Genomic DNA, 72,089 nt, shown 5'->3' with positions numbered 1-72,089 from the left:
AAAGGTGAACCACTCCTTTAATGATTAATTGTTGTAAGAGTAAAATGTGTCAGTCAATTTTTTTTTTTTTTGTTAGGCTTCTACTGTATATTTTTGCCAGCAGTTTACTAACAAGCGTGGGACTGTAGTAGAACACATAACATTTTTATCAGTGTTTTGAAATAAGAATAGTACAGGTATGGGACCTGTTATGCAGAATGTTCATTTTTCCCAGATAACGGGTCTTTCCATCTACTAAAAAACATTTAAACATTAAATAAACCCAAAAGGATTGTTTTGTCTCCATTAAAGATGAATTATATCTTAGTTGGGTCAAGTATAAATCCTTATAAATATTAATGAGTTAAAAGGCATGCACTCCATAATCCACTATCGAGGGTATTCTAGCTGCTCTGCAGAGTTAAATGGATTGGATGTGCATGCACTAGACCAGTAATCCCAAACCAGTATCTTGTGAGCAACATGTTGCTCCCCAACCTCTTGGATGTTGCTCCCAGTGGCCTCAAAGCAGGTGCTTATTTTTGAATTCCAGGCTTGGAGGCAAGTTTTGGTTGCATAAAAACCAGGTGTACTATCAAACAGATCCTCCTGTAGGCTGCCAGTCCACATAGGGGCTACCAATAGTCAATCACAACCTTTATTTGGCACCCCAAGAACATTTTTGATGCTTGTGTTGCTCCCCAACTCTTTTTACATCTGAATGTTGCTAACAGGTGAAAAGGGTTGGGGACCCCTGCACTAGACAAAGGAAGTGATAGAGAAGGGAGTGACAAAGAGCGTCCTATCAGGTGGCGAGCTAGTAGACTAGAAGACATCACACAAACCCTCATGTCTTCTGCCTATAAAAATTTTGCATATTGGTGTATTTCTGGTAGGAGAATTTATTTCTCAAGTAGTAATTTAGTAAAATACTACATAGAGACAGTGAGAAATTGATGCAAGGCTAAATTAAATTGGAGACACTGTAGCGATAATTCTATACTACACTAAGAATGACTAATGGGTAAGCTAATGCATTTTACACTGTAAACTGACCGGTGAACAATCACTGTCTGTTGTAAAGGAACTCCAGATGACACACCATCTCTTTGCAGTGGAAACTGCTAAATAAAAGTACTGTATATAATAATTCTAAAGATTTGCACACATCTTGCTACTCTTCTCTTCTTGCAGGTGTATGAGAAATGATTCACCACTAAATCTGAATCAGATAGCTTCTTAAATATGCAGCTAAAAGCAAATTCATAATTATTATTACATAAAATGGTACAATACCCAATCTCTAGTATCGGTATTAACAGAACATGGCCATGTAGGGAGGATAGGTCCTCTAGGATCAGCTCATTGATTTTTCTGATTGTTTTCTATCTAATAAGGAAGACATTTTATTTACAGCTCATATTACACATTTAAACAGCGCTACTTTCAGGTATAAATACATTTGTGTTGCAATAAGTATACTGAGATAAAGAGTCATTTGTAAAGTCACATTCAGAACAAGTACTCAAAAATAACTAAATTGTTATATGCAAAGTACGGAGGTAGACACAGTATAATCCCAAATGCTATTTTAAGGATATAATTTGATTGCAAACTACATGTATGGTAATTATTTACAGAGCATCCACATGAATAAAAAGTCTAAGAGGGCACATATTATTGCCCTCTCATATGATATTAGCTTTTTGTTTAGATAATATTAGATTTTTGTGTGCATGGAACATAATTTAATAATGGGTGTAAAGAGTTCATGCAGGTTTTCTCTGCTCTGTGGTGTAAGATTAACACACGTGGAACAAGGGGTATACCATTCATTAAACTCTATAAACAATTTTGTGTAATGGATCTTGCTCAATATGCAGGACTTACTATGCCTTATGAGTAGTTAAGGAAATGAAAAAGTGTTAATTACAGATATTATCAAGACTTGCAGCATATGGTCAATAACATGCCACTGCCTTCTTTCAGTTTAACCAATAAAATGTACCTTGGAAACACAGCAAAAATAAAATATATGTAAAATACTAAAGTGTAAATGCAATGCTGTCAAAGAATGTTCAGTATACCAAGTAAGTATAGTTTTTAATAAAACACAATTGTAAAAATCAATACAAAAATACACAAAACATCACCAAGTGGCATCATGCAAAAAAACTGACAGAAAATGGTTAAAAAGACTAGATTCCAAGCTTTGAACATATAAGTGGATGTGGGTTGGCAGGTTGGACCACATTGGAATTTATAAATGCAGCAATGAAGCTATAACAAGTAACACTGTTTCATTATCAATTAATCAAATGTTACCAATCACCCTAAAAGAGTTTTTATTATACAAGGAAAGTGGAGTCAATCAATATCAATATTGATATCAATATTAATCGCTCATACAGAATGTTCGGGACCTGGAATTTTCCAAATAAAAGATATTTCCATAATTTGGATCACAATAGCTAAAGGGCCTATCATGCTGTATAAAAAAAACAGCTGTTTGAAAATGCTATGGAAAAATATGGGGGCAAATTCACTAAGATTCGAAGTTGCGCCAGGCGCAACTTCGCCGCACTTCGCCGGGCGTAGTTTCGCCAGCGCTCAGCAAATTCACTAAAATCCGAAGTTGCGCTCAGGGGTAGCGTAAGGTTGCGAAGTTGCGCTAGCGTTGATTCGCTATGTAAAGCGAAGTTACGCTAGCGAAGGCTAATTTGCATACGGCGCCAAATTCAGATTTCAATGGAGGAATACGTATCAGCACTACAAATGCCTAGAAAACCTTCAAATCATCAAATAAAAATTTTATTTTGCCCTACACATGTGCCCACTGTCTAGGTAAGTTGCCATGAGTCAGGAAATGTAGGGGGGAAGGAGGGGAGCCCCAAAAAAAATTTCGCTCTTTTTCAGCCTATCACCCATAATGTAGAAAACACGCCAGCGTTTTTTGGGACTTAGAAAAAATGTTGACTTTTTTTTAAACAATCCCTATCTACTCTATTGCGCTTCGCAAGGTCTGAGGTGGAGAAGGAAGTCAAGCGTAAAAGGTAGTGTTCAGTACACTGCGCAAGTTAGTGAATTTGCGTAGTTACGTCCGTAGCGAAACTTCGCCAGGCGTAAGGGTGCGAAGTAACACTAGCGAAACTACGCCAGCGTTCGTTAGTGAATTTGCGCAGTAACGAAAATGACAAACGCTAGCGAAGTAACGCTAGCGTTCGGCGCTTAGTGAATTTGCCCCATGGTGTTCATCCATCGCCTTTGAAGTGGTGCAAAATAAATTAAAAAAACCCCCAAAATCTGGCATCAAACCAAAAGAGAAAAATAGCAGGCACTCGCAGATCCCACAAACAGGCTTGTAAAAGAACTGAGAACTTTATTTAGGAAAATTACATATCATTACAAATCTGGCATCGCCTTCATAAATTCACCATTTATTTTACTATTTTTCCTGCGTTACTTGTTTTACACCATATGGGTGTCAAAACTTTAGGCACCTCCCAGTGTAATAAATCGTAACTTTTTGTCCTCAGGATTGTTCCCCTGTTCTACACCTGTGAAAAAAACAGCCTAAGGGGGTTATTTACTAAAAATTCAAGTTTATCTCTTTTTTTTTTAAAACAAAGTCAACCAATTTCCCATCCACTAATTTAACTCTTTATCAATAATTATTCTCGAAAAAGTCAAAGCGAACAAACGTTGTACGATTGCTTGACTTCAATTTGTCACTGCAAAATCTCGACTTTATCGCATTATCCAGCGCAATGCTTAGCACAATGTCAAGAAACAACTAAAGGGACATCTGCCATTGACTTCTACATGACCTTGAGATGGAGTATTTTCAGATTTTTAGCAGCTTTGGTGTATAATAAATACATTAAAAAAAATTTCCCTCTAAAAATTTGAGTTTTCCTCTTTAAAACCCTCGACCAGATAAATTTGAGGTTTAATAAATTTTACTTACCCATCTCATTGATACTTTTCTCTACCAACAGTGGAGTAAACCCAACAAAGGATTGTTTAGCCACAAATATGGAGTCATGCAGTTTTGTTCCGTTTACAAGGTACTGTTTTATTATTAAGGTGAAAAAGGAAATAGCATTATAGTATTTACTTAATTTGGCCTTCCCATAATTCAGAGCTTTCTGGCTAGTATTTATTTTCATAAAAGAGATGTCATCTCTGTGTAGACTGAGGAAGCATAAAGCATTTTGAAATACAAAATATAAATAATTTTGAACTACATTATAATTATAATCACCATTTTTTTTAAATATGAAACTTTTGTTAAATAAATTGCATCATTTGTACTGTGTATCTATAGTACTTCTTGATAAATCAGCAGGCACTAGCTTCTCATAAAATGTGAAAAATGTAAACAAAAAGGTGCTTTCAATCATTTAAGGCTTAGGAACTGCATATATCTGTATTGATGTCTCACACGGAAGACAATACAATATTTGATTGTAATTTATAAAATATATATGATAGCTATGACCGCCACATCCATTTAAATATGTGCTGACAGTAGCAAGGGAATTTTAGATTCAGCCTCCTAGCCAAATTATTCCAAATTGTTATTCTACCAAGGCCAAAATATTCACATATTGAGGTTACATTGAGCAATATCTGACATTGCCTGATTTTATTGACATGTGCAGCTCATTGTAAAAGATCCAAATGTGACACACTTTAGGCTTTCAGGCTTTTCCAAAGGATATTTATCTCCTTCACGATTCATGTTCCAAGATGATTGTATCTGATTTTAGACATATATCCCAAGGTATTTTTAGCTGGGAAATAGACTTTGATATGAACAGATACATGCTGTTCTATTTGCCAAAACAGACTAAAAAAGATAGAAAAACTGATATTAAGTATTTGAATCAAATAAACAATGGAGATGACCCATGTGAAGAAGAATATGTAATAGGACATTCACCCTACCATGTTCCTTTAGCATGATGTAGAAAATAACATTCTTAGACATTTTGGAATCAGTGTTCATTTTTTCTTCTCTATGGATTTGAGTTATTTAGATTTTTGTGTCACGGATCTGCAGTTTAAAACCAAACTGCTAGCAATAAGAAATAAACAAAACGACTGCTACAAAATATAAAGGCTCATTTACGTCACAAGCACAGTGTACAATTCGTGCTATTCCCCCCATTGAGTTGTGGCTAAAATCACCTTTCACTTAACTTTTAGTATGACATGGAGAGTGATGTCCTGAGACAATATGCAGTTTGTATTAATTTTTTATTATTTCGTTTCTTATTCAGCAGCTCTCCAGTTTACATTTTAAGCAATCTAGTTATTAGGGTCATGAACCCTAGCAACCATGTATTGATTGGAATATCAATAGGAGAGGGCCTGAATAGAAAGATAAGTATAAAAAAGTAGCAATAACAATGCATTAGTAGCCTTACAGAGCACTGTTTTTTTTTTTTTTTTTATCAAGTGCTGCTGAGCTTTTTGATGTAGGCGAACCCTGAAACAGGCAGTAGCTCCAGCCCTGCGTCAAACAGGACTTCAGTGTTGGCTCCTTTCATGACTTTGGTCTTTCCGCAGCTTTAGGACTTCGTCTGTTCGGCACTTCCGCATTCGGCTGTTCGGGACTTCGATCAAGCGGCACCACTTCGGAGCTGTCCAGGGAGGCCCGGCTCTTCCAAAAGTGCAGCCCTGCTGGGCCCCCCAGGGTTAGGGTTTGTGAGGAGTGGCAGTTTAGGGTTTGTGCGGAGTGGCAGGTTAGGGTTGGATGCAGAGAGGAGAGTTAGGGTTGGGTGCAGAGTGGATAGTTAGGGTCCGGTGCAGAGTGGAGGGTTAGAGTTGGGTGCGGAGTGGCGCGTTAGGGTCGGGTGCATAGTGGAGGGTTAGGGTTCGGTGTGGAGTGGCAGGTTAGGGTCGGGTTCAGTGCGGAGGGTTATGGTCAGGTGCAGAGTGGAGGTTTAGGGTTGGGCGCAGAGTGGAGGGTTAGATTTGGGTGCAGAGTGAAGGGTTAGAGTTGGGTGCGAAGTGGCAGGTTAGGGTCGGGTGCAGGTCACAAACATGCAGCAAGTTGTGAATTGTCCACCAAGTTTTTCTCCACCATTCATAAATCCAGATATTGCTGCCATTGACGAGATCACAATGGAAGGAGGGTAACCCTCAGAAAATCTTAGAGCCACAACGCCGGGGGGAGGGACAGGGGATATGGTCTGGAAGCAATGTGTGTGCTCTGTGTATAGTAGATATTGCCCAGATCCCCCGGATTAATAGAGGCTAAAATCTCTATTTTTAAAGTAAAGTCTGAACCTGATAATGAAAATAGCCCCATAAAAGTATTGATTTTATAAAATGAGACTGTATGCAGATACAGAACAAACTCCTGGCTTTCTTATACAAATACTGCACTCACCACACCTGACAAACACCCCTGATACCTCCTGTGCAGTCTGCCATTGGCCATACTGGTAACCACCATCTACTGCCTGAAAATGCTCATGTGTGACTTTTTGGACCACAATCTGCCACGTGTGCACAGTGACAGGCAGTTGCCATTAAAGGGGTTGTTCACCTACCAAACATGTTTTCAGTTGAGTTGTTTTCAGATTGCTCTCTAGAAATAAAAAAAATTTCAATTGCTTATCCATTTTTTTCATTTTTAACGGTTTTTCCAAAATCTTATTTTAAAAGTTTAATGTCCCGGATGTTTCAGTCTGGCAGCTCAGTAATTCAGGTGCAGATTCTGAACTGTTACAATTTTGCAACATTTAATTGATACATTTCTCAGCAGCATCTCTGGAGTATTAGCAACTATTGTATCAATTCTAACAGCTGCCTTTAAAATACAAGGAAAGTGTAAAGCTGGCCATAGACGAAAAGATCCGATCGAACGAATCAAGGACACGACCGTGTGTGGAGAGTCCCGACATTTTTCATCCCACGGAGATCAGTCGTTTGGTCGATCGGACAGGTTTAAAGATTTCTGTCGGCTGCTGATAATTTCTCTGCATGTATTGCCGATCGTACGATTTTCAGGGGCAGACATCGGCTGATCTGTGCTTACTATTTTATTTATTTTTTTGTATTGTAATTTTTTATTGAATCTTTCAACAGAATATAAAATGAAAGCATTTTCACAGTTCAATGCAATAATTTTGCACTTTCAACATTATAGCATAAAACATATAACAACTAATCAACATATGCTTTCTATGGTATGAGTGGACTGTTAGAAGGTAGGTGAGAGAGAGAGGGGAAAGAAAGGGGAGGGTGAAAAAAGGGGGGGAAGGGAGGGTTTAAATAAATGTATTATACCGCTCTGATTCCTTGAACTTTAGCCATCTCCACCATATAGCCATGAAAATTACGTTTTCTTCTGCTTGTGGATAGTTCCTCAAAAACATAGAGCTCGTCTATTTTCGCAAGACAGTCTTTTACTGTTGGTATCTGTCTGGACTACCAATATAAATGAACGAGATATTTTCAGCATTGAAGAGAAATGGTTCCAGTTTTTAAAAGTGGAGATAGGCTTCTCCGTGTGGAACAACAGGTAGAATGCCGGCTGTCTATCTAATGTATAATTTAGTATTTATTCAGATAGAATGATGATTTGATCCCAATATATCTTTATCATTGAGCACTCGCAAAAGATGTGCAGCATCGCACCCTTCGCCTCAAGACATCTCCAGCATATGTCTGAAGTTTGCGGGAATAGGCGCTGAAGTTTTGCAGGTGTTCTATACCATTTTGCTTTGTGTCAGAAGTCTGGCAATGGGCTCCCTGATGTCATTGAAGAAAATGAGAAGTAGTTCAAAATTCAACCATAATGTAAAGTGAAGAGGAGTTGCTCCCCTTCATCTCCTCATCCACTGACACACCATGCACCACCCTTGCATGTCAATGAGAATCTAGTTTTCTTGCGCTATGGAATCACAATTGGCTTGATTGACTGACGCATGCCGAAGCAGACCAACAATCTCTTCCCCACCAGATTGCATGGTGTAATCCAGATTCCCAGTAGGTTGCAAATGAACACTTTTTAACTTAAAGTAACCCAATCGAGTCAAACAAATCAAATCAAACAAAAGTGTATACCTGCAAAATGCACAGTAACGAAAGTGTATGTTGTGGGAACTCTACATGTACTTTGTACATTGTAAAATGTACATTGTATTGTAAAAAGCGAGACACAGTGTGCTCCAGCTCATGGAAATCTTACACCTAATACCTGCCTTGTCCATCTACCTCATTAAATACAGGGCAGGGTCTTGTTGCTCTCATTATTGTAGGGGGTAGATATGTTCAAGCCTGGTATAGGGCAAGCTACAGTGAAGATAGAACCCTGGGGTAAAACCAGACCTAAGTGAAAGCCATGGAAATCAGAACCCTCTGAATGAGGACTAGCTAATGGTAGGATCTTATAAGCAAAAGATCACCAGACATATTAGTTACAAGTTAGAGCCCTTGGTGTTTTTCACAACTGTAGGGACTTAAGTGTGTCCAATGACTGTACCAAGCCTGTTCAGTCAAATAAACTTGCAAGGAAAGTTTGGGCTACTTTGGAAATTGAAATGCAGTATGTTTTCCCATCAGCAATTTACTTTATTGCCAGTAGCATTCAAGGAAATGTGTCAGGTTTAAACATGGGTGACAAATGTATACCCTTCATGTCAGTCCCTGCACCAACAATTTAAGGCCCATATCACATTCACACGCAATAGGGACAAGTTGATCAGGAGTCAATTAACCTGTATGGGGAGGAAACCCACTGAGACATGGGGACTGGGAGAACATATATACATCTTGCACATATTGCCATGGTTGGAATTTAGGACTTCATTGCTGCAAGGCAACAGTGCTACTCATTGAGCCAATACGGGGTTACCCTTTTTTCATCTTCAAACTTCTCCGTGTTTGTAAGGGCTCATTGCACATTCGACCTCTTGTACAGAGAGACTATTGGTATCTCTTGATCAGGGACTAATTTACATGTTTTGTGCAGTATTGCACAAGCTTCAAGTGGAGCAACTAAGTCTGTTAAGAAAAAACATAAATTAAGAATTTATGGTTTTTGTAATTATTCCAACTCTTGCTTGCTGCCTCCAGGGCCACTCCTGCAATGAGGCAAGGTGAGAAACTTTCCTCATCTGGCATGGAACAGCCAAATACCAGGGCCGGCAAAAAGCTACCTCTAGTAAATTTAAGAGCCAAATTTCTGTTTTTTAACACAGAAATTCAGCTCTGCTAGTACAGTGGGGGGGGGGGTGGCATCTCATAATAATGAGATGAAATAATGAAGGAGAAACTTTAGGTGTGAACAGTGTGGGCACTTTCAGTCTGAGATGTGAACCGTAAAGGGCTTTAGGGGTGTGAACAATAGAGGGGTTACAGGTGTGAACAGTGCAGGGGGGAGTAGAGGTGTGAACTATGCAGGATTTTACAACCTGAATTTGAAGTGTAATCTGTGCAGTGGCCAGTTAATTTCAGTACTGATACATTTTAAAGATTGCACCTGGCAAGCAGGTTTTAAATGATGTATTACGGATAAAAAAGTGTTGGACTAGAAATAATGTTTCTCGTGCTAGGGGTGATGTTACCAGTTCAGATACAAAGCAGCCCTAATGCAGTAAAGGCCTATGTTTCCTTGTGAAGCTCCATATGTCTTATCTTGACCAGCCTTTTCCTTGGTGCCACCCGAGCTTCACATTCTCCACTTGTACAGGGCCGCTGGTGCTTTCTGGGAAATGTGTCAATCATGTGCATGAAGGCTTATGTCTTGAGTGGGGAGAGGGTCAGAGACTACTTTCTAGTCTTAAAATATAATAACATGTATTGAATATGTTTACTGAAACTCCGTTTCTGCATTCCAGATATTTCAGAGCTTGGAGGACCATCACCTGGAGGTAGTATCCTTCTTTACATGTCTAGCGGCATTGTGTGCCCTTACATATGTTGTCAGAGTCGGGCTGGGGGTCTGGGGCACACTGGGATTACTGTCTCAGGGCCCTGCCCCTGCCGTACCCCCCCCCAGTGTTAGCAGCTGTCAGTGAGCTTTTGAGAGACACATAGGTACAGAGGTTTTTCTGCTCACAGTGAAAGCTGCAGGGGTCTGTTCTGAAGCACCCACTGAAGCACTTAGTTACTCATGTCCAGAGAGAGTTGCTGGCCATACACTTAGAGGTCGCCAAACGAGCAAATCTTAACCCGAGATGCCCACTAACGGCTGGGCGATATCAGGTTAATCCGAACAAGCAGATTACAATGCTGTGAATGGGCTCCGACGGGTCACAGGACCGCATCAACTAGCCGAGGCAATCCTGGATCAAAGAAAAAAATCAAACTTTCTCAATCTATATCTGCCCGATTTTTGGCCTGATGTCGATTGGGGGGACCCGTTGGGAGTCCCCACACATGGGCAGATAAAGTACCGAATCGGTCTAAAGGACCCATATCAGCAGCTTTAATCTGGCCGTGTTTGGCCACCTTAACTCAGAGTTGGAGAGCTGAAAAGCAGGAAGATGGGTTCTGTTCTATTCTGTTCGACATCCAATCACTATAGCCTTTATACATTACATTTTTGGTTAACTATATTGAAAAACATTTTTTTATTTTGCACAGTCTATCTATTTACCCAGTGTTTTAATTTTACACTGAACTGTTCCTTTAATATATATGCTCACAATATTAACCCCAAAGCTGTCTGAAGGAAAAGAAACAAGACATTTGAACTGCAGATGCTTAAAAAAAAAAAAAACGCTTAGGTGCTTTAGGTCATCCATGTGAAGCTGACTTCTGGTTCAGCACACAGAGGAATTCCAGCGGCCGTCACCCTTTCACATTCTGTTATGAAGCACTTTGGTAGTCAGATTGAAGCTCAAGATTTAAAAAGAAAACCAAAGGGGAGAGTAAGCCTGACTTATATAGAAGTTTGGGGGGAATTAAGTGTTAAGCTAACTTGGTGTTCAGTGTCGGACTGGGACACCAGGGGCCCACCCAAAAACCTTAGACCAGGGGCCACTCTCAGTACTATTATTTTTCATCTCCTCAATCAACCTCTATTCTCCTAGTCTGTTTTCTTTACATACTATAATCAATTATTACATCTATTTAGCCTCTTTGTTCTCATAGAAAAAGGGAATGGCCATGAAATTGGCCAAAAGTTTAGCAGCATGAGGGCCCACTGACACCTTGGCCCACCAGGAGTTTTCCAGGTATCCCGGTGGGCCAGTCCGACACTGTTGGTGTTACTGGTCCTTTAAAAAGGTTTAGGGGCAATGAGCCTCTCCTTAAATAGAAGTCCCTTTCATGACCGTTATCCCATGTTCTATTACTTGACTGGGCACTCCACATTTTCCGTCAGCTCATGAAACACCAAGGCAACAGTTTCTATACAATTTATTGTTCCCAAGTTGTCCATTACATTATTCTCCATTAAGGGAGACTTTCAGTGCATGGCAGAAAAGCAAAGCTGTTTATGGTTAATGAATATAATATTATTATAGCTGTGTCAGTATGTCTTGCCTTTCATGTTTATCTTGCCATTGTTACACCTTAATTGTGCGAGACTAATGGTAAAAAAAACCCCAGCTCCAACAAAAATATTGTAGCTGCATTTGAGTGTCTAAATATTGAATACAGTCTAGCTGACATTAATTCACTGTGATCCCCCCTCACCCAGTGGCGGAACTATCGGGGTAGCAGGGGGTACGAGTGAGCCAGGGCGGCCGCGGGCCGTATGGAGGGGGCCCGGCTGCGCGTCACGCACCAGGGCCGCCCCCACGTCACGCACCATGGCCCGCCCCCTCTAGTTATGTTACTGCCCTCACACTAAAGAAATTAAGAGGCCGTGATCCCTTCAATCCCTACAAACATTCAGCAACACAATGAACTGCCCCAAAACCTGAGGTAGAGGTTGCAACCTGTACTAAACCTACAATACAAGTTGGCAACCCTGGGAAGCAGGTCCTGTCAAGAGTCCACAGCCCGCCACTAGAACCCATTATCACGTCCCCATGTTTGAATTTGCAGCTCACAAATAGGTAAGCCGCAGCGGAGCGATCACATGGTAGGATCACATGGCCGTGACGTCAGGTCCTTTTCTAGGATAGGGTTTTATAAGGAACTAGCCGCTACCGAAAATATATGTGGGAGAATGATGGGACCTCCCCTATTCATCCGGCTTTGTATCGCACGCCTAAATGCTGTCTCGGCCAATCAAAAGCTGCCTTGTGTGCAGTGCAGCAACGCTGAGAGGGCTGGGCACACGTGCATCGGGTGACGCTGACAGGATTGACTACAAAGATGGCGGTGAAGGAATTGGTCGCTTTGGAGAGGTGTTTGGGCTTGAACAGTGGGAAATACAGTAGTCGGGCTCAAGCAGCTGGCAAGGTTAGCTAGACGGAATGTGACACAGTAGCCTGGTTTTCATGCTCGCTGTGTGAGCCGTATTATTTGCTCTGATACTATATGGTAACCACGTGGGACTATAAGGCATGTGAGGCCACCGCCGCAATACACTCCTATGGCTCAGCTTTGTGAGGGGGGGGTTGTGTTACACACCGACTCTTAAATGTTTGTTCCGGATATCCGTGTCAGTGTTTATTGCTATTGTGATATAATCCTAGTATATAATACCTCAAAATAGTGACTTTGTTTTTCAGTCAATAAAGGGTTTACAGCTTTGGATATTGTTTTCACCAGACTAAAAGCTGTTGTGACTTCTAGTGTCACACAAATATCTTCTGACATTAAAATCTATATTTACTTTTTTATAGTTGCCCCATAGTACTAGGTTAGCAGGGCCCCAAAATGGAAATAAATTCACACTTAAAAGTCAGGCCCACACTGGAATTCTAAATAGGTCCTGGAATTTCAAGTACAAAGAGGCCCAAACACTGACCCCACCTCTAGCAACTCACAGCAGCCCCCCAACTGCCAGAATCCCCAGACTGCCAGTTCTTGCCTGCCTGCATGAAAGCCCCAACCATGATCCGCCCAAACTCTGGCCACTCTCGGCCATTGCCCCATTCTGAGCCGCAACTATCATCTTTTTAATTTTATGCATTTTAACTTTTTTACATCCATTGATAGGAAAGAAAGTTGGGCTGTAGACATCCAGTGTAAACGGATAGCCTTTTGGCATAAAATCGAGGTATTGAACATAACATCATTTCACATAATAGTCCACAATAAGCAATATACAGCCTTTAAACCACACAACTCATCCTCCCCTGTGAAAAAAAGGATAAGATGGAGACTGTGTGGTGTTGGTTTGAAGGCATGGCATGCATCTTCCTAGGGTCTTACTAATTTAGTAAATCCGTGAAGCCCACCAAATTCCTCTTGTTCCATCCAGGTGTACCACGGGGTACTCTTGCTCCAGAGCAGGCAGAACTAATTTTTCAGCTATCTCCCGAGTTGCTGCCAGGTCAAAAACAGCTTTATTCAAAATATGTATGAGCAGGATTTTTTTTTAAAAACACTGTTTCCAAAGGATGTGAGGATCTCCAAAAATAAAGAGACAAATATAAAAAGTAGAAAAATGTATTAGGACATGAAAACCTAACGCGTTTCGTGCCTATAGGGGCACTTACTCACAGCCTATGAGTAAGTGCCCCATATAGGCATGAAACGCGTTAGGTTTTCATGTCCTAATAAATTTTTCTACTTTTTATATTTGTCTCTTTATTTTTGGAGATCCTCACATCCTTTGGATACAGTGTTTTTGCACCTTGGGACTGAGGTGAACTGTTAGTGTTTTCTCCTTATTATTATTTTTTCTATTACCGTATATATTTTTGTATCTTTACTCATTTAACATTTATTTGCTGAGTGGTACCATAGACATTTTTTTATGTGGCAGTAGCACAAACCAAAGTATTTTCAGGATTTTTTTTTTGTCATGATTCACAAAACTACCCATATCATGGCTGCCCCTCAGAAGTTAACATGCGTCACCTCTCTTTATGCACATCTCTTCACCTGCATACATGAAAATTTTGATAAACAGATGTGTAAAGGAAATAATATTCTTAAAAGTCCCATATTATTGTCATTAATAGTTGTCTGTGAAAGGTGTTTTTAAAGTACAGTATATTTTAATATCACTGTGTGAATTTCAGAGATCGCTTTGGTTTTCTGAAGTTTCCTTGTAAGGAGACTTCAGAAAACCGAAGCGATGCTTATGCCATCCCCCAGGCAATTCACATTCTTGCCAGTGGAAAGGCATTTTGGGGAGATTAGTCACCCACAGTAGCAAAGATTTATCGCAGGTGACTAAATCTCCCTGTGTGCCACCACCTTTAAGAGCATCAAATGCGATTACATTTTTGCATGGTAACCAGAAACTGCAGTATTTTGAATAGAATTAAAGTTTGAATCAAGCTGCTATTGTTTGTTCCTTACTAGGATCATGTATGGAGATGTGCAAGACATTTATGAGCTGCACCAAATATGGCTCATTAAGCTTTTACTGACATGCAAGTCAAGCCTTTTTTCCAAGTTGCCTGTAGTATCCCTGAAGCTGGCCACATGGACAGATTTAAGTAACTTGTGCAACCCCTTCAGACCAAGTCTGCAGCCTATTTGCCTGTGTTCATGCAGTCCTTCCCCAGTGGGCCTGCAAAGGCCCCTCTATTTGATCTGATCGAGTCAGCCCGATTTGGCCCTGCAAGTGGTTGGTCAAAGTGGGACCTCGCTATGCATAGCCAGATTAAGGTTGACTTTGTAAGGGAGAAAAAAACGTCAGGGATTGAGTTGCCTTAACTGGCGAAATATATGTTGGCAATGTAATAATTATAAAAGCTGATTAAGAGGCTTGATACATGTGAAGGACAATATATTAATTTTTGAATTAAAGCTTTTTAAAAATGTGTTTACACTAAAAAATCAACAGTGTTTGAAATCTTAATTCTATGTGCATGATTAAAATCAGGAAGTATAGTACTTGAAGAAATGCAGAATCCTTTACTGAGCATTTTCTTAACAATTCTATTGTTAATTTGCCCCTTTTTCACAGTACAGATTATTTTATTTTTAGAAAAACTGTGTCCTGCTTAAAATGTTTGAAGCTACTTTTATGTTGCCTTCAGATTTGTTCATATCCAATTTTTATGTTTCTGTGTGTAGATTCCGATCCTTCAGACAAATAAAGGTCCCAGCCTGGTGGGGATTTCCACTATTGCCTCTCATTTAGTGAAAGAAGCCAAAAAAGAAGAGCTTTTAGGATCCTCTGCAGAAGAGAAAGCAGTAGTTCAGCAATGGTTGGAGTACCGCATCACATGCATAGACAGAGTGTCCTCTAAGGAAGATATCCGTAATGTACTGAAGGTAATTTGATGAAAACATATAAAGCAAACAAAGAGGTGCTCACCCATAGTGTAAAAACGTTATATACATTTATTCCATAAAATAAGTTGCACTTACAGTGACAGTGTTAAATTAATTCCGCTTTACACTCATCAATATGGCCCAAATTAAAATTCATTAAATGTAGAAGTTTAAAGGAGTACTAAACAGTAGCCCATCCTCTGCCACCTCTCCACTGTCCCCCTTTCAAGTCCCCCATCTTTAATCATCTTTTGTTAGGTGGCCTACACGGATCTGTTGGATAATTTGCAGCCAAAGTTGATTCAGGACCTGTCTTCAACTGTGCATGCTCCAGCAAGATCCGTGTCGGCGAACCAACGAATAGGATTGGAAGATGGATGGGTGAGGTGGAGCCTTTGAACTGGGCTGCACAACTCAGCACAGTTGTATGGTAGGTGGGCATCCAGGGAAACTTATGAACATTAAGGAAGGAGCTTGGAGTGGGATAGAGGGTGGACTAGGGTTTCGTTTTCATTCAAGTTTGCAGCCACTATGGTTGTTACTGTGGTGTTGCACTCATTCCAGGAAAGGACATTTTTGCTTTCTGCCACAGGGGCCCTACATACAAACTGGTCTGCATAACAAACCAAATTTTTGCAGACTAATAATTTTTAGTTTTTGATGATATTCAGATGATATTAGTAAGATACAAGTTACATCATTCTGCATACATTTGGGCATGCATTTTCCCTTTTCCTCAAGAAGGGTCATTGCATGTATGTTATAGGGTAATTATTGGGTTAGCAGATCATTCCTTTCAAACCTGATTTATATTAAATCCATATGCTGTATGGCTGATTAGTAGTAAGCTGCATGAATTTAAGAGAATTTTAAATAACTGTTGTTGGTAGACTGATCAGTTAATTTTGAAACTCTTGTTTCACTCCAGTCTGTTGCTTATTTTGCTTCTAATGTGTTAATTCTTTAACAGGATCTTAATCATTATCTGAAGGACAAAGTGTATGTTGCTGGAAATGCAGTAACTTTGGCAGACATCCTAATTTATTATGGACTTCACCCTGTAATAGTGAGTATCCAGTCTTTGTCTTGTACTAATTTAGAAACCCCAGTGCCTCCACTGTAGGTAGTGGAGACAATTTGCTATTGATCTTCATTTTTTATTTTTTTTTGCTGTTTTTTATCGCAGTCTGTCCAGTTGCTGTAATATAGATCAAGTAGTTTATAAACAGCTGGTTCAATAATGATAGGAACCACTGTTAATTATGTCATATTGAACTGCACTGTAACTGGCAGCGAGTAGCACAATGGTTAGCAATGTTTCCCTGCAGCACTGGGGTCTTAAAGGTACAGTTCCGTGTAAAAATAAAAACTTGATAAATAGGCTGTGCAAAATAAAAAAATCTTTGTAATTTAGTTAGCTAAAAATGTAATCTTTAAAGACTGGAGTGACTGAATGTATAACAGAACACTACTTCCTGCTTTTTAGCTCTTTTTTTAGCTTTTTAGCTGTTAGTCAATGACTTGAAGGAGGGCCACATGGGACATAATTGTTCAGTGAACTTGCAATTGATCCTGAGCATGCAGCTCAGATTCAAAAGCAAACAGTTATGGCCCATGTTACCCCCCTCAAGTCACTGATTGGCTACTGACTGGTAATCACTGATCAGTGGAAACCAGGAGAGCTGCAAAGCAGGAAGTAGTGTTCTGGCTATTAAACATCCAGTCACTCCAGCCTTTATACATTACATATTTGGTTAACAAACTATTTACCCTGTTTTTATACTGAACAATTCCATTAAAGTTTGATTTCAGCCAGGGTGCTATCTGCAAGCAGTTTGTATGTTCTCCCTATATCTGTAACTAACTCCAGATACTCTGGTTTCCATCCACACTCAAAAACATACAGGCAAGTTAATTGGTTCTTAATAAAATGATCATTGTGTGTGTAAATGTGATTAAGATATATGCTATGATGCTATGGGAAATATTAGGGATGCACTGAAAATACTATTCCTTTGTATCTATGCTTTGTGAAAAGATTCAACCAAATTCTGAACCAAACCCTAATTTGCATATATAAATGAGGGGAGAAAGGGTGAAAGAGTGCCACCTGCAGGGCATAGTTAACAAAAGGAACAGTTCAGTGTAAAAATAAAAACTTGATAAATAGGCTGTGCAAAATAAAAAAAATCTTAGTAATATAGTTAGTTAGCTAAAAATGTAATCTATAAAGACTGGAGTGACTGTATAACAGAAGAGAACACTACTTCCAGCTTTTTAGATCTCTGACTCTGAGTTGAAGGAGGGCCATATGGGACATAATTGTTCAGTGAACCTACAATTGATCCTGAGCATGCAGCTCAGATTCAAACGCAAACAGTTATGGCCCATGTTACCCCCCTTAAGTCACTGATTGGTTACTGACTGGTAAAAGTCAATCTTTTGTGAAAAGATTCAACCAAATTATGAACCAAATCCAAACCCTAATTTGCATATGTAAATGAGGGGAGAAAGGGTGAAATAGTTCCACGTGCAGGGCATAGTTACCAAATTTTTGAACTCCTTTTTTGAGTGAAAAGTCATAGGATTTTTTCAGATTCGGTTCAGCCAGGAACTTGGATTCAGCTGAAAAAGGCTGAATCCCGGATGTAGTGCATCCCTAGGAAATATATTGTAAAAGTGTTGCAATGGAAATAACTGACAGGTGTGACAGACACCGTAGTTATGCAAGTAGAAGGAGTGTAGATGAGCTCTGAGAACAGATATTCAGTTTATTAACATGTTGACAGTCATTCTCAATTTTATATTTTGGATAATTTATTTTTTTACTTCCTACAGGCTGGCCTATCGATTCAGGAGAAGGAAACCTATATAAATGTGTCTCGATGGTTTAGCCACATTCAGAATTATCCAGGAATAAGACAGCACCTCCCTGGGTTGGTCTTTATTAAAAATCGGATCTACAGCAGTAATCACTAAGTGTTTCAGCTAAAGCTGTGGTGGTAATAGACTATCCAGTAGTACCATATTTGTCCATGTTTTTTGGTTGTTACAATAGCAAAACCTTTACTTGTAGATTTAAAATTTAATCTAAAGTTCAAACCATAGGTTTTAATTTATTTTAAAATGTTTTACATGCACAGGACTTCTCACAAGGTGCTTTACAACAACATTTTTATTAAGAAAATACATTTACTCAGCACAACATGTTGGTTTTCTCCCCTTCCACTTCTTGTGTTTGATATACTTGTGTACCCTTGTTTTTGCCAATAAAGTTTCATAAAGTACTTTACTACTTTTCAGTTTCAAGAATATCCAGATATGTTTACCAGACTATTCGTGATTAAAATCTGATGAAATACATTTTCATATTTTCTGTTGTCATGCTGTTTTTTTAAATTCTGTTCTCTGCAAAAGGCACTTGGGCAATTGGCAGCAATGTGCCACTTACGTGATTTCCAGTCCATGATAATTTGCCTTGGCATGGTTTCAGATGTTTACCATTTAGTGGGTGGCAGTTGTGAGTGTTTAGTTGCTTTCTTCTGAGAGACAATTAGCTACTATTACTCATACAACTAGACAGTATAACCCCTTTAACATTAGCTCAATGAATAGATTTGTGCTGAACATACGTTTTGCCCAATTAAGATATATTTATAGTTTTTGTTATTTCTTACACAAAACATAAACATGAAACCAGTTTCCACTTAACAGGTTTATGGTTCTGCCGAGCAGATCACTGAGCATCCCTGTAATAATGAGTTGCTCAAACTGTGTGTAACTTAGATAAAGAGAGCTCTTATGTGTTTTAAGTTGCAAATGAATGTATCTTCAAGTTTTTCTCTTTAAAATAATTTTCATCTAAAGATTTAGAAATGGTTTGTTTACAGCTAGAGTTGTAAAGTTGTGGAATTCTCCACCCTGAGGGTATACTGGCAGATACATTAGTTTCATGAATGGTTTCTAATTTAAGAAAAAAAACTCCAATGGGAAAAAACTCATTTCAGCAAGTTCAGGGTTAACAACCTAAATACTCGAACTAATCGAGTCTTCAGCTGAAAAAAAACTCAAATCGGTTGTTGTTTAGGTTTTCAGGTGCAAAACCCTCCAAAAAAACTCGAACACCGTGAAGGCGATAAACATCTTCAAATGGTTCAAGGAGCCATTGACTGCTACATGGCCTCGACATGTTTTAAATGGTGCATTTTCGGATTCTAGCTATAATAAATCTTTAAAAATTCATTTTTTTTGTTTTACCAGAAATTGATTTTTGACCAAAAAAATAACCTCAAAAATGAAAATTTTCGTGAAAAACACTGCTTGACCCTTAATAAATAACCCCTTTAATATAAAGGTGATTCAGGAACTGATTGGCTTTTTGGAGTCAAGAAGGATTTTGTATCCTGACCAAGGCAAATTGGTTCCAGAAAGTTTTATTTAACATTCCTCTGGATCAGCTAGCAGCTTAATATAAAATAAAAATATAGAACTTGATAGACATGTCATCTATTATGTTACTATTGCTTTGCACCCTTCCTCTCCCCCCTTTGATGTTAAAGACTACTGGGACTTATGTCCAAACATAAAAGGTTGCTTACATTTTTACTGTAGCACTGTGAGATAATGTATCTTTAGATGGAAATATGTTACAAGTGCATAGCGGTATGTGTAATTAGGTGCTTACGGTAATTTAGTAGGTGGGTTCCACTGTAATGAAGTATGGACATAACTTCAGTATTTTGTAAATATTTGACAAATAGCTGAGAGGCAATCTGTCAGTTTTGTGATACCTTAAAACTCCTTTCTTATAAACTAAAGGCATTTGCTATGAATATTTCCTTAGCTATTGACTGAAGTGTGGATTGGCAGACATTTTTCCCACAGACTCGTATTTAAAAACTGCTGCGTGGGACTGGAGACCCAAACCTGTTGCAGCAGTTTTCTTTTGAGAGCCTGGAAATCCACCTGACAGTTTTAATTATACAGAGGAAGGAAGAGGCATTTGGAAGCTGTAGGGCCAGAATAACTATGGACTTCATCCATGAAGAAGGGATCAGGGCTGCAGGCATGATAACTAGAAGTTGTTTGGATGTGATGCTGATCTTGGTCAACGTAGGCCTGGGGCAGCAGTGTTTGCAATGGTGCCTTTTCAGATTATCCATATGGCTACTGTATTTGATGCTCAACCCGCACAGACAAGCCTGGCAGGCAGAAACTGCTCAGGCAGATGATATTAGGAAAGACAAAATTATCGAGTGCAAGTCTAAGAAGACAGATGACACCCAGCAGGAACAGCAAGCTAAATCTGTGGAATCCACAATACAGCTGGCTAGCCCCAGGGTACAGCCCTCTTTGAAATGGAATAGAGATCACCAATGAGTTGTCAAATTAGTTCAAAAGGCTAAAAATTCTGCAGAGATTTGCATCTCGTAGGAAAATTAAGTTTAATAGGAAAATATTATCCTAAATTACTGCAGTGCACATAAAGTAAAGGATAATTCTTGCATTCAATAAAAATATTTGATGGAATACTTGATTGCCCACTTATGAATCTGGGAATAATCATGAGATGTAAGACAAGCAAGGCCTCCAGGACAAAGATCAAAATAAGTAAAGCTTTTTGAGACATCCTTAATGTAATCTTGAAATGCACTGCATGCAACCAGAGCATCAGCCTAATTGCACTGGGTTTGTGTAATAAATCTACTTTGCAAGTTTGGAACTAGAGGTTAGGTTTCTGTCCACAGGCTCAGTACAACATGCAGATATATGATCTTATCCTTGCTCTATTGTTCTTGCTATAAAACTCACCATTGCCCGAAGAATGGTATCATTCTAGTACAATAAATCAAAAATAAAATTAAGGAAGGTAAATATATAGTTATGTTTCTAGGTCCACAAAGGACTTGAGATTTAGAGCTTTAGTAATGGGTAAAAGAAACATAATAATAAAACCTCTTAGACATATTTATCACAGGGGAAATAACTGCACACAGAAAACAGAGGTAAAAAAACATGTTTTTACATTGACATAAGCTAGCCATGTAAGGTTAGATATGTTCCATGAGAAGGTTGTCAAATGAACTATCATCCCAATTTGGCCCCCAGGTGATAAGCTGTATTAAGTTGATCTGATTGTCCCCAGCCAAGAACTTGAATTTTAATGCTTAAGGGCTCTTGCAGACGAGCATTTATACCTGCGCTCCCCTGTGTTCCGGTTTCCTGCTTTCAGACACAGGGAAGCGCAGGAGTAGAAGCGCTGAATTCTTTTCAATGTGGCTGTACTCACACAGACGCATGTAAGCGAATGCAGGTAAAATGCAACATGCTGCGTCTCAACCTGCATTCGGCGCTTACATGCATCTGTGTGAATACAGCTGCATTGAAAAGAATTCAGTGTGTCTATTCCTGCGGCTGAACGCATGAAACCGGAACACAGGGGAGCGCAGGTAAAAACGCTCGTCTGTAAGAGCCCTTTAAGTCTATCAGGGGGGGGGGGACTATTAGTTCATCTTGGAAAAGAACACATTGATTTTGTTTCAGAATATCTTGAGCTTTCTAAATTTACCTGTGTTTTTGTGTATTTCCAGGAATACGATTTAAAGCTCTACTGAAAAAATGAATAATTCAGTGACTCATGAGCAACATGTTGCTCACTAAGCCCTTAGATGTTGCTCCCAGTAGCTTCAAAAGCAGGTGCTTCATTTTGAATTATTGACTTTGAGGCAAATTTGGTTGCAATGAAACCATGTGTATTGCAAAACAGATCCTTTAGTAGGCTGCCAGTCCACATAGAGGCTACCAAATGGCCAATTGCAGCACTTGTTTTACACCACCCAGCAACATGTTTCACTCCCAAACTCTCTTTACATCTGTTGCTTGGGTAAAAAACGTTGGGGATCCCTGATATAGGGAATTATAACAGAAAAATATTTTATTTTGTGCACGAAAATCCAAGTGATTCAGAAAGCCTTATATCTTTCAAACCTGCCATTATGAGATATGTATAGTTTTATGGAGATTTCTGATTCTGTATATCAAAAATTCTCAGCAGTAGAAAACACTATGGAGGAAATTGGTGTATGTTACATTCCAAAGCCAAAAAATTCTGTAACAGTAGGTTTACCCCAGAAAACTGCAAAATCCAAAATGGGTACATACGTCTTTCTATTCATAATTACTAAAATTCAAACTTTTCTGTTTTTTTTTTTTTTTTAATTTTGTAAAATTCACATTTTGTATCTCCCACATACAGTCATATTAAAAAGTTTGGGAACCCCTCTTAATTCTTTGGAGTTTTGTTTATCATTGGGTGAGCTTTCAAAGTAGCAACTTCCTTTAAGTATATACATTAACATGTCTTGTGGAAACAGTAGTATTTCAGCAGTGACATAAAGTTTATTGGATTAACAGAAAATCTGCAATATGCATCATAACAAAATTAGACAGGTGCATAAATTTGGGCACCCCAACAGAGATATTACATCACCACTTAGTTGAGCCTCCTTTTACAAATGTAACAGCATCTAGACTCCTCCTATAACCTTTGATGAGTGTCTGTATTGCGGTATTTTTGACCAGTCGTCCATACAAAATCTCTCCAGTTCAGTCAAATTCGATGGCTGCCGAGCATGGACAGCCTGCTTCAAATCATTCCATAGATTTTCAATGATATTCAAGTCGGAGGACTGTGACAGCCATTCCAGAATATTGTACTACTCCCTCTGCATAAATGCCTTTGTAGATTTCAAAGTGTGTTTAGGGTCATTGTCTTGTTGGAATATCCAAGCCCTGCGTAACTTCAACTGATGCTTTAACATTATCCTGAAGAATTTTTTGATACTGGTTTGAATTCATCTGACCCTTGACTTTAACAAGGGCCCCAGTCCCTGAACTAGCCACACAGCCCCACAGCATGATGGAACCTCCACCAAATCTGACAGTAGGTAGCAGGCGTTTTTCTTGGAAAAGACTCTGTTTGTGGTGTGAGTGCAGAAAGAGCTTCTTTCTCATCACCCTGCCATACAGATGTTCTTTGTGCAAATTGCGCTGAATTGTAGAACGATGTACAGATACACCATCTGCAGCAAGATGTTCTTGCAGGTCTTTGGAGGTGATCTTTGGGTTGTCTGTAACCATTCGCACAATCCTCCGCATATGCCGCTCCTGTATTTTTCTTAGTCTGCCAGATCTGGGTTTTACAGCAACTGTGCCTGAGGCCTTCCATTTCCTGATTACATTCCTTACAGTTGAAATGGACAGTTTAAACTTCTGAGAAAGCTTTTTGTAGCCTTCCCCTAAATCATGATACTGAACAATCTTTGTTTTCAGATCTTTTGAGAGTTGCTTTGAGGATCCCATGCTGTCACTCTTCAGAGGAGAGTCAAACAGAAGCTCAACTTGCAATTGGCCACCTTTAAATACCTTTTCGCATGATTGGACACACCTGCCTATGAAGTTCAAGCTAATCCATCCAATTTGGTGTTACCAGTAATCAGTATTGAGCAGCTACATGCATTCAAATTAGCAAAATTATAGGGGTACCCAAATTTTTGCACTGCCAGTTTTTCACATTTGATTAAATTTCATACAACCATATATTATTAGAAAGTACACATTCTGGCAAATCCAAAATGGGTAACAAAACTTTCCTAAGATTTGTGGTTCCAATGACATAACTGAAAATCGCCTCCAAGATTGTACTTTCTAGTATAACCCACATATTAGATTCCAAAATATGAATGGCAGCAGGGGATTTTCTATAGTCAAATAAGTAAATTCATATAAGTAAGTTTAATCAGAAAACCTAATATTTTCAGAAAGTATATGTTCCATTGAATCCAAAATGAATAAATATATGTTTATTGGGAAAGCACCAAAAAACTAGGCTAAACTTATTGGTTTTTATTACATTTCTAAAAAAAAAATTGTCTCAAAGCTTGTATTTTACCCCATCGTATGCTACAAATTTTGTAAACTACTGACATAAGGCATCTTATATATGAATAACAAGAGTCTACTGAACTGTTTAATGGCAAATATGCATAGATTTACTATGTGGTGTGTTGCAGCACTAAAATGAAAATATAGCACACAAAATTTTCACAGGCAGAAATGTGGGTATGTGTAAAAACCACCCTAATCCCCAAAAATATGTGTGTGTGTAAGTGTAAATGTGTGTAAAAAGTGAGTATGTTGCTCATTTTGTTTTTTTAACTTATGGGGAGCCCTGGACACCAATGTTTTTTTTTACTTATGGGGGGTGGGCCCTGGTCACCAATTTTTTTTTTTTTAACTTATAGGGGGCCCTGGACACCAATGTTTATTAACTTATGGGGGGCCCTGGTCACCAATGTTTTTTTTGTAACTTATGGGGGCCCTGGACACCAATGTTTATTAACTTATGGAGGGGCCCTGGTCACCAATGGGTTTTTTTTAACTTATGGGGGGCCTTGGCCACCAATTGTTTATTTTAAATTTATAGGGGTGCTGGCCACCAATTAATTTTTTTTTAACTTGTAGGGATGCCCTGACCACCAACGGCTTTTTATAACTTGTTGGGGGGGGGAATTTACTGTTTTAGCTCGGATAAATGTGTGACTTTTTTTACTGTGGTGTGGGTGGGATCTGGGTTGGGGCTTTGGGTCGTTCTGGGGTGGGGACCAGGGGTCCCAGAAAATTAATTTGCATGGAGCCCCATGATTTCTGATGGTGGCCTACAGGAGTGCATACCTGCCAACTGTCCTGTTTTGTAATTGTAACAATTAAAATAAAAATGTCTCTTGAGAGAACTTAGGCTCACTGCTTTAAGGGAAATTTACCTTCATTAACAAAACTGTAATAACTGGGGAAAAAAACACAGAAATGTGTTCAAACTTTCATAACCTGCTAAATTTTGTAAAATTAACATGGTAACTAGGGGTGTGGCCAACTTTTTTGTCCCTCTTTCTATTTCACAAATGTTGGGAGGTATGGGTATGGGACCTGTTATCCAGAATGCTCAGGACCAGGGGGTTTCCAGATGAGGGATATTTCCATAATTTAGATCTTCATACCTTAAGTCTACTAAAAAAAAATTTAATAATTAAATAAACCCAATAGGCTGGCTTTGCTTCCAATAATGATTTATTATATCTTAGATGGAATCAAGTACAAGGTACTGTTTTATTATTGCAGAGAAAAAGTAATTATTTTTTTCAATTTTGGATTTGGATAAAATGGAGTGTATGGGAGATGGCCTTTCCGTAATTCGGCACTTTCTGGATAACAGGTTTCCAGATAACTGATTCTGTACCTGTACCAATAACAAAATGCTGTAAATAAAAAGGCATCTTAAAGGGGTTGTTCACCATTAAATTAACTTTAAGTATGATGTAGAGAGTGATATTCTAAGGCAAATTGCAATTGGTTTCCTTTTTTTATTATTTGTGTCTTTTGAGTTATTTATCTTTTATTCAGCAGCTCTCCAGTTTGCAATGCCATCAGTCTGGTTGTTAGGTGCCAAATTACCATGCGTTGATTTAAATAAGAGACTGGAAGGATGAACAATAAAAAGTAGCAATAGCAATATATCTGTAGCCTTAAAGAGCATTTGTTTTTTTAGATGGGGTCAGTGCCCTCATTTGAAAGTTGGAAAGAGTGAGAAGAAGAAGGCGATTAATTAAAAAAAAACTATTAAAAACATAAAATGAAGACCAGTTGAAAAGTTGCTTAGAATGTCATTCTATAACATACTAAAAGTTAACTTGAAGGTGAACCTCCCCTTTAAAGAGGGAGGCTACTCTTTTAGTTTCTTTACATACTTTTTAAGAGTAATAGGCTGTTACTATTTTTGTTCCAGCATTTAGGTGAATACTAGGGATGCAGTGAATCGGTTATTTCTGGATCTGGCTAAATATCACATTTTAGACCAACAGTTTAGGGTGAATACTACATTGAATCCCAGCCCTAATCTGGAAAAAGAGGCTTTTAAAGCCTCTATATATCATTTTAAAATCACAGAACTACAACACTCAACCGTCTATTAGGGCAGGACTACCCGAACACCCATACCTATTATGTATAATTAAAAAGACAATTCTGTGATTCATTTATTTTTTAAAGTTTGCAGTGCTGTAACATTTTGTCCTGTCTCCCTGGCAAGCAAAGACAGTATCACACTCACTCGAAATCAACATTCCAGCAGTTCTAAGTAAATAACTTCCTAGCACATAGACATGGGCGGGGATTGAGCTTTATCGTCCAATGAGGCCGCATACTCAAGAGAAACCTTAGCTCTGTCCAATCAATAGCCTTGTAATATCTGCTTGTTTTCAATAATGGGCGGGGTTTTATGGCCATACGGGAAGTGGTGAAGCTGTGTTGATTGCTGTGTATTACAGAGAACTGTGGGCTTATTGGAAGCACAAATGACATGTGACATAGCGATTGTCTTTTGTTGCACAAATTGCAATTAGTCTTTCAGTTGAAACCATGAGTAGCAGCAGCAGCAGCAGCTCTCCAGTCAAATCCACCGGCTCTCCTTTTATCCAGAGCCTGAAACCTCGGGAAAGCCTGGCTTCCATGGGCTCTGCAACCCAGCTTGTCATAAAGGGTATGGCTCTTAAAGCAGTGTCCCATGTAGTTATTTTATTTTGTTAGTTTGTTTAGTTTGTATCTTGATTGTTTCTTGTTGAACTGTTACTGGGTTGGTTATTTTGTTGTATGGTGCAATTATGGAGTATTAAATGTTGCAGGGATTTATTCCAGCATATTTAGTTGTGGGCTGGGGTTGTAAAAGAGGATATGGTAGCAGACAGCTGGATAGATACCTAAAGACATTTGTTATGCCCAAATAATCTGTGCTTATAAAAGTCTGGAACTGGAAACTATGGGAGTCTGCATGGGCCGGAAAGCATCCTATCATCATAAACCTTATCAATTGTACCTCATTATTATTATTTTCATTTATTTATATAGAGCCAACAAATTCTGTAGCACTTTTTACATGATTCACATCAGTCCTTGCCCCAGTAGAGTTTATAATCTAAGGCTCCTATTACACACACACAGCACACACAATGGTCAGTTTTAACAGGAGCCAATTAACCTTGCTGTATATTTTGGGAATTAACCAGTTTTTAAAGGGGTAGTTCATGCTCACATATATTATAAATGTCTTATAAATTCTTATAAACTTTTCAATTTGTGTTCATTTTTTTATTTTAATAGTTTAAATGCTTTTTTCTGCTTCTGCCTTTCCAGTTGTAATGTTAGTTATTGCTATATTTTATTACTTAGATTTGTAGTAATGCCTTATTCATATTCCTGTTCATATTTCAGTCTCTCGTTCAAACCATTGCCTGCTTTATAGGGTATATTGGATCTTAGCAACCAGATAGCAGCTGAAAGTCCACATTTGGGAGCTGCTGAATAAAAAAAAAAAATTGAAGACCAATTGCAAGTTGTCTCAAAATATCACTTTCTATAGCATTCTGAAAGGAGAAAATCAATTCATACTTACCGAGATTTTCTTTTCCTAGCTATCCTCCCCGGCAGCATACCCAAATGTTATGCTGTCGAGGGATGGCCAGGAAAGGTAATTTGAAGCAACTATCCCTAAGAACTCCACGAGCGATTTCCATCATGTGGATACAACGAAAATAAGGAAAGAGATGGAAATGTTGGATGGTGTCGCAGCGTTGATCCGACGGATTGCACCAAAATCGCCCGTGGAGTTGTACCTCTGAGCCTAGCAAAGCAAGCAGTGTTTAGAGAGACTTATGAATGAAGATGATTCTTGAATAATAAATTAACTCTTGGATTACAACTGTACTTGCAACAGGCAGTAGTGGGTTAGCAAAATGACATAGCATAGGCTTGAAAAAGGGCAAGAGTAAGCCCGAAACTTTGCCTGGTTGTTTGACCTAATAACTTCAAGTTTTCACTTTTTGCAACAAAGAGGTGCTGCGCAGTATTTTTTTCCATCAACATGACATAGCATGACTGAAAGTGCCTTAATCTGATAAACAAAAATTGATAACGATTTATATGTTCATGGTGTAGCCATTTTCCAGTCACTATTACAAGCAAAGCAAATAATCTCACACATATACTTTCCTCATATTGGTTTAAGCATATGTAAATACAGTGGTAGGCATGAAAATTAGGTGGCACCTATACCTAAAAGGTTTATGCTATAAAGGCCTAATAAAAGAAAGTTTGACAACATAAAAGTGATATTTTATTTGTGTTTCAAATACTGTGAGGGCTGTTGATCTGATTCATAATTACTGAAGTAGCATTGCATTACTATTTCAGATATTGGAGAAATTCATTCAAGATTGTTGGACCATCGGCCAGTTATTCAGGGTGAAACACGGTACTTTATTAAGGAGTTTGAGGTAAAATTTCTTTGATGTAATGCACTAGCTCTTGAGAAGTCTGACCGTCCAAGGTCCCGCCTCAGTCTCCCCACTTTTAGCTTGGGCCTGTCATTTTATCTTGGGTCTTCTTCCTTCAGTGAAATGTTTACTGACAAGGTTATTTTCCCTGAGATAAAGTAAACAGGCTAGTATTGCCATTCATCTTTTTCTATCAACCATTTTAAAGGGCAAATCAACCCCCAAATAAAAGAAAACATAATTCCAAACAACTTTTAAATATACATTTATTGCATATTTTCAGTGCTTCTCTGTAAAACAATTGCTATTGGAAACCGCATTTGCTTAAAGGGATGGTTCACTTTTAAGTCAACTTTAAGTATGCTATAGAATGAATAATTCTAAGCAATTTCATTATTTATTTTTTTTTAATATTATTTGCTCTTTCTAGCTTTGAAATGGGGGCCACTGACCCGATCTAAAACAACTACTCTTTAAGGTTACAAATTTAGTGTTATTACCACTTTATTAATCATCTTTCCTATTCATATTCCAGTCTCTTATTCACATCAGTGCACGGTTGCTAGGGTAATTTGGACCATTAGCAACCAGATTGCTGAATTTGCAAATTGCAGTGCTGCTGAATAAAAATCTAAATAACTCAAAACCTACAAATAATAAAAATGAAAATCAATTGCAAATTGTCTCAGAATATCACTCTCTAAATTATACTAAAAGTTAACTCAAAGATGAAAAATCTCTTTAACTCCTGGTTGTTACTTTTAAAACAATGTTGCAAAAGTCTGAGTTCTCCAGTAAAGACAGGTCTGTTAATCAGCTAGTTTGACTTACATTGTATCAACAGTCTGAGCCATCTGGATCGAGAATAGAGACGAACAGACTTCTTCTAATAGCAATACATACATAAATAACAAAAAAAGCAGAGAAAAATTTTGACAAATGTATATTGCAAAGTTATTTACAAACCTTTTTTTGGTTGTCAATCCTTTTAAAGTGGTTAAGGTTTTGTATCCACTTCCCTTCATCAGTCAGTATAATGATTTACACACAGTCATTGCCTTACGGTGCTGGGGGCAGAGCAACATACTGGACATCTCTGCTATGGCTGTAAGATCCCCAGCTTAATTTTATTAGTTTGTGATGCTTATTTATTAGGCCCCAGAAGCATTTTAGCCATGAGGCACTTGCCTTGAGTAAGGGAGCAATTTTAAGAGCTGTAACTGTAAGAGTTTAATTTTCTTTTTTTGTTCTCTCTGTCTTAATAAAGCAGCCTTTGCCCCACTCTGAATGCATTGGTAAGTGTGGGTTGGGCATCAGTTCTGCTGCATCAGGCAGCAGCAGACCCAGCATCACTTGTCAGATCACCAGCATAACCTGATTAAACAGTGCAGGAGAACAAAGGTTTATACTGGTTGAGAATTTGCTCCATCCCTTTAAAGATTTGATTAGAGTCATTTATAATTGCACAGTGGCAAGAGGTTGGCTATGACAGCTTGAATAACCATAGTAATGCTTGAATTCAGTGCTATAGAACACAAAAGGTAGAACAGGAAAAAGTATGAGACCTTACAATTTAGCATATCCACAGCTTTCAAGTTTCCTGCTCATCTATGATTGGTCTAAAGTTTAAGACTAATGTCTGATGGGAATATATGCTTGGCACTACCATCAGGCATAAGATAGTACTGTTCAAGGTGTCACTCTCTACCTTCCACTTATTCCCACAGTAAGGGTCGTATTTGTTAAAGGGATCCTGTTATCAGAAAACATGTTTTTTTTCAAAACACATCAGTTAATAGTGCTACTCCAGCAGAATTCTGCACTGAAATCCATTTCTCAAAAGAGATAACCAATTTTTTTATATTCAATTTTGAAATTTGACATGAGGCTAGACATTTTGCCAATTTCCCAGCTGCCCCTGGTAATGTGACTTGTGCCTGCACTGTAAGAGAGAAATGCTTTCTGGCAGGCTGCTGTTTTTCCTTCTCAATATAACTGAAGAAGTCTAAGTGGGACATGGGTTTTTACTATTGAGTGTTGTTCTTAGGTCTACCAGGCAGCTGTTATCTTGTGTTAGGGAGCTGCTATCTGGTTACCTTCCCATTGTTCTTTTGTTTGGCTGCTGGGGTGGGGGAGGGAGGGGGTGACATCGCTCCAACTTGCAGTACAGCAGTGAAGAGTGATTGAAGTTTATCAGAGCACAAGTCACATGACTTGGGGCAGCTGGGAAATTGACAATATGTCTAGCCCCATGTCAGATTTCAAAATTGAATATAAAAAAAAATCTGTTTGCTCTTTTGAGAAATGGATTTCAGTGCAGAATTGTGCTGGAGCAGCACTATTAACCGATTCATTTTGAAAATAAATGTTTTTTCCCATGACAGTATCACTTTAAGATTGGAGACAAACATCACTGCCCAAAGCAACCAATCAGCAATTAGATTTCAACAGTCACCTACATGTTAGAAAACAAAATCAAAGATCTGATTGCCTGCTGTGGACAACATCATTGGTGATGTGTTGGGAAATACTGTAGTACATATTTATTATGTGGTATAAAAAAAACTGCAGAATAATTTGCCGCACATAGCCAGGCATCGTTGTGTAAAAAAAAACGGGGTAAAATGGTGTAATTTTTTTACTCGCTTTTTCTTTAAGCAACTTCCGCCTGAACTTACAAAGGTTTAAAGCATTGTAAAATAATGGCGGCAAAACTGTCGTTCGCATGGCTTATCATAAAGCACACTTTGATAAATTTGCCATTTATTTTACACAGCTTTTTACACCGTTTTTTTGATAAATAGGCCCCTGTGCCTGAAGCTTACTAAGGGGCATATTTATTATGCTGTGTAAAACGAAATTTGCGATTAAAAATGGTGTAAAAAGCTGTGTAAAATATTTAATGGTGTGTGTAATTTACACCATACGTACACCAGATTTGCTGTCGTTATTTTACATTTTACTCTAAGAAAAACATGTGAAAATTTTACACCGTTTTTTACATGGTGAAGCCTGACGGCGTGTAGTGTATATCATGCCTTTTTTACACAGACTTCCTGCCTTCAGCTTAAACCTCCTTGCCCTGGGCAAGAGCATGCTCAGTTTGCTCCTCCCCCCCCCCCACTTCTCTGTAATCTGAGCCCAGAGCTATAAGTGAGCAGGGAGAGACTCAGGCTGGAAGTTATGTCACACCAAGCTAATACTGCAGCTGCTATCCTAAACAAACAGAGAGCTTCTCAAGCTTTTTACTCAGGTATGGTAAAACATTCTACAGAATAAATATAGCATTCTAGTTTGCACTATTGCAGCTAATCTATTGGCAATAAAATGCCTCCGTAGCTTTCCTTCTCCTTTAAGGGGTAGTCAACATTAACTTTAACTATGTTATAGAATGGCCTATTATTAAAAACCTTATTGTTTCTCATCTTCCTATTTCAGTCTGTCATGCAAATCACTGCTTAGTTGCCAGGTTAAATGGGGCTCTAGCAACCAAATAACTTATGAGCTGCTGATCCATTTTGACACAGAGACCTATCTATCAAAGGTCGGATTTTAGTGGTTTTAGAGATTTTTGAAACCATGACTAAATCGCTTTCTCTAAAACTACAAATGTCATTATTTTTATTAAATATCTGAATAAAAAGAGTGTGAACGGAAAATAACTCTGTACAATGCATTAAAAAATACAAATACATGTATGGGATCTGTTATCCAGAATACTTGGGACCTTGGGTTTTCCAGATAATGGATTTTTCCGTAAAATGGATCTTCATACCTTACGTCTACTAGAAAATCATGTAAATATTAATTAAACCCAATTGGCTGGTTTTGCTTCCAATAAAGATTATTTATACTTGGATCAAATACAAGATACTCTTTTATTACTACAGATAAAAATGTCATCATTTTTAATATGATGGTCTTCCCGTATTTCTGAGCTTTCTGGATAACGGGTTTCTGGATAACGTATCCTTTACCGGCATCTCTAATACAAATTTCAGACAATTCAAAACAGTCCAATAGGATCAGCGCCGCTCCCATTTTTTTTTGTATTCGAGGTTTTCGTAGTTTTTACACTTACTAAATCTCAATTTTTAGAGCTTTTTTTTTTTAAAAAAAAAATTGGAAAATCAAATTTTTTGAGATTTGTGGAAAAAACCCAAAATTTGATTGTTAGTAAATGGGCCCCATACAGTCTTATGTGCAAATGTATAGAAGTGAACCCATGTATTTGACTGCATTGACATTCTGGCACTAGATGGCGCCATATAATACATTTTGGAGTATGTTTTGATATATCCTTATTTTAAAGACATGTATTTCAAAGCTGTTCACCTCAGAGGGCAGGGTCATGCAATACTAACAGTGACAAATACATATTCCACACAGATGTGTTATTGAGGAGCATGTGTGAGGTGCTTTTGTGAGCTAATATCTTCCAGTACTTGCCTCTGCCTGTGTTTCATTTAGATTGTACTTCATTTGCAGGGTTCTGCAGAGCTCATCATACACAGTCTGCCCAGTGCACAGATTCAGTTTTTTTGTGTATTGTTAATCAGCATTGCTAATAGCCTGCTTTCTGAATTTGAATGTATTTAAATGCATTGCAATACAGAAGCTTCCCTTTTGTAGCTCAATTTTTTATTTAAATTCCCTCTGGCCACAACATTTATGTTAAATGTGGAGTTTCTGTGCAACAGCTTCTCCGATCTGAAGGAATTCTATATTAATTCAGATGTTACAGTTTCCCTGTATCATAAAGAACGAGAAGCATGCACATGGTAACAGTGCTAGCTCAGGGGCTCTCAGTTCACCCTTACAATAAATGGTTTGTATATGTACAGGTATAGGATCCATGATCCGTAAACCCTGTAACGCTAATCTGAGCTATCCAGACCACAAGGAGTTAAGTGTCCAGCTAGTGATATGAGCATGAGTTACATTTCGACTCACACATCAGGATCAGGGCCTTCGCTAAGTGGAAGTTTCCCATAAAGGTGTAGTAGAACTATAACACGGTCTACTGTATAGTAAAATTGGAAAATGATTGGATGCCAGGAGGTTCTTAGAATGAAACAAAGAAGTACAAAGACAATGTCCCCAGGTTTACGCAAATGGGAGGAGGTATTAGCAGATGAAATGTCAGTCAAACAGGTAAAAGATGACACAGCTGAGGAATGGACTCCATTAGGCATTATATTCAAGGTGTATGACAAACCCCGGCAGATATACCTTGCAGTGGTCCAGATCCCACCCAGCGGAATGGTCAGGGAGAAGAAGTCTAAGCCTTCATTTAAAGGCAATCAAGAAGCCTTTGGGGAAGCTACTCCCTGCTACAGATCCTCGTTGGAGCTTTAGCTGCGCTTTCTATATACGCTCTGCCTTACTCTCCTAGAGTCTATTATAGATCTAACCTGTACTAGCTAATCTCATTCACGGGGTTCCCTGGTCCCGACTTGATCTCTAAAAGTAAAGGACCCTTTAGGGCAGTGGCTTTACTGGGATTTGGTGTACCCAGGCTCAATGGGCACATCCAGATGGTTAGGACACCAGCAGCCAAAGAGGAAGCTCCACCCCTTTCCACACACAATATTGAAGTATGGCAGGAAGTTGGCATTACACCCTTTGACTAATAACACTGATGTAAATTACTTAAATGGATTCATAGGCTTTTGCCTAGTAACTAAGAATAAGGAAAAAGGGTAGGGCTTAAAGCCATAGGACATAGTAAAACCTAGGGGTCCCTACAAACCAATATCCAAAAATTTCAGAATTACAGGAAACACCATCTCCCAAAGAGTCGATTTTCAGCAAATAAGTTTAATTTTTAAATGTGCTTTTTTTTTTCTTCTCTGTAACAATCAAACTGTACTCTTTACTTGATGGTAACTAAGCTGAATAAATCCACATTCGTGGCAAAACAACCCTACTGTTTTAAATGATTTTAAGGCATGGTGATCCAAATTATGAAAAGACTCCTTATCCAGAAATCCCCAGTTCCCAAGAATTATAGATATTGGATACCATACAGGTATACAGGCCTGGATTGTGGAAAGGCCACCTAGGGTGGCAGGATTTTAGGGGGGCGGCATGCTGCCCAACCACACTCACATTGGTTCAAAAACACTGGGGATGCGCTGGAGATATAATTTTTTACATTTCCCATGAGCGAATCCCCATTGCTCCAGTCCACATGATGAAAATATGCACAAATAAAGTGGAGGGAACAGGGGCGACGAATGGCAGTGGGCCTAGGGGCGCCCACTATGTAAATTCAGCCCTGCAGGTATATGCAGGGTCTTATGCTTTGAACTCTAGTACTACTGTGCTATCAGTGCCGCTTCTAACGCAGGAGCTGTCTTAGGCACTTACCTTTTTGTGTGCTGGAGGAGGTCCAGAGAGGGGGCACATTGATAGTGCAGACAGCGCAGTTTTGCTCTCTTGCACTAGAAAGACATTTGGTTCTTAAAAGTACCAGAAGCAGCTTTTTTTTTTGCCACCCCTGGTACCCTGCTTTGCGCTGCTGCCTGAGGTGAGTTTTTCAACTTGCCTCATTGGTGCAGAGCCCCTGGCTATGCAGAGTAAAGGTGGCCATACACGGCAATGATCGGATCCTAACCATGGGTAACGGGCGGTCGGATCGTGGGACCGCATCAACGAACAGATGCGGCCGTGATCCGACGGGATTTTTAGTCCCGTCTGATCGACATCTGGCCGACTTTCGGCCAGATATCGATTAGGGAAGCCCATCGGAGGGCACCATACACGGGCCAATAAGTTGCCAACTCGGTCTGTCGGCAGCTTTTATCGGCCCGTGTATGGCCATTGTAAGTTGAGTAGTACTGGAGACCTTTTTAATCCAATATTCTTGTAAATGTTTCTACATTTTGCATATGTTTGGCAATGACATTGTAAGGGCCATATGTATTCATATAGAGAACAAATCATCTGATTTTTAAGACTGGGGGTTATGTAATAAAATGCACTAAATTTGCCCTGGGGCAGTAACCCATAGCAGCCAACAACCAATCCGCATGTAGCATTTACTGGTCACCTGTTTAAATGCAAAGTGTCAGTCGGCAATAAACACTAATTCACAGCAGTAAATCTGCATTTAAGTGCTCTCCTCTCTTCTGGTTAAATACTGACTTGTGCGGTACATCTACTCCTAAGGGGATAGAAGCATTCTTCATTTAAACGGCTATTGGTAGTACGCTGGACTCATCCCATTTTGTATAAATTCAAACATCTTATTGGTTGCTCTAGGTTACTGCTCCTAGGCAAACTTAGTGCCTTATATTACATATGGGGGGTAGGTGGAGTTTTTGTGTCGACTAAGAGGCGGTGAGTAAAGAAACATGCAGGGGCAATTCCATAATTGTTGTTAGCTCCCAGGCTCCATATAGAAACTGTAAATGTTTGCTTCAGTTTTCATTCCACATGCAGAGTACTTAGTAGTAACTGCAATAACACTATAGATTGTACATTTCCTTACTTTCTAGATTAATACAAATGCTAGAAGAAGGGAATTCCCTATGAAGGTCAGTTAGGAAGAGATTTGGAGCAAAGACTTTGCTGTTCTATATATACTTGGAACTATTGGTGAACGGCTGATGCATTGATGTGTTCTTATATCTGTAACCTTGTTATGAGCTATGGGTGCTTGAACAAAGTTTGGACCTCTGAGGGATGTCTGAACTAAAATAGTTTGAGAACTGACATAGTGTTTAAGTTGGTGCCTGTTGCTTTTTTTTCTTTAAAGAGGAACTCTGGCTTCCAAACCAAAATTTGATAAAAAATGCCCACATAACATATAAACCCCTAATGTACCCATCACAGTTACCGGTTTCTTCAAAAAGCATGCTGCAATCTAGCTGTTTAATAGTTCTCTTTCTGCATCATTTAAAATCCTGGCAGGGAAGGAGGGACTAAATACACTGATGTTACAAATTGTAACAACTACGCCACAGCTTTCAGATAGTATGTAGGAACTACATAACTAACAATGCATTGCACTATGATGTTTTGTTCCTTATTGAAATCATGTGCGGAGGGAGTTATGGGGTTTGGAGGATGAAGGTTGAGCACAGCTGGTTGCTGATACAAAGTAACAATAGTCAGCCAGCTCAGCAGAATCATCAGAAAGATCAGCAGGAGAGCAGGGGGCTAGGTTTATGGAACTGTCAGAACCATTAAAATCATGAAAAGTCTGAATATTTTTTAATTGATATATATTGCAAAGTTGCTTGAAATTATATGTACTTTTCAAAAAGTTTATGTTTTTGTGGAATTCCCCTTTAATTAAAAACAAATACAAAGTTCAGACTGTATAATATTTCATTTTCCACTTTATCCAATCTACCATAATTGGTGAGATTATAAAATTAATTTGGTGAGATTTTCCTGCCCATTTAAATCCCTCTGTATAATGAACTTCTCTTGAGGCACAATAGCAGCGCTATTCATCCAGTCAATATGATTCCCAGTCTATTGCTGTTGATGAGTTATGTAGTATATTACTGAACTGAACCTTTGCTGTAAAAAAAGTGGGAAATAGTAAAAGAAATTGTCAATATTTTGTTTGCGGTTTTAAATCCATTTGGGGCTTTATTTTTCAAAGTCTGAATTTTTAGGATTATTTTAAAGGGATCCTGTCATCAGAAAACATGTTTTTTCAAAACACATCAGTTAATAATGCTACTCCAGCAGAATTCTGAACTGAAATCCATTTCTTTAAAGAGCAAACAGATTTTTTTATATTCAATTTTGAAATCTGACATGGGGCTAGACATTTTGTCAATTTCCCAGCTGCCCCAGGTCATGTGACTTGTGCCTGCACTTTAGGAGAGAAATGCTTTCTGGCAGGCTGCTGTTTTTCCTTCTCAATGTAACTGAATGTGTCTCAGTGGGACATGGGTTTTTACTATTGAGTGCTGTTCTTAGATCTACCAGGCAGCTATTATCTTGTGTTAGGGAGCTGCTATCTGGTTACCTTCCCATTGTTCTTTTGTTTGGCTGCTGGGGGGGGGAGGGAGGGGGTGACATCGCTCCAATTTAAGGTGGCCATACACGGATAGATCCGCTCGTTTGGCGATGTCGCCAAACGAGCGGATCTCCCTCCGCGCCAAACGAGCGGATCTCCCTCCGATATGTCCACCTTGAGGTGGGCAATATCGGGCTGATCCGATCGTGGGCCCTAGGGCCCAACGATCGGATCCTAGCGTTCGCCAAACGGGCGGTCGGATCGCGGGACCGCATCAACTAACAGATGCGGCCGCGATCCGACGGGATTTTTAATCCCATCCGATCGAGATCTGGCCGACTTTCGGCCAGATCTCGATCGGGGAAGCCCGTCGGGGGCCCCCATACACGGGCCAATAAGCTGCCGACACGGTCTGTCGGCAGCTTTTATCGGCCCGTGTATGGCCACCTTTACAGTACAGCAGTAAAGAGTGATTGAAGTTTATGAGAGCACAAGTCACATGACTTGGGGCAGCTGGGAAATCGACAATATGTCTAGCCCCATGTCAGATTTCAAAATTGAATATAAAAATCTGTTTGCTCTTTTGAGAAAGGGATTTCAGTACAGCATTCTGCTGGAGCAGCACTATTAACTGATGCATTTTGAAAAAAAATTTTTTCGCATGACAGTATCCCTTTAATAAAAAAAAGTCCGACCAAACTAGAACCCACAATTGGATCTTATTTATTATTAAAAAATCCTGATTTATTTGGATCAGTACAAACATGAAAAAATTTAGCAAAAAATCTGATATCGTACAATATTTTTGGATTTTTTTCCTGAATTGCTCAGTCTTTTCAGTTTTTTTTTTTTTTTTTTTTTTTTTTTTAGAATTTTTGGCATTCAGGCTTTAATAAATAAGCCCCTAAATGTTGAATTTTCTTGATCCTTTTCTGCTATTTACAGTTAACTAATGGAATAACTGTATAGACCTACAGATTGCATTTGGCCCCTCTCTCTGAGCCCCCATCTTTGATTTATTTTTTATACTGCATGCAGGAGGCAGGCACGGGTACTTTTTGCCACATTTTGCAGAAACTTTGAGTAGTAGGCAATTCTGAGCCTTAGCTTCCAGTGGAAGTGGTGCAAATGTAAAATGTAATATTGTAGTTTCACTGTAAAAAGTGTGCAGTGTCAACACAAATATGATTAAAATAGAGGTGTGTGAGAACTTGTAAACATCAAACCATATTGCTGTGCATACAGGTAGTTTTGTATGTTCGCCTTCCTTGAAATTCCTCAGGGGAGATGAGAAAATGTAAATGCATTTTACTTTTTACTATGCTAACAGAAGAATTTATTATATACGCTAACACAGATCCTTTCCGCACTTGAAAAACTTGATGAAATCTTGGCAACACAACGGAAACGGTCACTTTAAGAAAAAAAAAGTGCTTAATGCGTCATGTAGTGTAACCACAGTAACAGAAGGGGAGTGAAAAATTTGACACAATATGTCAATTCAGAAAGACATGAATACCAAATGTGTGGCAATTTCCTCTTTTCTAATAAATCTATCTTTAAGATCTAAAATGTAGCCAGAAAGGTTACTTTTGAGATGTAAATCATTGACAGACAATACTGAGCCAATACATTTTATTCTATTAATGACGTTACTACAAATGGGTACAGAAATACATTTTCCAGGTAGAGTTTGAAATGCAGAAAAGCACACGTAGCATATTGGTTTAGGGGTGTTTTAGAGTGTGTTGTGTTTGGGGTTTAGTGAGAACAACAGTTTACATGATATGTTAAATTTTGGAGGTTAACAAAGACCAGGCAGATGTTTATTTGGGGTCACATTCAGTACAAAGGATTTTTGGAACTTTGTCTGGCAAGCCTTGCCCAAACATGTGGCACCAAAATATCTGATTGTATGTCCCTGGAACTTTCAAATTATTCTCTTGAAATGTAGGTGAGAGATTTGGGCATCGTTATGCAATTTGACTGTGCAAAACACCCCAAATTTCCCTGTATGTTGTTACTCTTAATTGTAAATGTTTACATTACAGTGCTTACTTGTTTTTGGCTTGGCACGCAGCTTCTTTTTGCATTTAGGAGTCCATAAGGATGCGCAGTCTATGGTGTGCTAGTGTGCAGAGTATTCCACACTGTATATTTTGTGGGTAAGCTAGCACACACATTACTTTGACATTTAGCATACACAAGTATGAAAAGAATGCTACCTTGGCATTTAATATCCAGTAGTAAAGAGTGTATTTTGATAATTATCTTGCAAAAGTTGATTTCTTTGTTGATTTAGTTGCCAACCACTGTATATGCTATGGTTCATTACATTTCAGCAGATACAAATGAAAGGCCAATTGAAAAGTTGCTTAGAATTAGCCATTCTATAACATACTAAAAGTTAACTTAAAGGAGAAGGAAAGGTCTTTTTACTTGGGGTAGCCAAAAGTTAGGCCCCCTAGTGATCATTTACTTACCTGAAACCGCAGGCTAATGCACCTATTAGGAGAAAACTGAAACGGCCTTGGATTCTTCCATAGGGCACCACTTGCTTCTTTTTTCTTCAAATTTTCTGGGGCAGACGCATGCCCAGTAGAACGAAATAGCCGGCTTTTTAGTTGAAGTTCAGCTTTGTGCTCTACTGCGCATGCACAGCTGCAAGAAGAAGAAACTAGAAGACAATTGATCTGTGGAACTCGCTGGAAGAATCCCGGGCCGGTGCATGATTTCAGGTAAGTAATAATAATACAGGTATGAGATCTGTTATGCGAAATGCTTGGAACCTCTTTCTATAATTTAAACCTCTATAACTTAAGTCTGCTAAAAACCACTATTAAACATTAAATCAACCCAATCAATGTGGATTTTTGCAGCGTAGTTACGATCTAGTACAAGGCACTGTTTTATTACTTTATTATTACAGAAAAAAGGGAAATAATTTTTTTAAAATGGCCTTCCCCTAACTCAAAGCTTTCTGCTTAAAGGGCTTTTCATATAAGGGATGCCATACCTGTAATGTCTGGTAATGTTTACTTCCAGGCTGCATATACATATTTTGGTAGTGGTATGGCCACAAGTGTTTGGTGAGCATAACTCATTTTGAATGCTAGGTTTCTATATTCACATATTCTGAATAGCTTTTCTAATTTAAAAACTTTCTACATCATGGAAAATCAGGGATCATTTTTATTCCCCTACATATCCTCCTCTACTCAGGTTTTGCTACCAGCAAAAAAATTAATTGAATCTGATCAATCTTACTGACACATTTGAAATGTTTTTCCTCCCCATGTCTAGAGAAAAACCACAGAAGCTAAACCTTTATTACTTTTTTTTTTTTTTTTTTAGGAAAAACGTGGACTAAGAGAGATGAGAGTTCTTGAAAATCTGAGAAATAGCATTTCTGAAACCAATGAGCATGCACTTCCAAAGTGTACATCTGTAATGCAAGACCAGCTGGCTTCAGTTCTTAAAAAATGTAAGTTGACAAAATCCCGATTTCAGCATGCAAAGCTTGAACATGAACTCTGTTAATACAGTAGGCTTATAAAAGAACTGGAAGACTGTTCAGTATAGTTTAGGAATATATGTTTGAACAGTGCTGCATATGCTTTTATTCAGTCTCATAATGTTTGTATTTTCTACAAATACATTTTCACTGAAATAACCTTAAAGGGCAGCTTAAACCCATTAAAGGAAAACTTAACCCCGAAATCAATACGGATCGTTTATATCATATTAAGTGGCATATTAAATAATCTTTGCAAACTGGAATATATGTATCTGTAAATATTTTCCTTTTACATCTCTTACCTTTGGCCCACCATTTTGTGATGATTTCAAAGATCACCTGACCAGAAATAATACAGCTTTAACTATAACAGTAAGAAGTTTGGAAGAAAAAGACAACCTTTGTCTATTAATTGGCTCATGTGACCTAACATGTATGGTTTGGTTTGTTTGTGTGCACCGTGATTTGTAGGATACCAGGGGGCGTCCTTTAGTTCTTAAAATGGCAATGTTCTATTTAGTATTACCCAATGGCACATACTACTAAAAAGTATATTATTATGAAAATGGTTTGGAAGCAGCTTAGTACTTACAGATTCTCAGAAAACTTTGCTTTAGAAACAGCAGAAGAGAGCCCTCATGCCGTTTGCCATTTAAAAGAACATCATTTCTAAAGGGTAAATAAAACCCTAATGTAAAAGAGGCACATGACTTAATCACACCCTCCTGACGTGTTTCACGGTATTGGGCGCTTCATCAGAGGAGGTGTGGCTGGTACCGGTCATGTCCCTTAAATACCTGTGAGTTTGTTTTGTACAGGTTCCGGGGCCCGGTTGCCCAGAACCTGTATAAAACAAACTCACAGGTATTTAAGGGACATGACCGGTACCAGCCACACCTCCTCTGATGAAGTGCCCAATAGCGCGAAACGCGTCAGGAGGGTGTGGCTAACACAAGGTATTCAGACTGGGGGGGGAGACACTGCACTGTGGTGTGTTTGTAAATGTGTTAATATGCAATTCTGCTGTGGTTAAAATGCACAAATAAATGTTTTAAGTGAGAATCTGTGCATGTCTTTAATTTATGTATTACAATTGAAGTGGACCTGTCCACGGCTCTTACTATATAGATAGCATCTACCCCAAAATCCTTAACTACATGACTTAATCACCCTTGTGACAATATCCATGCCTTTGTGATCGATGTTTCTTGACTGACACGTCTGCTGAATTATGCATTGTCATGTGAAGACTGCTTTGATATGATTTATAAGATTGGGCTTTAAATTGAGACTTTATTTGCCATTCACTCATATTCTATGTATGCTAGTTACAGTTTATGTAGTTTATTTCCATGTACTGACAGCATATATTTTTTAAAATCTCCTGAAGCCCACATTGGAGATTTATGTCCACCGTCTTCTTTGCGAGTATGGCGATGCGTTTCTAGCCTTGAATTTCTAGGATCAACCAAAATACATGGCACATGTACAAAGGAAAGAAAAACATTGTAGTTTTGTCTGTCTTTGCAGACTTCATTGTTGCCAACAAAACAGAAAAGTGACATGAGCTGGCAAAATATCTGTAAGCTATGTAAAATCTGCTCCTGTTGTGGTTTCAACTCTGGCACCTGGCAAGGTTTTCGCACTTCTGAAGGAGCTGGGAAACTTGCTGCGTTCTCTCTGTGTAAGCTCTTTATTTTTTGGATGGCTCCTCGTGTTGGAAAGTCTGATAAGTGCACCTGTGGATTCCAGGAATGTACGCCAGCCAGGCTTATGTACAACTACTATTGCTTCTCTGTGCAAATTGAATGATACTTACCACTTCATGTGGACTTATTATTTTGATGTTCCAGATATGCCATCTGATTTGGTTTCTTACAGTAACACTCCCATTTCTCTGCATGGGAGAAGAAACTTATTCTGAAAGGAAAGCATGCTTTGCAATCCACCAACATTTTTAGAAGCCTTCTTACCATGCCCAAGCAGACAATATAAAAATAAAATTTTTAGGCTGCTAGGAAATTATATATTTAATATATATATTTCAACATGAGTTAGTGATTTGGAATACCTGGCTCCCACCCATAGACAATAAGAAAACAGCAGGCAAGTGGAAATCTGCTTTTTCTTTTTCAGTTCAGCATTGTTGTTAATTGTTTGATTCTGCTCATAAAACATTAATTTCATGGCAATATAGAGAGAACCGAATTTTGGCCGCCAATCTGATCTGATATCTGTTCAATATTTAAAGCTTTCATTGGTTTTTTTATTGATTATTATTGATTGTAATTGTTTTGAAATCTCTAGATTCTTCAATAATTTTGTATTCCTATGCATATTAGGCATGAATCTGTTTAGAAGACATCAGGCATACATATTTTTTATTTTTGTACCTGGCCGACTGTAAATAGAGAAACATTTCAGACATCTTCCTTTAACTTTAGAAAAACATATCTGTTTGTTAGTTTGAAGTAGAAAAAAAAATAATGAATAGTGTAACAGTTTATAGGTTATTGGGGTCATCTTATTGTTAGGGAATATTGAAGCTCATGAAATGCAGGCATTGTATTATGTTTGCAGAATCTGTTGTGAAAAATTTGTTTACACAAAATCCATTTTGGGTATCTACATGCCACATAGCTTACTAACCCTATGCATATTAGACATTCTCATGTTCAGAAAACACCTAACATTCATATTTGGGGTGTTTATTTGTTCTTTGTGCCTAAGGTTAGGGACAGACGACATTGGATTTTCCAAGAATCTGCTGCCCTACTGCTCTGCCTGCACCGGAGGCATCGTTTCTGTCTGGGTGCAGGCAGATGTGGTGTATTTTGGAGCCGAAACGCTACATTTTTCATTTTGCAACGAAATCCGCCCACAGTTGACATGACCTGGATCTTAAGAATAGTCTGGCCCTAGTCTATCGGCATGTGGAAGATAAGATGCTGCACTTTGCTGGTGCAATTTTTCACAAATCTCATAAAAATGTTTACTTTTAACAAAGTTTTGCTGTTTGGTAGTTTCAGATAGAAAGACATATTTACTCATTTTAAATTCTTCAGACTGTATAATTTATATATTGGATATGGCATTGTAGAGTCAAATTTATTGTGGGGCCTCTACATGTAATGCAACATAATTTATTGACCCTATGCATATTGGACACTAAACTATTCAGATTGCTCAGTTTCACATTTATATCAATGTATCTTTGTATCAAAAATAATGTGGGATTCTCATATGTCAGAATGTGCTTTTTAAAAAATATATGCCTTCCATAATATATGACTATTTTCTGGCCTTTTGGACAACTTACTTATGCAAATCTTGTGATAATTATAGATTATCTTGTGATAATTATAGGCTTAACATGAACATGGTAATTATTTATGAGACCGAAGTTGTGTGGTGCTTTGTTGTACTGATGTAGGGTTTTAGTCTCCATAATACTAAACATACTGGGCGCTGGAACACACTTGCCACAATAAAATGTTGCCCTTATATACTTATAGAATTTAAAATGTTTTTGGTATTTCAAATCCAATGACTTGGTACAGAAATAGGATTATACAAAAAAATTGGATTTGGAAAGCTTGGTTTGTATTGAAAGAAATCATATATTTAATAAACTAGTCACACTGGGAAGTGTTCCTAAATCAGAGAGCACATCGTCGGCATTTAAAACATATGTAGTGTGATACTCGGCAGCGCTGAATGGGTTAGTCATCTGTAAACTGGTAAAGAGGTATTTGATTTTTCTTCCATCTGTTAGCAATCTATGACTTTACAGTTTTTTCATGTGTGGTATACTGTATGAAGAGAGTTTGCCGTTTCTTGCCAGTATTGTACATCTATTTTAACTGTTTTATGTACCAAAAAGTTGAAATGTGTATGTATAGATGTGACACTCCTAGAAAGGGAAAGAGCTTGTGGTAAAGTGGGCAGCTCATTGTGTATGTTAGCATATTGGCTGTTGCTTGGGTGGTTTAGGGATCTGGGCATGCATATATGGGTGATTATTCTTTCATTGAGACCCCATTCTACTTGTTGGCAGGAACCTCTGTCCAGTTAACCAGCTGGCTTATAACTGGGATCCCCTATGGTAGAAGGCCCAGCTAAAATAGTAGTATGTGTCCCCATGATTCCTGATGGCAACTCTGTACATATATGTATCCCACAAGACAAAGGATAAGTTACCTTTTGAACGGCTCTTTAAAGAACAATCACATTAAAATTTCAAGAGACCCCTATGGCTAACCTGGTCCCCCTGGACTGTGAGTTTTTTTGTGCAAGCTTTCATATAGTGATGAGCGCAATTTTGAGAGAAGTATTTGTAATTGTTGAGTGTTTTTGTTGCTGCCACATACTAATGTTTAGAACTGCTTAATCAATTAATTTCTGTTTATTTTAGTGGAAACTGCCAATCACACCATTCACAGACTGCAGCAAAGAGAACTGGAAAATGCAAAGGTAAACATAGCTCACCGCTGACAAAACTTCCAAGAGTAAAGATAATGCAAACTTACAGTGAGGATGGAAATGCAAGCAATAGTAACTGTCAATGCAAATTAGTCTTTTGTGAGCCCTGTTATCAAAGAAACACCTATATTTGACTAAAGCTATGGTTATCATGTCCTGGTGTATTCTTATAATTAAAGACTAAGACGAGAGAAGAATCAATGTTTTGGTGTTCAAATAATCTTGACAAATAGCATCTATTGAGATGAATACTTTAAGAACAGCCAGAGAGGTTGCACATCATTGCAAGCTGTGACAGAACCTGCATTTTAGGTTCCGCCACAGCTTGCGATGATGTGCAGCCTTTCTCACTGAAAATAATACAGGTATAGGACCTGTTATGCAGAATGCTGGGGACCTGGGGTTTTCCGGATAACAGATCTTTCTGTAGTTTGTACATTAAGTCTGGGTTGCTTCCAATAGGGATTAATTATATTTTAGTTTGGGTCAAGTACAAGGTACTGTTTTATTATCACAGGGAAAAAGGAAACAATTCGGAATTTCCGGATAATGGGTTTCTGGATAATGGATCCCATACCTGTAATATGTTGGCCATAACCCTTTATGAATAGCCATACCTGCATCCAGCTCCCTCCTGTGCCATGTAAGCCTTACAATATTTTGGATGCACTCATTTTTGAATAAGTATTAATTACAGTATATTCAGGAAAGGTTAATTAGCTTCATCCTTCAAATGAGGGTTCTTCAGTGATATGTTTTTCCATATGTCCTATTTTGAAGAACTAATGCACCATAAAGTCACCAGGGGGCAATGTGGATCTAACTGTATTATTAGTTACATTCTAGTTGAACCTGTCGGGCATTTGGATTTTTCTTATCATGTGTGTTTTAAACAATTTTGTGGAGAGAAGCCTGCTGTTAATCTAATGTTTTGAAAATTTACTTTTTCCAAGTAATGTAAAGGAAAGCTTCCCCGCCGCTCTGCTTTTTTTAAGATTTTTCTCATATTGTGCTGTCTGTCGTTTTTTGTCATGTTAAATCATGCAAATGGGGACATGACATTATTTAGGGGAGTCTTTAAGGCTTCGAATCAGAAAGGACATCGTATATACCCTGCTTTCTGTGAAAAGCAGTTCCTTAAAGCTGTGGGTTAAAGAGTAAATAATCTGTTTTTAATCATTTAATTTTTCTCTGTGATAATAAAACATTGTTTCAGTAATTAGCAGAGAACAGAAAGGGACAGGCTGATTCTGCTATAATAATTTTAAAACCATACTGTGATTCATTTTTTTAGTCGAACTCTGTTAAGATGATCTCATTTTAGATCTTTCTTAGATACAGTTACATTAAAATTAATATATCGATCAGCACAAGGAAGATTGTGAGATAATTAAAGAACAACCCCTTCCCATTATTTTTATAATGCACCCCACCCAAATTGCTCCCCAATCAGCAGTACAGACAAATTTGCAGGCACTATGTCAGGCTGCATTACATTTGGGGGCATATTTATTATGTTGTGTAAAACGAAATTCGCAGAAAAAAAAAGCTGTGTAAAATAAATGGAGAATTTATCAAGGTGTGTGTGATTTTACGGCATGCAAACTCTACATTTGCCGCTGTTATTTTTAGGGATGCACCGAATCCACTATTTGGATTTGGCCGAATCCCTGAAACCTTAATGAACAATTCGTCCGTATACCGAACCAAATCCTAATTTGCATATGCAAATTAGGGGCGGGAAGGAAAAAGTGGAAACAAAACCTTCTTTTGTGACGAAAAGTCACGTGATTTCCCTACCTGCCCCTAATTTACATATGCAGATTAGGATTCGGTTCAGCCAGACACAAGAATCCGCATTGTGCTGAAAAAGGCCGAATCCTGGATTCAGTGCATCCCTAATTATTTTACATTGGTTCCAGCGAAGTCACTCTAAGAAAAAATTTGTTAAAAAAAGCACGCCTTTTTCACACGCCGTTTGGTATTATCTTGCTGTTTTTTAGCATAATAAATATGCCTGGTGTACAGGCTCCTAAGCGTTAATCACCAAGAATGAGCTTCTGCAATGGAAGCTGATCAGATCCTAGTTTCCACTGCACATGCTGCTGGTTGGTAATCACACCAAACATGATGCAGCCAGACATAGTGGCCACCAACCCTACTACAAAAATTTAGTTTTTTCAGCCCATGTAATGTCCAGATCAGTTTCTGTAAACAATGCACAATAATGCCTCTAGCTATATCCCTGTAGGTTGTATTGCATGGCTCCTTTTCACCCCAAACATCTATGGTTTGAGGGGGTCAGAAAGTCCAAGTATTAGGAAATTGCTTGGTAAATTCTGATTTTAGCCTCCTGTGTCACAATCAAGAATGTAGGAATCAGGGACATAACAGAGGAAGCAGACCCTGCTTATTCCTAAATGTTAGGGGACCCTAAAATGATTGTTCTGTGGAGCCTAGTCACTTCTAATTACGCCATTGGTTGGAATATCTGAATAGTGTCTGTGGCGTGCAGCTCAACTAAACATACTGATTGCCAAGCATGGCCACCAAAATGTGTCATAGCAGCTAAACTTTAGTAAAACATGCACATTCAAGATGTTCATAAGTCTACATAATTATTGTGTAATTATTGTGTAAAAAGTTACTTTTCACTTCTGAAAGGGCAACATATAAATGTTTCATGTTAAAATGATCTTAACTCAATATAGGCGGATATTGTAAAAACACAACTAGGAGATGTTTAGGGAACATACAAAGGACAGGTCAAGTCTTATGGACAAATCCTATATCTTAACTCACTTGCATACTGTATATTACAGACACTTTGGAAAGGCTTAGCATACAGCATTTACTTCTTTCCCCCCTGTTTTTGCTGCTCCATAAATTTACTTTTGTAACCTTTTAGAGCCATTCTATAACTGCCAAAACCGCATTACTTGAACGATGGGTATATTTTAATTCTTTAAACTAAGAAGATGAAACCATATTTGTATGTAATAACTTCAAGAGTGGCAAACCACCATGACCTATACACTCCTACTAAGAATCAACAGTGGTCTTGTAGCCTCTAGACCAGCCTGGAATGGTTAAAGCCCACAGGATTCATTGATACAGTGCTTCTTTGTTTACAGGAAAATAGGGGAAAATGCTTAGAAAAGGTCAGTGCACAAAATAGCCTAAGCAAATAACTGTGTCTTCTTTACTCTCAGGTGTTTTAAAACCATATTAAGGATTTATCCTTGCCAGGCATAAAAAAAAATTGTACATAGATCATCCAGTTATAGAAGAAGCGCTATTAACAGACCATCAGTTTATCCAGCTTGCAGAAGTATAAGAAATTAAACAACATGTGGCTTAAAGGGGAAATAGATTTTGAAAACTTTTGCTCAGAAGCATATTCTTCAATCTTGTCAGTTGTATATACTCAGTGACCCATTCTGGCTGATGCAGATTGTAATTCATTCTTGCAGATGAGCTGTAGGCAATGAAAAGTGGCAGCCGATGGAGGTTGGCAGTGACATCCTAGACCAGGGGTCCCCAACCTTTTTCACCCATGAGCAACATTCAGATGTAAAAAGAGTTGGGGAGCAACACAATCATTAAAATGTTCCTGGCTAGTTACAAATAAGGGCTGTAATTGGCTATTGGTAGCCCCTATGTGGACTGGCAGCCTATAGGAGGCTTTGTTTGGCAGTACATCTGTTTTTTATACAACCAAAACTTGCCTCCAAGCCTGCAATTCAAACATACCCACCTGCTTTGAGACCACTGGGAGCAACATCCAAGGGGTTGGAGAGCAACATGTTACTCACATGCTACTGGTTGGGGATCACTTTCCGAGAGCCATGCATTCCAGATTACCTGCTATTACTAGATAGATAGCATAGCAACTCCTTTAAACAGGATCTTTATTACTCTTAGTAATTTTTCCAAAAAGAGACTATGCAATGGTGGTCCAGACTATGTCATTTTTACACTTACTGGGCCAGAAAAGTATCCCTTCGGTGCCTATGAATTTCAAAAGCAGTATTTTAAACCATATATAAGTCATTGTGCTGACATACACTGCCTATTAAGAGCTGTTAAACATGGTGTTAGATCATTACCACCTTTCTGTAGGGCTTTGTATGCTGTTGACATCATTGCTGTAAAATGTATAGTATTTGTGCATTATTTGTTTTTTCAGCTGAGCCTCTGACAAAGACCCCAAGTAGTGTTTTCAATGTGTTAGGAGTGACGGTGCAATGCCTTTTATAAGGAAAAAAATATATGTATATTTTTTTCATGTCAATGCCCTATTCAAATTGTTCATTTTGACCTTGATTTGGTCCTTCTCAGGAGACCACTCTAAAGTGAGAATCTTACTGGTTTATTATGACTTTTGGCATGTCACTCCTACATTAATATAATTTGTCCCTATGTAGTCCAGCATATGGTTGTAAAAGTCACTCTGCTGTAAGTGATTTAAATATATAAAATAAAGCACATGAGAATTCAGCCCTAGATCTCTCCTTGATTGGCATTGAGGCTGTCACACCCCCATTCAGTCCCATGGATTGGGAACCACTACTGTAGTTCTCTTGTACAGAAAATATGTAATGCTTTTTCAGGTGATTTTTTTGATGTTCCCTCACTTGAGTTAAAAGCAACTTCTTATACAACAAAAACCTTACTTATGCTTTATTTAGAGAAGCGCCTCAAAGGCAGGTGAGGAGAAGATGCGTGCCCACTGGGAACCTGTCATGAAGGAGCAAGAGCAGAAGCGCCAGACAGTTGATGAAGAACACAGAAAAGCAGTAATGCGCCTAAAGGAACAGTATGTCACTATGGACAAAGAGCTCTCTAAACAAATTTCTTTTTAAGAACTTTATTTTTGCACATTAAGAACTAGCTTTCTTTTATATATAGGACAGGTATTTGTTTAAAGCACGACAAAAGCATTACTAGGGCTCATTCGTTACCTCATTTTTAAGTGCCTGAGCTTATGTTAGAAACGTTAGAAGAGAAAGCTTTGAGCAACTATTAGCCAATGATATATTTTCTACATGCCTTTTGTCTTGTATACAAAAAAAAAAAGTTATTTTGCAACAGGGTTTCTAGAATTCCTTCTATATCCTAACCAGGTGTAGTTCTCTAAAGTATTCTGTTTATTTTATTTAGCATAATGATTATGGAATATTCTTAAGCAATATAACATTGGAGTACAGTATTATTACCAGTGTTTTAGCAATAAAATTGCAGTAAGTAAGTAATAGCACTAGAGACTTGTCGTGGTAATTTCACTGATCTCTGGAGTGAAGTTTAAAGATGTGTTTGGAGAACGAACAAAAGCAAGCAAAAGCATATTTTATGTAACATAGTAAGTAATGTTGAATGTGTTCAATGTGAAATGTGTTTCTATACTTCACTTGTTCCTTATATGCTTTTTCTAATTCATAGTACAGGCATGGTACCTGCTATCCAGACTGCTTGGGACCTGGGTTTTTCTGGAGTAGGGATCTTTCTGTAATTCAGCTCTCCATACTGTGAGGGGCAGATTATAAAAATGTGAATTTAGAGTTTAATAAATAAAAACTTGCCCACATTCATTCATTCCTATGGGATTTTTAGAATTGTATTTATCAATGGGTGAAAGAACTCATTTCCATCTGATAAATACAATGGAACGTGGGTGAGATTTTATTTATTGAGCTCTAAATGCTAAACATTTTGATAAATCTGCCCCTAAGTCCACTAAAAAATAATGTTATCATTAGATACACCCTATAGGATTGGTTGCATCCGATAAGGATTAATTACAGTGCCTTGCAAAAGTCTTCAACATGGCATTTTTCATGTTTTGTTGCCTCACAACCTGGAATTAAAATGGATTGTTTGAGAGTTTGCACCATTTTATTTACAGAACATGTCTACAACTTTGAAGATTTTTTTTATATTGTGTGAAGCAAACCACAAATAGGACAAAATAACAGAAATCTTCAGCGTGCATAACTTTTCACCCCCCCCCCCCTAAAGTCAGTACTTTGTAAAGCCACCTTTTGCGGCAATCACGACTTTGGATAAAGGCTTTGGATAAGTCTTTATGAGCTTGCCACCGGGATTTCTGCCCATTCCTCAAGGCAAAGCTGCTCCAGCTCCTTCATGTTTGATGGTTTTAGCTTGTGAACAGCAATCTTCCAAGTCTGACCACAGATTCTCAATTGGATTGAGGTCTGGACTTTGACTAGGCCATTCCACCACATTTAAATTTTCCCCTTAAACCACTTCAGTGTTGCATTAGCAGTATGCTTCGGCTCATTGTCCTGCTGGAAGGTGAACGTCCATCCCATTCTCAAAACATCCCCACAGCATGATGCTGCCACCACCATGTTTCACCGTGGCGATGGTGTTCTTGGGGTGATGGGATGTGTTGGATTTGCGCCAGACATAGCATTAAATTTAAAGTTAAATTTTAGTCTTTAGACCAGAGCACCTTCCTCCATACATTTGGGGAGTCGTCTTCATGCCTTTTGGCAAACTCAAAACGTGCCTTCTAATTTTTAACCTTAAGTAATGGCTTTTTTCTGGCCACTCTTCCATAAAGCCCAGCTCTATGGAGTGTACGGCTTATTGTTATCCTATGGACAGATACACAAGTCTCTGCTGTGTAACTCTACAATTCCTTCAGGGTTACCTTTGGTCTCTGTGCCGCCTCTCTTATTAATGCCCTCCTTGCCCGGTCTGTGAGTTTTTGTGGGTGACCCTCTATTGGCAGGTTTGTTGTGGTACCATGTCAGAAAAGCTGTGTTTATACTGACAGATCATGTGACACTTAGATTGCACACAGGTGGACTTCATTTCACTAATTATGTGACTTTTAAAGGTAATTGGTTGCAGCAGGATTTTTAGGAGTTTCATGGCAAAGGGGGTGAATTGGCACATGACAATTTTCAGTTTTTTTTATAATTTTTTAATTATTTTTATATATATTTTTCTCATTTCACTTCACCAACTTAGACTAGTTGGTGCAGATCCATCTCATTTAATAAGATTAAGAAACATTTAAACTACAGGTTGGAATGTAACAAAATAGGTAAAAAGTAAGGGGTTGAATACTTTTGCAAGGCAGTGTATATCTTGGTTAGGGTTAATTACAAGGTACTGTTTTATTACATAGAAAAAAATTAGAATTATTTGCTTATAATGAAGTCTATGGGAGATGGCCTCTGGATAATGGCTTTCCAGATACCTGTGGATAATGGGTTTCCCATACCTGTACCAAAGAACTTTACTGTCAAAGAGTAGTGCCAAAGAATACTAATTTGGGTGCCAGTGAGTTCTCCCGTGCATATAAACCTGTACTGGGTTTGGAATAATATTGAAGTCATAAAATAGAATTAGTTGTCACTTTTAAGTCAAAGTGGACATTTGCTCTGCATGAAAGTTGCGGATTAAATAAGTCGCCTCTTACAGTGATAGCAACAGACGTGAATAGTCTGAGACACTCTCTTACCAGCCAGTGAATGCTTCTCTGGTCGCACTGAATGATGTTTATTACTTGTGTGACACTGGCCAATATATAATAGATAATAATATATAGAGAGCGAAAACACCTTAATTCTATGTTAAGTATAAAATATGTTTTTTTAATTTGCCTAGCACTCATCTAAATGTTGAAAGTAAAGCTTTGAAAGTAATACACCAGCCAAAATGAATAATGAAATAGTATGACATTTAGCCCACAAATTGTTCAATGTTTGTAAAAAAAACTATAGGGTTCTACAATGACATATGTTTTCACTTTTTACAGCTGCCACTTGCTATACTTAATTCGACCACTTTGTTCTGTTATCCAGACAATTCTCCAGTTTCTTCTACCAAAGGAATGCAATGCAGAGAATTATGTGTTTTATATAAAAATACTGTATATAGTGTCTCTCTTAATTCTTTTACCCTGTATAAATAATTCTGTCATGGCGAATGTATGCAGTGGTTGTAGACTGCTGTAGCTTGATAAGTGCCCCTTCTCACATCTGTCTGACAGAATTGTTTTAATAATATATATTTTGCTTATGCAGAACGAAAATGCCGTATTATCAAGTTCTAGTATCATTTCTAATGCTTTCTATGACACATATAACACTTTTGTGGCACTGTCCCATTTCTAACCACATTCAGTTCTACATCAGACTGTCCATTTTGCTACTCGGTTTAGATTCAATGTATGTTAAGTTAAAGTTAGCTTCTTCCACTAGGGGAATATCCCCCTTTAGCTTAAAAACTGCGAAAGGACCGCTGTGATGTCACCTGTAAGAAATGAATCTGTGGAAACCATCTAAGTAATCTGTTTGAAATAAACATATTAAAAGCAATAATGAGAGGATGTTGTTACAAGGTTGAAATGTGAAATGTCATTTTAGCTGTCTTGCATCTGTAAGTTGGAAAATCTATAATGATTTAATATTATTTTGGTGTTTGCAGTTGCACAAGTGCAACAATGGTAGCCTGTGTCAATTTATGGCTTCATGTCAAATCTGCCTTCCTGGCAACATGGTGAAAATGTGATTACAGTTAGTGCAGGAGATGGAATAAATATTTGAGATTTCTTACAATAACACTGAACTGCAGCCAAGCTTCCCTATCCGCTACCGTCGGTCTGAAGTATCATCAATCATCTTTAGCTTGCTGGCCTGAAAAAGGAGTTTGCCATCACTGAAACGTGATGGAATGCTGGGCACTGCAACCTAGATGCTTGAATATGTAAGGGTGTAGATGACTATAACAGACCTTCCCAAAAGATGTCTTCGAAGTTGGAATCCATACAATCATCCTTTCAAATGACTGACGTATTTGGTGTCTTCTGCATCTGGGGAATAAACATACGGTTGTGCTTTTCCTTATCCACCATTTCCTAATTTCTTCACTTTGCAAAATCAGAGCAATCATACAGATGGGGGGGGGTGAGGATAACATGTCAGCTCTTTTGTGGGATGCTGACTTAAGCACCTTGAGAGATGCTGATATTCAGAAGATGAAAAGACCATACTCAGTCAGATTCTTTCAAGCACTACAAACTTCTCTGTGCCAATATATATCTGAAGGGTTGTGTTTTTTTTTTTTACTTCTGTAATTAAAGAGAAACAATTTCCATAATAAATACAAGACTACCTTAAAAGATTTTCTTTAAAGGGACTGTTCACCTTTGAATTAACGTATGATATAGGGAGATATATTCTGAGACAATTTGCAATTGGTTTTCATTTTTTATTATTCGTGGTTTTTGAGTTTTTTGGCTTTTTATTCAGCAGCTCTCCAGTTTGCAATTTTATGAACCTGGTTGCTCGGGTCCAAATTACCTTAACAACAACATTTGTTTTTAAATAGGAAGGCAAATAATTAAAAAATAAATAAATAAACCAATTGAAAAGTTGCTTAGAATTGGCCATTCTATAACATATCAAAAGTTGTCTTAAAGGTGAACAACCCCTTCAATATGCTGTCTTTGCAGATTGCAGGCAAGTGTCCAAGATATTCCATATTTACAGTAGATACAGTGGCATAACAAGAATACACCATGCCCCCTGCAAAAAAATCTTCTGAGGGGCCTGACGTGCACAGCAGCCCCTGCCAAACATTCCCTCCACCCACCCCAGATCCTTCTTAAAGGACCAGTAACACTAAAAAATTTCAAGTTAAAAAAACATTATAGCCCCTCTAGTACCTCCTCCTTCCAGCACAATTTCCCTTTTTTTAATGCTTTATTAAAAAATACCATAATGAATATCTTCTTTTGGTTGTGCAATGTGCGACATGAGCTCAGCTTTATCCTACATGTGCACTCCACATCTCCTGACCCAACTTCTTCTTAAAGGAGAATTCACTTCTTCGTGAAGTAAGCAGCGTAATGGTGCTTGCGCAGTTGGAGCAATCTTCCAGTTTGCGTCAACTGTACATGCGCAGAAAGAGATGGAAATTGCCGAAGAGGAGGAAGAGGACACAAAGATTACTGAAGAGAAGAAGATGGCACCCGTGAGCTCCACTGCGCTCACTCTGCATTTACGGTCACTATTTCAAGAGGGGACAGAATTCTAGGGTAAGACTGTGCAGGGGAGGCAGGGAGGGGGGCCAGTGGGGAGTTAACATCGCGGGGGGGGGGTTAGTTCTTCTTTAAGCCAGAAGTCAGTTGCTGCGCTGCTGTAGAGGATTTATGGCTGACCTGGGTGCTGCCTTCGCTGCTCGCAGCACTCACAGAAATAAATCAGGCTTAAAGTTAAAACATGCAAGCTGAAAAATCCTCCACAGCAGTGCAGCAACTGACTTCCGGCTTAAGAAGAAGTCGGGTCAGGAGATGTGGAGTGCACACGTAGGATAAAGCTGAGGGCATGTCGCCATATCGCCATATCGCCCTATTTCTGAGATACAGCATAAACAGAAGATATTCATTATGTTCTTTTTTTTAATAAAGCATTAAAATAGTAAACGTGCTAGAAGAAGGAGGTACTAGAGGGGGCTATAATGTTTTTTAACTTAATTTTTAGTGTTAGTACTCCTTTAGTAAAGGATATTCCAATACACTAACATTTAGTGTATAATATGCATTTACATTTTCTACCAAAATGCATAACCTTGCACTTACCAACATTAAAGCTCATTTGTCAGTTAGATGCCCAGTTGTTTAGTAATTAATATTACACATAAAACCATGCTGACACAAACTCATAGTATTGTGATTAGCAATGTATTCAAGTATCTTATCACTTATCCCTTCCAAAGCTTTTCTGCGACTGATTTCAAATGAACAGGCCTATAGTTTTCATGCTGGAAACATGAGCCTTTTTTGAATAACAAAACTGCATTATCAATTTACCAATCTCTTGGCACCATGGCAGACATCAAGGTATCCTGATAAAGTAAAGAGGTTTGGAGTAGTTGGCAGATTGATGTATCTCAGTCATATGATGAGTGAAAAGCACTAAGGCTGTGTTTGCCAAATGTATCAATAAATGCTGTTCCACCTGTATGTCATAGTAATGGGTATACTATACTTTACAATGTTTTGATAGTATAAAAAGTTGAGGGGTCATACTCTACAGCTGGAATATATGAATATGTGAAACTTCGAAGTAATTGTAGGTATTTGTATATTAAAGAGCCAGTACCAATTTATTTTACCATTTTTGACCAATTTGTCAAATATCTCAGTATTATGAGGTGTGTCCCACATTCCCAAATGTTGCTGTATTAAACATTTGCCAGCCAAAATTCTTCTGTCGGGAAGGGAATGAGTGTAGTTTTATTCTTTTTTTCTTTCCTTGGTTTGGAGTTGCGCCTTCTTCTTCAATATATATATATATTGTGTGGATTCCTTAGACTTAATCTGCCTTTTCTACTGTGGCATTGCATCCCAAAACTGAAGGGCAGGTTATTAAAGTGACATAAATACATTCAGAGCTTTTCCAACTTTGTTCATTGCAATATTTTGATGGGCACCTCTAAGCCCAAACTAAGGCTAGATTGCACTGAGGCCCCCTAGGGGAGCTGATCCCTCTTACTATATTGGCACTTTTGCAAGTCTCAGTTAATAGCCCTTAACATTCTGCCAAAGGTGGTTTACTCATCTTGCCACATGGCAGAACTGCTCCCGTGAAACATCTTGTACGTTATATTTCTGAAACTGCAGACAGTTACACTTAATGCAAGAACAGAGCCCTTTTACATTCCTGAGTGTTATATATGTACAGTATATGCGTTAGCCATTTAGCATACTGGTTTCGTTTAATGAAACTGATCTTCTTATGTGGAGAGTGACATTCTTTGCTTCAGCGTAGAAGCCACTAATAGTTCCAAATTCTCAGTAATCTGTTATTTGGCACTAATCTGTCTAGACTTTTCAGTCAGAGCCTAAAATCTTATTTCATTTATTTTCTTAAAAGCCATACATATGTTTGGTCCGTCTAACAATAATACCCTTCACAACATTTCCTGATAGAGTGGATTTGGAATGTTACAGTCTGAACAGCATAAATGTTGGAAAACAGTTCCTGATATTCTTCATCAGTGTTACTAATTTCCCAGGAATCCGGAAAAAAACAATGCACATGAGGGGTTTCAAATGAAGGTAAGATATTTTTGTTTCCTGTTCTCGGCGTCAGACATTCAGCAATGATTCGGCCAAGTCCTTTGTACAACTGGTTTGGCAGACCTTGCTGTGTACTTTGCAGGACCTCAAAGTGTGAGAGGTTTTTAACAGCAAATCCATATACACCATTACACCCCATAAAGTATGTCCTAATCCAAGATGATAACTGAGTTGGCTACAATTTCTACTGCATTATCTTCTCTGTTAGGTGTTTGGAACCAAAATGCTATATATTGCATGTCAAATGATAAGTAACATATATTCCAGATGAAATATTTTTTTGCAATCTTTTCAAAAATAAAACACACAGTTGTGATAAAACAAAATGAAGAGAGCCTGCAGTACTGAGCAGCTATAGCATGTAAACTTTGTTACTATAAAGGTAACTGTCACTATAAAGGAAACCCACCAGCAGAGCAACTGCATCCTCAGCCACCTAGGCCCACCCAGTGGATTTAGATACATTTACACAGCTTGGACCAGAAAACCCAATTTAAAACAAATCAAAGAAACTTGTTCAAAGTGTTACTGAGTATTTTTGAGCAAAACGTGCACACTTGTGGGGTTCTTGCCTCTGTATTATGTGTTTGGGGATATATTCTGGACATCCTATTGTGCTAGGGGGAATAATGCTTATTTGCTCTCCTACACACCCTAAAAGCCCAGGTAAGAGGTAATTTAGCATGAGATATTCTTGGAACTATGGATGATTGATACGCTCTTTCTTTCTCCTGACAACTTCCTTGACTACTTAGTGGTCAGACTGGTGGGAAAATGACCAGCAGGTGCGCTTTTGTAACAAAATTCATTCATATTAACAGCACATGTATCCCTTAATATCTTGGAATTGAAAATAAATAAATAATGAATACAAATTACAAAAGTGTTTAGAATAGCCCCCTCGTCAATTTTACATTCACTTATTTTAAAGGTTTACTTAACCTTTAATGATCTTTTTTTTATTAAAGGGATACTGTCATGGGAAAAAAGTTTTTTTTCAAAATGAATCAGTTAATAGTGCTGCTTCAGCAGAATTCTGCACTGAAATCCATTTCTCAAAAGAGCAAACAGATTTTTTTATATTCAATTTTGAAATCTGACATGGGGCTAGACTTATGCTCTGATAAACTTCAACCACTCTTTACTGCTGCACTGCAAGTTGGAGTGATATCACCCCCTCCCTTTTTCCCCCCAGCAGCCAAACAAAAGAACAATGGGAAGGTAACCAGATAGCAGCTCCCTAACACAAGATAACAGCTGCCTGGTAGAGCTAAGAACAGCACTCAATAGTAAAAACCCATGTCCCACTGAGACACATTCAGTTACATTGAGAAGGAAAAAGCATTTCTCTCCTAAAGTGCAGGCACAAGTCACATGACTTGGGGCAGCTGGGAAATTGACAAAATGTCTAGCCCCATGTCAGATTTTAAAATTGAATATAAAAAAATCTGTTTGCTCTTTTGAGAAATGGATTTCAGTGCAGAATTCTGCTGGAGCAGCACTATTAACTGATTCATTTTGAAAAAAAAATTTTTCCCATGACAGTATCGCTTTAATATATCAATGTATTCTTCTTTTCCACTTCTTATGTTCTCCATTTAGCAATAATAAGTCCCTGTGCTCCCTTAAAATGTATGCATATAATTCTTAATGTCTGTTCACAACATGTTTTACAAGAGCTAATTAACATCTCTCTCATTTGCATCTGTAACTAATATGGCTTGTTTTCATTTAACTAGAGAGAGAATGTGCTCAAATGAATAGCTGTAAATATCAGATTGTTTCTGTACTAGTGGACTTTGCTAAGCGCTGTTGGTCTTGGAATATATGAATCACGCCTCATAATTACATACAAGTCACATACCAGGGCAACTAGCTAATGGTGTTATTGTGCACAATCATCCACATTCTCCAGTTGGTAAAAATGTTCATGTACAAATATAAATGACAATTCCATGCAATGCTGAATATTTTCCTCAGCTCGCATTTGGCTAACAGATAAGATAAGCCCTGTGATTTGACATCTTTACGTGTAACCTTTGGGTTATCAGTCACTGCCAGACATGGTTTATACATTTCCAGGATCGAGTCATTCAGTGCATGTTTTGTGTGTTATTATTACAGGGATCTTTACCAGATGCACATATTGTAGCTTACCCAAAGAGACCTCTATTATTTCTGGACACTTTATATGTTTTTCCTTGTGTACCCTGCTATTCCACTAACGCTTAGAAATTATCTCATCATGCCTGAATAACATAATGGCTTGTTGAAGAATAAAAACGTGTAAAATTAGCAGTATTTAAGGACTGGTTGTACTTTGCACCAATAGAAGTTTAAGCTTGCCGCTGTGATAGGACTGAAACATGGAATGATTCTTCTATAGTTTAATATGCTTGTTTGCACAAGGCATCCGTCGGGGGTTCAGGGGGCAACGTGGCAAAGGATGGTCCCATGAGACGTGTGATACATGGGTCACAAAGGGAGGGGACTTGCGGGAGAGTGGGTTGATTTGGGCAGATCATGGGTGGGGTTGTCTCATAATGGGGCATGGCTGAGGTGGACATTGGACAGCACTGCTATAAAACAAAATCACATTTTGGGTGCACTAGACCTTGCCAATTAATATACAATTCAACATTTTCTCAGCACTCCATAGGTATAAATAAGTATAAATACATGTTGAGAAGAAAAAAATTATTTGCCAACACTACAGGCAGTGAGGAAACTACCTGCATTCAGTTGAAAACAAGACACATTTGGTCACATTCAGTGATGGGCGAATTTATTAGCCAGGCGCGAATTCGTGGCGAATTTACGCGATTCGCCGCCAGCGGATAAAAAAAATTCGCTGGTGTCAAAAAAATTTTTACGAAAAAACGGACACCGCCGTCAAAAACGGGCGCCGGCGTCAAAACCAGGAGACGGCGTCAAAAAAACAGGCGCAGGCGTCAAAAACGGGCGCTGGCGTCTCGAATTTTTCCCCGTTTCAGGAAATTCGCAAATTTTTCGGCGAAACTGAGCAAATCCGCCCATCACTACACATTGTTTGTAAACCTAATAGGCTTGCAATAATGATTAATTATGTATTAGTTGGGAAGTACCAACTACTGTTTTATTATTACAGAGAAAAAGGAAATACTTTTTAAAAATTTTGATTATGTGGATAAAATGGGGTCTGTGGGAGCTGGCCTTTTAATTTGGAGCTTTCTGGATGATGGGTTTCTAGGTAACGGATCCCATACCTGTATTGAAAAAGTTATATTGTGTATAGTTTAACAATGTCTTGTGCACCCAATCCTATAGGATTATAGGATTAGCAATATATATATGATTGGTGCATAGGCATTGACGGGGTGTGCCGTATTATGCATGTTTGTGTAAACGTTGTGATCAAATGTGTCTCTTTTGCAACTGAATGCAGATATTTCCCCTCTCTGGCTGTAGGGTTGGTAGTTCACTTTTTTTCTTAACGAGCATTTATGTCTTTATACCTTTGGAGAGCTGAGAAAGTTGAATTGTATATACTTGTATAGGTATAGTACAGCACTCCACAGGTACTGTGTGAACAAAAATAACTTTTAAAAAATTTATGTACAAACAAAATAAAATTATTTTTGAGTGTTGTACTTTGCAGGACTATTATACTTTTTACTACTAGCACCAGGCAAACAATTTATTTTTGTGTGAGTGTTTCTCCTTTGGGACATATATACACTGTATTAGTTGGAAGGTGGCAGAAAGTGAATATACATATGCAAGAAGAAATCAGCACATAAGCAGATTTGTACCATATGCCATATTGATCTGTGCATCTGTGGCTAGCACTTATTTATAGCTTCATTTGTATACATTTATTTGTGGCTGCTTCTCTTCCCTGCATATATTTATTGTATCTGTCAACATTTGAAAACAAATGAGTAGGAGGTATGCAGTTTGTTTTAATATCTAACATGTCAGGATAGAATCTAGGGTAGGCAGAAGATGCATTATTGGATGGGGTGCAGTTATTGTCTTCACCTTAGATCATTTTACCCTACTTCCCATATGCAACCAGGCAAAGAACCTCCACAATACTGGACTTCTATACTCTGTCTATACACTCAATAGGTGCAGCGCACTCGTGACGAAAGAACTGTGTACAGACAAAATGTTGCTGAAAATGGAAACCTCCCAAGAACTAAAATTTTCTTAACAATTGTTCCTGCATTTTCATTTTAACAAATTACCAAAATTGCATCAGGCAATTTGCCCCCTTGTAGCAATGACACTGGAATTATAGGGAACATGCTGCACTGTGGGTACTAGAATTGGACTTTGCACACAGTAAGCAAATGACCCAGAAGGTAAATGTTTCATAGGAATATTATCTAGTATATTTTGTATTGCAGGAGGTAAACAAACATCATAAATATCATTAGAGAAACCCTGGTAGACCCCCAGCCCTCATGGGTCCCTCCCCCTAATGCAGAAGGTTCATAATGAGGATACAGGTTTATGATCTGTTATCCAAAACCTCTAATCTAGAAAGCTCCAAATCATGGGAAGCCTGTCTCCCATAGACGTCATGCTTACCCTACCTAGTACCTTTCCCTGCCTTGACCTGATCCTGCCTTGCCTGTTCTTGATTCCTGCATCCTGTTCCACCTTGTACCTTTCCCTGCCTTGAAGCGACCTTGCCTTGCCTGTTCCTGCTTCCTGTCCTGTCCTGTACCTTACCTGCCTTATATCCAGTCTGCTCTCTATCCAGTCCTCTCACTATCAAGCCCTTCTGCTCTAGTCTACTTCTACTCCAGTCTCATTCTGCACTCTTTCCTCAGTTTGATCCAATCTACACCCATACCATCCTGTTCCATCCTTTCACTCTGTTCCTGATCTACGCCATACAGTCCTGTCCTGTCCCATCCTTTCAGTCTGCTCCTGATCTACGCCCGCACCATTCTGTCCCATCCAGTCTGTTCCTGTCCAGACTCTTCACCCTTTTCATCCTGTATAGTCGCCCTCACCATCCTGTTCCGCTCCTGACTTATCGCCCTCATCACCCTGTTCCTGCCCTTTTCCTGTCTGGGTCTCGTGGGTTCAGCCAGCTCTTGCCTAAAGGACTCACCTTCCTCATCAACCTCCACAACGCCCCATACCTAAACTTTGACAGAAAGGGAGGAGAGTGATATCACTTCAAGTTGCAGTGCAGCAGTAACGAGTGACTGATGTTTATCAAAGAAAAAAATGTCAAATTTCAGAACAAAATTTAAATAACTCAGTTTGCTCTTTTGAAAAAATAAAAATGTGCATCTTAAACCCAAGTTTAAACCCATTGCCCTAAACACAAATGTTTCATCTGCTGTGGTACTGACATGGTGTAATGGAATCCGAGCTGGATAACCAAGATGGCGTCCAAGATGGTGGCTCCCTGGTTCCTCACGGACGCAGACGGATGATGTCGACCTCTTCCCACACTCTGATTGGTCGCCGGCGACGGAATGGGCGTCGGCGTCAATAATGGGCGCCGGCGTCAGTCGCACACGTCAGCGCGTCAGTCGCTGACGTCAGCGCGTCCGCGCATACGTCATGACGCCGATGCGTCCAAAATTGGCGCCAAACCTGGGCCTTTATAAGGGAACTCCGGACAATCATCAGTGCCCAATTATAGGTTTAGTTTACTACTCCTGGGTGTGATTCATTGCTAACTTCTTGTCTATTGTGTACCGACCCTTGCCTGGAATTATCGACCTTGAACCTCTTCTGCCTGGACTGATCTTGTTGCCTGTTTTCGACCATTCTTCTGTCTCATCCTCTACTGTACTGCGAACTTGGACATTGTTATTTTCCTCCCTTGGTCCTCACTACTCCTGAGGCCTTTGGCCTTACATTATAATTGGGCCATGGACCCGTCGGAGGAGAATCCTGCGCCGCCTGATGTCGGTGGAGCGCTTCGTGGTCTGGCATCCCGCATGCAGTCCTATGAGGTACAGCAATCTCACTTTGGTCAGGCTCTGGAATCCATTCTTGCTAAACTGTCGGAGCTAACACCTGCCGATCCTATTCCTGCACCGGTACCTGTGGTTCCGCTTCACGCCACCGAACCCCGCATTCCGGCTCCCCCACTCTACAGTGGTGATCCTACAGCTTGCCGTGGGTTTATTAACCAGTGCGAGGTCTACTTTGCACTCGCACCCAGCCAATTCCTGTCGGAACGAGCCAAGGTGGGCTTCATATTCTCCCGTCTGCAAGGGAAGGCATTGGAGTGGGCCTCGCCTCTATGGGAAAAGGAGGATCCCATTATCGATAATGCCCGAGCCTTCGTCCGGGAACTTCGTGTGGTCTTTGATGCTCCGGGTCGTGCCACTGCTGCCTCCGCACGCCTGTTCCATCTTCTACAGGGTACTCGCTCAGTCTCGGAGTACGCCATTGAGTTCCGCACCCTGGTTGCAGAGACTTCGTGGAACAACGACGGGTATCACGCTGCCTTTTACAACGGCCTGGCGATACGTATAAAGTCTGATCTGGTGTCCAGGGAAATTCCATCCCGTTGGGAAGATCTAGTCGCCCTGGCCATAAAGGTAGATACTCGGCAGAGGGAGTTTCAAGCTGAACTCGACAGAGAGCACTCCCCAACCAAAAGATTCCACAAGTTCCAACCTACTCTGGCTCCTCGTTTTCAAAGACCCTTCCTTCCCAACCCGGCTTCCACCTTGTCTTCTCCAAATCCTGCGGTTCCTGCCTCTTCTTCCCTGCCTTCGGAAGAACCAATGCAGATCGGACGGGCTCGTCTGACCGAACAGGAAAAGTTTCGGAGAAGGGCTGCTGGACTTTGCCTTTACTGTGGTGGAAAATCCCACTTCGCCTATGAGTGTCCAGTGAAGCCGGGAAACGCCAACACCTAGGTAAGACTGGGGAGACTTACCTGGGTGGAATTGGTCCCTCTCCCCATTCTTCTGCTCAACGCTTCCTCCTTCCTGTGCAGATTCGTTTTGGAACCCAGACGATTTCCTCTGAGGCTTTCCTTGACTCCGGCGCAGCTGGGAATTTCATCGATAAGGTCTTCACAGAAAGCCATTCCATTCCTCTGCGATCTCTGGCTGTTCCTCTTCGAGCATTGGCGATTGACGATCGTCCACTTTCCTCCGCTACAATTTCCCACTCCACCGATGAACTTTCCGTTATTGTGGGATCTATGCACCTTGAAAGATTGTCCTTCCTCCTAATCGATTGTCCTTCTACTCCCATTGTACTTGGTCTGCCCTGGTTGAATATTCATAACCCTGTAATCGATTGGGCTTCTTCTCAGATCTCCCGCTGAAGTTCCTTTTGCCAACAGAACTGTTTACCTACCAAATCTATTATTAAAGTTTCATCTGTGTCTTCCAATTCTTCTTTGCCCCCTGTGTATCAAGCCTTCTCTGATGTCTTCAATAAAAAATCTGCCGAAGTCCTGCCTCCCCATCGTCCTTATGATTGCCCCGTCGAACTTCTTCCTGGAACCATGCCTCCCAGGGGTCGCATTTATCCACTGTCTCCTTCTGAAACCTGTGCCATGAAGGAGTACATTCAAGAGAATCTGCAAAGAGGCTTTATTCGTCCTTCTTCTTCCCCGGCTGGAGCCGGCTTCTTCTTTGTAGAGAAAAAAGATGGAGGTTTGCGGCCCTGCATTGATTATAGAGGTCTGAATAAAATCACGATTAAAAATCGTTATCCCCTTCCTCTCATCTCCGAGCTGTTCGACCAACTCAAAGGGGCTTGTCTTTTCACCAAGTTAGATCTTCGTGGGGCGTATAATTTAATCCGGATCAGAGAAGGAGATGAATGGAAGACCGCATTCAACACCCGGGACGGGCATTATGAATATCTGGTGATGCCATTTGGTCTCTGTAACGCTCCCGCGGTCTTCCAAGAATTCGTAAATGACATTTTCAGAGATTTACTGGGCCAGTACGTGGTGGTGTACTTGGACGATATCCTTATTTTTTCCAAAAATCTTGCTGAGCATCGTCTTCAAGTCCAAGAAGTCCTTTCCCGTCTGCGGAAAAATAACTTATTTGCTAAATTGGAAAAATGTTCCTTTGAAGTATCGTCCATCTCTTTCCTTGGGTACATCATCTCTCAACAGGGTTTTAGAATGGATCCTGCCAAGATCTCCGCTATCCAGGACTGGCCTCTCCCCACCAGTGTTAAAGCCATCCAAAGATTTATTGGTTTTTGCGAATTATTATAGACAATTTATCAAGGGGTTTTCTTCCAAAATTGCTCCCATTCTTTCACTTATCAAAAAAGGGGGTAAGCCTCAGCAATGGCCACCTTCAGCTTTGGAAGCATTCAAGGATCTTAAAACTTCGTTTTCTTCTGCCCCCATTCTTCGACACCCTGAACCATTTCAGCCATTTTTTATTGAAGTCGATGCCTCAGATGTCGGTGCCGGAGCAATTTTGTCCCAAAGAGCGTCTACTGATGGGAAGCTTCATCCTTGTGCTTTCTTCTCTAAGAAATTCACCTCGTCCGAACAAAATTATGATGTTGGAAATCGAGAGTTGCTGGCCGTGAAACTTGCCCTAGAAGAATGGAGACATTTGTTGGAAGGTTCTTCTATCCCTGTGACCATCTATACAGATCACAAAAATCTTGAATATATCCAATCACTTAAACGCCTCAACCCTCGTCAGGCCAGGTGGGCACTATTCTTCTCCCGTTTTAATTTCATTCTTACTTTTCGGCCTGGTGTTAGAAACAGGAAGGCAGACGCTCTTTCCAGAAGTTTTCTCATTGAAGATCTCGCTTCCATCGAACCAGAGTCCATTATACCTCCTACAAAAATCATCGCTGCTCTATTTCCATCCTTGGCCTCCCAGTTATTGTCTGTTCAACCCTCTGCTCCTGCGGGAACCCCTCCTGGTGTTGCCTTTGTTCCCCCTGAACTCCGTCATTCCATTTTGGTTCAGTCCCACAGTTCCAAGCAGGCCGGGCATCCTGGAATCAAGAAAACCACTGAACTTCTGTCTCGTCTTGTATGGTGGCCTTCCCTAAGAAAGGATGTCAAAGACTTTGTTTCTTCTTGCTCTGTGTGTGCTGTATCCAAATCTGGGCGTTCCCCTCCCAAGGGGTTACTCTTACCACTACCCATTCCTTCTCGCCCATGGACTCATTTATCTATGGATTTCATTGTGGACCTCCCTAACTCATCTGGTTACACTGTTATTTGGGTGGTAATTGACAGATTCACTAAAGTTGCACACTTTATTCCCCTTCGAAAACTTCCCTCTGCTCCTGAACTTTCTTCATTATTCATTAAACACATTTTCCGCCTCCATGGTTTCCCTGCCGAAATTGTCTCTGACCGTGGTTCCCAATTTGTTTCTAAGTTCTGGAGATCCCTGTGTAAAGCCCTTGGTGTTTCTCTTCAATTTTCTTCTTCATACCATCCACAGTCTAATGGAGCAGCAGAAAGGGTTAACCAGGCCCTTGAACAGTTTCTTCGATGCCATGTATCACTGTGCCAAGATGATTGGGCGGACCTGCTTCCCTGGGCGGAATTCGCACATAACAATGCATTACACGTTTCCTCCGAAAAGTCCCCTTTTTTCTGTATGTACGGTCTTAACCCTTTGGCTTTTCCTCAGGATTTATTACTTACCAATGTCCCTGCCGCCAACGACCAAGCTGCTCACATGTCGGCCATCTGGCACGCTACGGTCGTCAATCTGGAAAAAAGTTCCCTGGTCCAGAAAAGGTTCGCGGATCAAAGAAGAATCCCTTCCCCTTTGTACGCACCTGGCGATAAGGTTTGGCTATCCACCCGAAACATTCGTCTCAAGGTCCCCTCTCCGAAACTTGGTCCCAAGTTTATTGGTCCCTTCTCCATCTCTGAGATCATCAACCCGGTGGCTGTCCGTTTACAACTTCCCTTAGAGATGCGGATTCCAAACGCATTCCATGTCTCCTTACTCAAACCTGCAGGTACTTCTTCTTCTTCTTCTTCCTCAGCTCCTGTCTTGGTGGACGGACATCAAGAATTCGAGGTGAAAAGAATCTTGGACTCCCGGATTTCGAGGGGCACCCTACAATACCTCATTGAATGGAAGGGGTTCGGCCCTGAGGAGTGCTCCTGGGTAAGAAATTCAGACGTCCACGCCCCTCTCCTGGTCCAAAAATTCCACCGGCAATTTCCTTCTAACCCAGGTGGTCCGGAGGCCCCCCCTGGGGGGGGGTACTGTAATGGAATCCGAGCTGGATAACCAAGATGGCGTCCAAGATGGTGGCTCCCTGGTTCCTCACGGACGCAGACGGATGATGTCGACCTCTTCCCACACTCTGATTGGTCGCCGGCGACGGAATGGGCGTCGGCGTCAATAATGGGTGCCGGCGTCAGTCGCACACGTCAGCGCGTCAGTCGCTGACGTCAGCGCGTCCGCGCATACGTCATGACGCCGATGCGTCCAAAATTGGCGCCAAACCTGGGCCTTTATAAGGGAACTCCGGACAATCATCAGTGCCCAATTATAGGTTTAGTTTACTACTCCTGGGTGTGATTCATTGCTAACTTCTTGTCTATTGTGTACCGACCCTTGCCTGGAATTATCGACCTTGAACCTCTTCTGCCTGGACTGATCTTGTTGCCTGTTTTCGACCATTCTTCTGTCTCATCCTCTACTGTACTGCGAACTTGGACATTGTTATTTTCCTCCCTTGGTCCTCACTACTCCTGAGGCCTTTGGCCTTACACATGGATTAATATACTTGCCTTTTTCAACTCCTTTACCAGCTTTGAATGTATTTAATTGCTGCTGCTAAAATATGCTGGAGAATAGTCTGTGTTTATGTAGTGCCTTGCAAAAGCCCTCAGACCCATGGCCAGTTCTCTCATTTTACAGAGTAACAAATCTTGCATTCTCTGTTATATTTTTATTTCATACCATTAAACTCACATTTAGTTTTTCATGTGGCAGTCCTCTATGTCAGAACAAAATCTGAAAGGAGAAATATACCCCTCTTTTTTAAATGAGCTAATTCAGTTGGGCTATATGAACTTAGGATATATATATATATATATTTTTTTTTTTGGCACAGAAATACCCGATGTCACAGATTGAAAGAAGCTATGGCATAAAGAGAGGCAGACAGATTAGAGAATTATAATAAAGCGTAACATAGCTATTTAAGAAACAAAATGTGTAATTGATTATATTTAGAGTCTATTATTTCCAGGAGATGAAGTTTATTCGGTTTTTGTTTTCACAAAGCTTCCCCTTGAAGAGTAATAAAAAAACAAATATGCTGTTTGCATTACTATTTAGTTCATATATTTAGTTTTCAATACTGAGCCACCTTTTGCACCAATAGCAGTTTTAAGCTGTTCAAGATTTTGGGGTAAGTACATACAGGCATGTGACCTGTTATCCAGAATGCTTGGGACTTAGGGTTTCCCAGATAAGGTGTCTTTCTGTGATTTGGACCTCTTTGCCTTTAGTCTGCTAAAAAATATTAAACATTATTTAAACCCAATTGTATTGTTTTGACTCAAATAAGGATTAGTTATACTGTATGTTAGTTGGGATCAAGTACAAGGTACTACTGTTTTATTATTATTAAGGGGACGTCTTGTGTGTGGGGTCAGGGATGCAGCACTGCAAAGAAGGCTTCTAGCAAAGCACAGCCTAACCTTTGCTTTGGCCCAGGAGGAAGCACTTGCTTATGAGGCTGCATCTGCACATTCCAAGGAGATACAGGCCCCTGCCAGTTCAGTTATTGCACCAGAGCTGCATCAAGTGTATAAAATGCCAGCATCAGCACAGGTATCAGATCCAGTAAAATTAAGGTGCCACAGTTGTGAGGTCACCTATGTGGAAACTGTAGTTTCCAAAATGCTGTGTGTCACAAATGCAAGCGCCACGGCCATATACAGAGAGTCTGCCGCCAAGTTGATTCACAGAGACACAAGCAAGCCAGAGCAACTCTATCTGGGAATGCAACACATATAGTAAAAATCCAAAATGACACTACTGAGAAGGAAGCAGAAAAAGATATTTATGTCTCAGAAATTATAAATAGTGTTAAAAAATAAGCAAATTCACAAAAAGAAATTTACTTTTGTAATACTATAAGGATCTAAATGTAGAATGGAGGTAGATACAGACTGTGTCTATTCATTAATTTCAGAGGAAACTTTCCATGCATTATGGCCCACTAATGGCCCACCTATTTTATCATGTGAAGTTAGACTTGTGGATGTTGTGGGCGCCTGCTTTTGCACTATTGAAAAGACAGAGGAAAACTAAGCCTCATTATTACAATAGGACATAGAGCAAGCTTATTAGGAGTAGAGTGGTTTGAGCCCCTAGGCATTCAATTAACTGGAGTAAATTATGCAACAACAGACTCTTTGCAAAGTGTCCTCAAAGACTTAGGAGTGTATTTGAAGAAATCCTATAGTTTAAAAAATTTTGGGCTCACCAATATCATTCCTGCTGGATCCCAAAGTTGTCCCAATACGCATGAAGCCACGACCTGTACCATTTGCTCTCCATCCAAAAATAGATGCAGAAATAGATCGCTTGGTGCAACAAGGAGCATTAATTCCAGTAACCGCCCAACTTGGACCACCCCAATAGTGCCTGTACTGAAGCCAAATGGAGAAGTGAGGATATGGGCTGACTATAAATGTACAATCAACAAGTCAATACAGGAACATCCATATCAAATTCCTGCTGTCAATCAGATTCTCAGCACCTTGGCTAAAGGAAAGTTATTTGCCAAACTTGATTTAGCTTAAGCATACCAGCAGTTACCAGTGGATGATGCAGCTGCTGATGCACAAGCAATTATCACACACAAAGGAGCATTTAAAGCTACACGACAATGGTAAGCTAACGGTTAGCTTCCACGGTCGCACACTCAAGAAGCCGCCAGCAGGTGCGAGGGCTCTATAGATGACGATGTGACAGGCAAAGTCGCAAGACTGAGCCACAGCAAGCAGGATAAAGAGCCGCGTGAGGCTCCGGAGCTGCAGGTTGCCTACCCCTGCTTTAGCCATAGTGGCAGGGGTAAAGAAATTCCATGAGTACTTGTATGGCAGAAGTTTTGCTATTATTACTAAGTACCGGCCTTGTCTGAGGTCCTTATGCTAGAGTCATTACCTAGTCCCCCTCTACAGGCATCAGATATTGCCCACATGACAGCTACCGACACAGTATTGTCTCTAGTGTTGAACTGGGTATGGAGGGGGTGGCCAAAAATAAGTTTAAAGGATGAGTTCATACCTTTTGAGAAACGCCAGCATGAACTCTCTGCATACAAAGGTTGCCTTTTGTGTGGAAATAGAGTGGTAATTCCCAAAGCAGGGCAAAATCATGTTCTTAAAGCCCTACACGAGAGTCACCCAGGCATTGTAAATATGAAAGCCCTTGCTAGACGTTATGTCTGGTGGCCTAAAATGGATGAATGTATTGAAAAATGTGTAAAAAGTTGTGTTCCTTGCCAGACCAACCACTATGCCCCTGCTAAGGCCTGGGTGCATCCATGGGATGTGACGCGGAGCCCATGGTCGTGGCTTCATATCAATTTTCCAACGCCTTTTCAAGGTCAGACATTTTTCCTTGTGGTTGATTACTTTACCAAATGGTTGGAAGTTGTTCCAGTGGCATCTGCAACCACCCATGCAGTCATTCAAGTGTTGCAGAAGTTGTTTGCCACCCATGGACTCCCAGACACTATTGTATCCGATAACGGAGCACAGTTTACATCATCAGACTTCAGAGCATTTATGGATAGTAACCTTATTCGTCATGTTACAACAGCACCATTCCATCCATCCTCAAATGGACAAGCTGAGCGAATGGTCCAGACTACAAAGGATGCATTATAAAGGATAATTGATGGTGACTGGAATTATAGAATGGCAAAATTTTTGTTGCAGCAGCACATAACCCCTTCTGCTAACACTGGCTGCAGTCCTGCGGAACATTTGATGAATCAACGGCTTAAAACCTGTTTAGACAGACTGCATCCCGACTTGGCTTCTGAAGTACAAAATAAACAGGAAGATAAATTCCATAAAAATGCACAGACCTCCACAGTGAGGATGTTTGAAGCAGGAAATAGTGTGTATTCCACAAATTATGCACTGGGACCAAAATGGATACCAGCAGTCATCGTTGAAGCCACAGGCCTTCTCTTACAAGGTTAAGATTGCGGATGGCCGTGTTATTCGAAGACATGTTGATCAGCTGCAGAGCAGACTAGGGGACAATGCTTGTCCTAACACAGAGTGTAACCATGGCCAGTTTGGATTGCAACTCCTTTAGCTTTTCCAGAGGAAGAGAT

The 72,089-nt window shown here is 39.3% G+C and overlaps 2 protein-coding genes across 2 annotated transcripts; both read left to right on the top strand.

Moving 5' to 3' along the window:
- The first annotated feature begins 12,119 nt into the window (after positions 1 to 12,119).
- On the top strand, positions 12,120 to 18,586 carry eef1e1.L (eukaryotic translation elongation factor 1 epsilon 1 L homeolog). The gene is given in 4 exon segments (NM_001094972.1): positions 12,120 to 12,354; positions 15,094 to 15,294; positions 16,265 to 16,360; positions 18,133 to 18,586. Coding segments are annotated over 4 exon segments (525 nt in total). The 5' UTR covers positions 12,120 to 12,267; the 3' UTR covers positions 18,274 to 18,586.
- An 8,173-nt stretch (positions 18,587 to 26,759) lies between these two features.
- Positions 26,760 to 50,923, top strand: bloc1s5.L (biogenesis of lysosomal organelles complex 1 subunit 5 L homeolog; the record flags this gene model as incomplete). Its single annotated transcript, NM_001097757.1, is given in 5 exon segments — positions 26,760 to 26,887; positions 28,594 to 28,676; positions 41,014 to 41,143; positions 45,591 to 45,649; positions 50,350 to 50,923. Coding segments are annotated over 5 exon segments (567 nt in total). The 3' UTR covers positions 50,524 to 50,923.
- Between the last annotated feature and the right edge of the window lie 21,166 nt (positions 50,924 to 72,089).

This window comes from Xenopus laevis, chromosome 6L (assembly GCF_017654675.1).
Source record: "Xenopus laevis strain J_2021 chromosome 6L, Xenopus_laevis_v10.1, whole genome shotgun sequence".
Taxonomy (NCBI): Eukaryota; Metazoa; Chordata; class Amphibia; order Anura; family Pipidae; genus Xenopus; species Xenopus laevis.
This window is presented reverse-complemented; position numbering and strand designations above follow the sequence as displayed.